Source organism: Haliotis cracherodii, unplaced genomic scaffold (assembly GCF_022045235.1).
Source record: "Haliotis cracherodii isolate W230 unplaced genomic scaffold, xgHalCrac1.p SCAF_14, whole genome shotgun sequence".
Lineage (NCBI taxonomy): Eukaryota > Metazoa > Mollusca > Gastropoda > Lepetellida > Haliotidae > Haliotis > Haliotis cracherodii.
Window position 1 is genome coordinate 7744640 of NW_027266269.1, and position 59112 is coordinate 7803751.

Here is a 59112-nt window from a genome sequence, read left to right on the forward strand (position 1 = left end):
TATTTAAAAAAAATAATCTTTGATAATATTTTGTAGATGATTTTTGCAAGGACTACCGTTTTACAAAACGCGATTTTCCGCGTTTCCGCCGGGATTTCACATTATAACAATGTATATCGACAATGAAACCGACAGCTCAGAACAAACCAAATTCAACACTTTTAAGTAGTGATAAAATAGTTTTCATCCTCTGTGCAATCCACTCTGTTGGCATTTGTGCACGAGAGCATGTTACAAAACACATCGCGGCCTCCCCGTAAAACGAATCCAAGCTCAAACACTTTCAATACAGAAGTTACCGCCAATGCAATCGCCCCCGACAGCTAATCCTCTCTGTGCATTTGACCATAAAGTCTACTCACATACCAAGCACCGCGCCAGGAAAAGTACCAGACGCCTCAACCGCCCACCCGTCAATATCATTGCAAGGACAGTATGTACTCCCGCTAACAGTGTGGAGTACTAATTAAACATTCCAGTAATGTTACCCGCCACTATATCAGTTTTTTGTAACTTGCTGATACTATTTTGCACATACAAAACAATTATAGAGCAATACATAGCAATTATCCTCCTTTACCAACATATACAAAGAAACACATTGCTCAACTTAAAACACTTCAATTTGCACATATATAATAATTATACACAAATACATAATAATTATCTCCCTTTACCAATATATACAAAGAAAACAAATTTGGATACACCATATATACAAATTTGTATATTTTTGTATATGTCGTATATACAAACTTGTATATTTTTGTATATATCATCATTCCAATCTTGTATATCCCTTGGAAATATCATCTTTCCAAAGGATATACAAGCTTGTATATATATGGATTTTTTTTGCAGTGTAAAGTATTGTTTCCTTTGAAAACTTCACATACTTAACCTTGTTCGAGTTAAGTTCTATGATTCCAAACCTGGACTCGCATTAATCCTGCTCACAAGCTGAGCAAGCTAATCCGGGACGAAAGATAAGGACCCTATTTTGGGAGTTGTATTCTGAAACATGGGCATCTTGTTGAGCACTTTCCCTTTGTTGTATACAGCAAGTCATGTAAGGAGGCAGAAGACCACATTATGAAATATCGTTTCATCCTTTTTAAACTTTACATACCTAACCTTGTTCGAAATCAAGTTCATGATTCTAAAGCTTTTTTCTTTTCTTGGACTTGCACAAAGCACGCTCTTATGTGATGCATTATCGACGATGTCACAACTTTGCCTCTGATATGAGGTAAGAAAAAGTATTTGAAAAAGTATTATATCAGACTTTGTTTTACCAGTCAACGACAGCATGAAAAGCTGATCAATCATGGTAACACAGACATATCTTGTCAGGAAGTATAGTTATCACTCTTTACCTTTTAAATAATCTTGAATATTCTGTTTTCTATCAGAAGTTTTATATCTGGCAATTCCAGCGTTAAAAGGGTGCCACATCTTAGCAATGGTCTTGAAGAAGAAAGACTTGCAGTCAGGAATATTGGCACAATTCATTCCACATTCCACTTTACTATAACAGTGTACAGACCTGATAAAGACAGAGGCGGACATCCTTGTATAGAATCTGCAATGGAAGGAGACTGCAGGGAGCTGATCCCTTGGGTACGCTGTACCTTGTAGAGACACATTGACCACCGATACCCAAATACTGCAAGAGCATGTCAGCATGGTGACAAACCTACACGAAGACATGGTTGTTCTCTGAAAGACTCCTGACGAGAACTGGTGGCACTGGAGAGCACACAGAGTGGGATGAGTCTCTTACAGTTAAACTCTGTTTAGGAGATATAATATTAGACACAAATGGTCTTTCAACAACCATTCATGTATACAGAAATGACATCAGTGGTATTGATTAGATGTAACAAAGTTACTGATCATTTGTTTTAATATTTCAGATCCTGTATAATGTCTAATTTGCATACACTATGAATCTTTACTTTCCAACCAAATACATATTATGCAATGTAAATAGACTGAGAAGTGCCTCATTCAAAATTACGAATGTAACTCAGTAAATAAATAGTTTTCAATAGGATACAAATGAATTCATTGAAATCAATTGTCAGAGGAGAGTATCCAAGAAAAGACATCTTTGAATGAATTGTTTTCTGCCCATTCCTAATCTACATTTGTTTGATTCACTGCCTTGAAGAGGCCATGATAAGGTATAATTGTAATTATATTTAACTTACTTTGCAGATGAGCTGTGTTGGTGTACCTAAGACAATGTTATAACACTACAAATCCGACAGCCTTTCTAAACACTATCATAATCAGATTTCATTAGAAGATCTTATGCTGGTCTTTTATTTTAGTACAAACAGTGACAATTAATGGCGCATACCGGGTCCTAAAATCACTTATTACTCATGCGGTGTTATCGTACTTAGGTTCTGGTGTGCCAATGTATATTCTCTCAACAGAATAACCATTGTTTTCAATGATCGGTAACAATTACTTGTGCCGTTTGACGAGGCATTGCACGAGGGATCTGAGTGAAAGATGTTTAATGGCTCAGTGAAAAACAGTTTAGGCATTTCATGGCATATCAGATTGAAACCCCAAACTCACGTTCGGCGTGAAGGGGATAAAACATTGATTGATCGTTTCGGAGTATACTGTGTCTTAGTTGTCAACAGCGCCAAGGTATCTCAGTTGGCTTAGCACACTTAAACCAGCATAATTCCAGACTGATACAAGCTGCCACACACACAAGTGCATGTATGTGGCAGTATAAGTTTAATGATCCTGAACGCGACGTAAAAGCTCCATTGGATCACGCCTCTGAGCTCCATTGCTCATGCATGTTATGTGAAGAGATGTCGAGGGTTCCGTATTCCATGGATTATAAAGCAGATTTTTGTTGAAAAGTCAAAGTTTCACTGTCCTTTAGCTTATAAAGCATGTTATGAGATGAGACTGGGAAGGTTCACTGTTCCATGAGTAATTGTCAACAGAGTTTGCCGTGACACTTTACAAGTGCGCCCAACACAACATAATGCAAACAATTTCTTCAGGTCTTCAGCAACCTATGCTTGCCATAAAAGGCGACTATGCTTGTCGTAAGAGGCGACAAACGGGATCGGGTGGTCAGGCTTGCTGACTTGTTTGAAGCATGTTATCATCGCAATTGCGCGGATCGATGCTCATGATATCAATAACTGGATTGTCTGGTCCAGAATAGATTATTTACAGACTGCCGTCATATAGCTTCAATCTTGCTGAGTGTGGCCTTCAACAACAAACCAATTAACCAGCAGTATAAAAATACCTACACTAGACAGAATTAACTTCTCTGAAAAACAGACCAGCAGACTTCCTTAATCCAATTTCCGTATCACGATGCAATTTTACGACAAGACAGCAACAGTTGTGTGTTTTTTATTGTAGTTAATCATGTCTAACAATACATAGGTAAAATTAATCACGCAACGTTTTTGAAATTGCGCATATCTTGAGTACAATATTTTCATTTAGACAAATATTGGTACCAATACACAAAATAACAAGCAATTTTAGTGTTTCTAAAATATACGCATGCAGTGGAACGGCAATTACGTCAAAAGATGACATCCGGCATAATGTATAGGGTTTCTCAAAGTTCATGTTACGTATAACTGTCGGTTAAGATAGACAGTGAGTGAGATACAATTTAACATCGCATCAGAATTATTTCACCCATACAGCTACGAGAACAAGTTTCAATAGCTATAGGCACTTTATATAATAAATTCATAAAAGTTACATGTATAAGCAAACTTTCCAAACGTATTTTAGAAGATCACTATTTACAACAGTAAGAATTAAGATCAAGATGTGAACACATACATCAGTTAAAGGTGATGACCACAGCCAACTCCATTGGACGTCTTAATATATATATGTCTTTAATATCTGAAGAGATAGTTTTACCACTTTGAATCCTCGACAGCTTCAGGGCGAATCGGAAACGAATAACTGAAAAGGGTCTACGTTTGCAACCGAACATTTAAAAGGGAGCCAGTATGTGAACCAAGGATGCTGGAGTCATTGACCCCAGAACTTGAGTCAGCAAAATCTCAAACATCGGTGCCCATGTCCTTCCTTGATTAAGCAGGTTTTAAAATATCAGAACAACCTAATATGACGAGGAATATGATGACATGTAGTGAGTTCGTAAGTTCGTGAGTTGGGTTTAACCACACATTTAACAGTATTCCAGTTATATCACAGCGTGTCACCTTAATGTGGGAGGAGAGCCCAAAGTAATGCAGGTCTCACACGTTTACCACTTTGGTGAAACCCACGAGCACGGGTATGGTGCTGACAAACCTAAAAAACATAATCGGGGTAAACTGGGATTCGAACCCACAATCATAGATTTCTGGCGTGCCCAAGGAACACAACTCTGCACAGCTTTAGACGACTGAGCCACCCGTGCCCCTACGATGACATGTAACAGTTTTAATAAATGACAGCTACATGTAATCAGTCGGATAAGTGAACACGTATTGTCTCTTCCACAGACGACATACAGCCATACAGACATTGGTACGCCCTGTGTGATAGATTTATAGAATGTATAGAATGTAGAGTAAATAAGTACAGTTGTTTTATACAATAAAATCAAGCACTTTAAGGTATCAGTGCTATCACCTGTTTAGTTCGACCATCAGGATTAGCTTCTCCCAAACGGTACATTTTTGACTCATGCCATAGGTGAATCAATTTTTTTCCAAGAGAACTCATAAACAAGTCACCTTTATTCCATACAATGTTCTTGACCCGAAACTGTAATCTAGTTAGTTTTCTTCTCTTTCCGTTTTTGAACAACCATAATTCAATGAGATTGGTTTTGTCTTTGTAATAAATGGCTTCTCCATTATCACTCAAAGTCAGACCATATACTTCATTTGTTGCTGTTATCTTCAGCAAACCCTGCCCATCATATCCACACGAGTAGATGTTTTTGCTGGCAGCAAAATACACTAGTTCTCGCCTTGTATCAAGGCAAACAGCCAAAAGTCTCACGAGGCATGTGATCTTCTCGAAATATCTCCCATCAGGTGTCATCCTACTTATGCAGGAATTTGGCGACCACGAACTCAGGAACACGAGTTGTTGCGCATCGTCCACTGCCATTGACATTGCATAGATGTCCGACCTTACAGTAACACTGCCATTAGAATGGAATGAGAATGACCTGATCTTCATTGGCCTTGAAGTAGCCATCAAAAGCTTTTGGAGTGTTGGCACATATGCCAGGGCAAGGACACATCCTTGATTTAAATCATAATATGTTGTAATGGAGCCGTTCGGAAGTTGGAGCGCACGTAATGGCGTCTTCGGTATCTTCATATAGGGTGCAACCAAGAGACGTGTCTTCTCCTCTGTTCTCCCTGTAAGAATATAATTGTGTTGTATAAATGATTTGACCGTTGATATAAATTTCGGTTGATCCGGTTTTGAATCTTAGAAACAAGTGTGCAATCTTTAAGCACCTGCACATCAGATTCTAATTGGTATTGGTCAACATGACCATCAGGCATCCAACCATTCATCATAAGCAAGTAATTTTTAGTTCCAGCAAAATCAGTACATCACCACCATGGCATCGGATTTTCTGGTCCATCACTTCATTGTCGGAAGGCAACAAACAAACATTTTCATGCTCACCAGGTGTTTTTTTTGTTTTGTTTTATAACGCCGGAATCAGCAATATTCCAGCTACATGACAGCAGTCTCTAAATAATCAAGTCTGTACAAGTGAATCCTCTGGTTGATTTCATGTGCAACGACGCACGGATACGGTGTCATGCATCAACCAAGGTCTGACAACCTGCTCCCGTTAGGCTCTTGTTGTCATTATTGGTTTTCAGTGTTGCCTATTACAACTACTAGATGCGGTGATCGAGACTGGTTAATCTCTGGCGTTGACATTTTACATTTTCGTACAAATTGTGTTTCATAATGTTAACCAATTGTCAGTTAACCAAGTCTGGCAATGCTTCGTTTGTTGAATACCCAATGACACATAAGTCAGTGTCGTTGACATTTTCAATGAGGATGACCCTTTCTTATTAAATGTGGTTCAGGGTTTGTTGTCATTTCTTTTGGGGATAGCAAGAGCTATGTGCGGTTAGTTTAATATAAGCTAAAAAACAAAACAAGGTATTTCTTATGAAAAAAACGTGACTCCTCAAAATGTGAATACAACTTGCATCCACTCCACATGCACACGCTACACTGGTAACATGTTGGTAACATTCTTTGTAATTATTAATTGGGCACTTCATGTGCCTTTTGAATTCTATCATTTCATCACAAACAAAAGAAATTGAATTAATTGATACATTTTGAAGTATATAGTTACTTTTTGCGAAATGGTAGTGTTTAATTATAAACCTAGATTGATTTTGGCTGTGCTCTGGAAGGGGGTTGAAGTAACATAAAATTCTTGTCCTCCTGAGTGGGTATCATAAGACCAAATCATTCAGTTTGTTATTCCTACCGCAATTTTAAATCGTAGAATATTTGTAGATTTTAATAACTGACTTCAATTGACTACAATCACCAGCAGCTGAAGCGATAGTGTAAATCCTGCTTGGGAACCGTGTAGGTAGCAGAAGTATCGTAAGTCCCCACGGTCCCTAGTATGGTGACCTAACTTTGGTTGCTGGGGATCTATAGCCCGTTTTTATAATGTATTGTTGAATCATAGGTTATTCTTTTAATTGTTCACGCAACTTGTTTTACTTCTAAACTGTGGTAGTCTAGTTATTTATACTGTACGTCGATGACAGGTTTTTCTTTGTCTAAATGTATTAACTATTAATGTTCTCGTCACTATATGGCTGAAATATTGCCGATGTGACATTAAATTTTAACTCACTCACTCACTCACTCATAAACATATATATTACATCAGTTCCGGGGGCAGGGGGTGGTAATTTGGTCCAAAGATTTAAAGAGTTCAACGAGAGGTTATGATTTAATGAATGAGAGAAGAGCTACATAATATGGCCTACGTGAAAGCAACGTAACTGCGCAAGGTTTTTCTGAATGACCCGAGTGTCCCTATTTATACCCGTGTTAAAATGTTTCCATATGTTTAATATGTTCGTCTATTCTTAACCCTATCATGTTATTATGTTTGAAAACTAGCCAATTCTATTTTGGAAAGGAAAGTCAACAGTTGATTATCGTTACAAATTATTTAACATGTTGTAGTTAGATTTACTTCAAATAAGTAAAAGAACAAAATATAAACACTTACGTTTTATGCATCGAAAGCCTTTTGATTTGGTAAGGACAATCCTAGAATGTTTCTCTGTGCAAAGCTCCTTTCTTTGTGAATAGGATCCGAGTGTTTTCTAAGACAGACACATCGATTTTATAATTACTTAGAATATTGTGACGGAATCACAAACAAATCATGACCATGATTATTCGCCAAGTGGTATTTTAATGTCTTACTGACAAGAGAAAGTGTGTCCTCCAAAGTAACCTCAATTCAGCTTTCATAATCATTATTACACCTCAAGGCTATGGTGATCAATCGCTGGTGCTGATATCAGTACTGTCCGAAGGATGCTGAGAATCTTCACGATGAGCCCCTTTTCTGTTTAGATTGAATAGATAAAAGTGGGATGCAAATCTTCCAATGTTTAATGCCAAAACCCAAGTGATAACTCCAAGTAGCTATATATATATATAGCAGAGGAGAAACTATTTTGATTCATGTTGAGGATTAGTAAAAGTCATATGTTTTTCCGACGATTTAAACATTATTATTTTCAAGCAGACGAAAAAGAGAATAAACTGATAAAAAAGCGACTGTGAGTAATTGCTTGTCATTGCAAGGATATAAATACAAAGCTGCCTTGAACTCTCAAGTTGCTAAACCTCAAGTGTATTTTCGCATGATTAACATACGACTAAGAGGCCTAAATCTGTCCTTAAAGCCTCAGTAAAACCTGGTACCTTGCTGATATTCAGATAAACTGCCTCCTCTCCGTTTGTCTGTAGTGGATATTTGGACCATGTAGCTATGCAGGCCAGCCGGTTTATCAGAAATACGCAAAAAGTGCAATTATTGCATTGGCCACAATGATCTTTGCACATTTCCAGTCCGAGTGGCTGCCGCTCTTGGTCAAAAGTTGCCGTGACCAACATTATAAAAGAAGTGCAAACTATTTGAAGTGTACAGTCCCATCGTCTGTAACGAAGCATCTTTCTGATCCTGGATGTTGCTGCAAGCACAAAATATAACTTTGGTAAGCTCATTGACAGTGCTAGGTATATTGTGAAATATTGCCCATTATCAACATTGTGACTGAATCAATATTCCACTGTAAATGTTTACAGTCATTTGATGTCACGCTACGGACTTAGAATGCATTAATGTTATAGTTTCAAGAATGTTCCAGTTTGAGTCGGTAATGAGTGTGTGTGTAAGATTCATAGTCACTTCGGCAGCATATCGTGACTAAAGCAATCATATCTCAATAATACACCGATTTAGACAATATAAAACCTGTCGACTAAGGACAATAAAAGAACAAGACTGATACATATTTAAAACTAGCTTCAAAACAATATCTAAAAACAAGCAAATGTAAATCTAATATTGGACATTTAATTGTTTACTTTTATGTGGGTAGCTCTTGTCATCCCGTCTCAGATTTATACACTAAAAGATGCAGAAAACCCTCCTTGTGTATGGAATTATCAAGATAATCATAAATTGTTCGACAAGTGGGGTACAGGCAACGCTTTTATGAATTTCCAAAAACACGTAATGAATAAAGTGAACAGTTTAAAATCCTGTTATTATGATATCTAAACGGTTGACACACTTGATAATATTTCACAAAACGAGAGACATGATTTGGATACCCAGCTGGTTGAAAGAAATCAATGTTCTGTCAATTAAGCAACCAGGAACAGCAGCTAATTAATTCCTTCTGCAAATGTGTGCATATGATATTTAATATACATATGATCCATTATGTTCAAGTAATATATTCAGTTTTAGTTATAGGATACAAGGAAATCGGAACTCTTTACCTGTATATATGAATAATAATATCTATATTGGAATTTCAGTCAAACTAACAGGCATTCTCAGGGTGAGTGAGTTAATATTTAATGTCGCATCCGCATTATTTCAGCCATATAGCGATGAGATTTAGTTGATACATACACAGTTTGTTCATTTATGCAGAGTTATATTTAAAAAAAAACAATTTGTGGAAGATATTTGAGCATAATTTATTTAAAAACTATTCATGAACCATATTTGAGCATAACAATATGATGTATACAGTTTTAAAACACGGGCGAAAGGTCACCAGTAACCAAAATTAGGCAACCTCGCTGGGAATAATAGGGACTTACATCACCTCTGCTTCCTACATGATACCCAGCAGGATTTACGTCATCATTTTAGCTTCTTCTGGTTGTGCACAATGCTAGCCAATATTAGTGAGTGAGTGAATTGGGTTTAACGCTGCTTTTAACAGTATTCCAGTTATATCACGGCGTGTAAGCTTAATGTGGGGGGAAAGCCTAAAGTGATGCAGGTCTTAGAGGTTTACCACTTCGGTGAAACCCACGAGCACGGGAATGGTGCTGACAAACCTAACTGGGGTGAACCGGGGTTCGAACCCCCAATCATAGGTTTCTGGCGTGGACAAGGGACGCAACTCTGCACAGCGAATCGCAGCGCCTTAGACGACTGGGCCACCGTTCGACCCGCTTATGTTTCTAGGTTTGTCAGCACTATACCTGTGCTCGTGGGTTTCACCAAAATGGTAAACGTCTGAGACCTACTTCACTTCGGGCTTTCCTCCCTCATTAAGCTGACACGCATTTTTTCAACCGATCTCAAAGAAAATACAAGAAAACTCTCAATAGCTAAAGAAATCCTCTGTCGCAAACCTTTGATGATTACAGGTATTACATCCCTCCTGCCCATGGAGATCTAATAAAGCAATTTGTTCCTTTAATTAGATTCCAAAGAAGCATGTAAGAACAACTTAACATCGTACTCGTATCCTTAATTAAATCTGGCTTAATCCAACTATCTTTGTGATATTTGTTATCATTCGCCTGCTTTTTGTTATACTTAATCTGCTGCTTATCACAACTTATTATGTTTATACACTTATCATCACTTGTTTGTATTCATTGCAGCTTGAAAACAGTGTAAGATTCTACATCAACACGCCGGCCATGTAATAAACTAGATGTTGTTATCCATAAAGTTGTAATTTTATCATCGACCATTATTCTCTGCTGTACTGGTTACAAGTAGAAGATTATCTTAAGATATATCGATTAAGGACTCCCGGTTACCAGTGAACAAGAAACGGAACAGCAGAGAGTTGTATTGCCCAACGAGTGTAGGTTCAATCTTTTCCATACTGATTAGAGTGAAAGATGAGAGCATTACTGCTGCATTCACGATTTAAAGCCACTTTGGCGTTATCTGTCCTGATATTCATAAACAAACCTATTTACACTCCAAAGCCTTCTTAATACCAAGAATTACAAGCATGATAATTATACGCATGTCGCCCTCTGCACCACGAATACCTAAAAGGTCCCAAAGACTGGCCAACAAATAATTTTAATTTTGAAATATCTGAATAAGAATGTGCCTTAAATCAAGAACACTTGTATCTCATTAATAGGGCGATGATGGAATTACCCAGGCATCCAGCCCAGGAAGAAAGAATGTTCCTGCAGTCCAATACATTGCTAGATGAATAGCGGATTATTAATGCCCGAGGGAAGGAAATACGTCATTTGACTCAATTTTCTTCACATTCCTACTTCGTTTTACACCAATTCAAAAGAAAATACCTACTGTTTTCGACGTAGTGTTTTTTCTTAGTTTGTTCCCACGAAAGAATATCAATAAGTTCACAGAAAAAAAGTGTCCCACATCCAAGTAGGTGCCACGTGAAACTAAAAGGTTTCTTCTAAAAAAGCTTCTAAATATTCATTTTTAGAACATGAATGCTGAACCACTTAAAGTTTTTTCTTCAAATAATTGACTAGGTAGATATATATCTACAGATCGACTGATACATTAGACAGGAATACTCTAGTTGCAAATGGATCAAGTGAATCTCTGTGAAAGTCTTATGTTTAGCTTCAAATATGTATGTCTTAAAGTAAAGTTGCTCACTTTTTGAAAATTAAACCTTAACAAAGATATTACGCAGGACGTTTTCAGCGTGTTATCAGCGGTATCTTCCATCTGTGATATCGATATGTTTGGCTGTCCTTCCTTTACAGGTTTTATGATCAGTTTAGCTGTCATTGCCTGAAATGCCACTGACACGAAGTAGACGTTAACTTATTTACTATTTGGCAGAATGTAATGTTTTGCTTTATTTTAGCATCTCTTTTTACTCTCAGTTGATTTCAGCGTATGCTTAATATAATGTAAATAAGAGAGACAACACCCTTTCCATTACCATAATATATGTTCTCATTTTATTGAATTTAATTGGTTGATAAATTTGATGACTATGTTTTGTAAATAGATATTTTTTTACCCTTGAGAGAATGAATCAATAACTGAGATTGTAAGTGGCTATATCCTCGAAGAGGGTTAAAGTAGTATAAAATTATTGTCCCCCAGAGAGGATATGTAAGACCACTTCATTCAAAGTACTTAAACTATCACTGTTTTAACTGCAGAATATTTGTATATTTTAATTTACGGCTAATCTCGTCCACAATCGCCAATGACTAGAGGGATGGTGTAAATCCTGCTGGAGTACCATGTAGGTTGCAGAAGTACCGTAAGTCCTCAAGGTCCCTAAGTATGGTGGCCTAACTTTGGTTGCTGGCGATCTACAGCCCGTTTTTATAATATGTCGTCAATTATAATGTGATCATTTTATTGTTCTAAAACTAGTTTTACAATTATAATCTGTGATATATTGCTGGTTGTTAAACTGTCCTTCGTTGACAGTTTTTATATATATAATATAAATGTATAACTTGTTCAAGTCACGATCTGGCTGAAATATTGCCGATGTGACTTTAAATACTCACTCACTCACTCACTCACCATGCTAAAAGCATAGTGCATTGTACGATCCCGACTATGTCATAAGCATTTATTTATGAATCATTATCAAACTGCGATGATACCAGGTATTCGCGAAAAGATGAACGCTCATAATTGAAATAGTTATTTAGCACCTTTTTCTATGGGTATTTCTGTACAGGTCAAACAATTTTGTCTGATGATAGATAGATAGATAGATAGATAGATAGATAGATAGATAGATAGATAATTGCTGGCAATCGATCTCACCCATATATATTTGTTTTGAATTTGAATTTACACGATATACGGCTTTTCAGTTGGACGGGAGGTCGGTCACCTGATCGCGAAATTGACGTTCACAATGTATGAACGACACAATTCATACTTTGCCTTAGTGACTATTTGACACATCTTTAAAGCTCCATCTGCGGTAGTAACTACCGCACTCTAGTGGGCGGAGCTTATACGAGTGATCTGACAGGTCAATATGACGTCATGATAACACATACATTTCATCGGTTAATGCGTAAACGGGTGACGTCATGTTTGAATGGTAATAAAGATCTATCAAACGTTTCCTAGACTTTTCAACAAACGCCTAGGTCTTTGGTTTAAAAACCTACCTGTCATGTCGTCTTCACATCTAAATAAAAGATACCGCGGATGTCAACGATTTATCCAACGCAGTCTAACACAGAAATTATAGCTGTTCCAGTTCTGAACTATTCTGGATTTCTGGACGAGAACGAAATTCGTTTGTCGTGATGAATATGAGCAGTGTAATTGAACAAAAAACATGTTATGTGTTACGGCACCAATCGTTCTCCTGCGGTGTACGGTATATCGGCAGTTTATGAATAGCATTTCTCACAATATATACGGCAATCGGTGATTTCAACAGTGTTTTTCTTCCTTGTGTTCGTTTAGCCCGTCTGGAATCTGGATGACAACGATCGTGTAAAAAATCCTGGTAAGGGTCAAACATATTTCCAAACAAGTGATAAAAGCAGTTTTTGTCGTTTCCGTATCATTCTTTCATTGCCAAGTAGCAATGTATGTTGGCAAAGTCACACTTGTCCGATGAAGCTCCTCATGCCGAAGTAACTCGATCCGTGAAACTTGGCGGGTCCCAGTGACCCAGATACCTGTTGATTGGCGTGCCAAGTGTCATTTGCATAAGGCCATCCATATTTGTTGTATGTGTTTCTCCCCTCTAGCCTCAGCAAACCAGAGAACGGGCGGACGAAGTAAAATATGTTACTTATTAAAAATGTCTTTCAATAATTGTGTAAGTTATTTCATAACATTTATAAAAAAGTTTAACACTTGGTACTCGTTTCCAAGGTACTTTAAACGCCTTAAAGACCGGCGGTAATCGTCGTTAATTACCAGGGTATAGCCAGTCGCGTACCTCTTCTTCTAAACTACGGTAATCCCCTCGTTCTTTGGTGCTGACTGTCTGGGATGAGCGAGAGGTACAATGTCAGTACCCGAGGGCCTTGGACCTATTACTGTAGTTCCTCCAACAAGCACAAAGAGAGATCTTCGTTTAACAGCTTTTATTCCCACTTTGTGTTGCCAGTCAACCCACTCTATTTGTCACTTAATTATGAGACTTCGGCCGCAAAGCTTCAGTCTCAGTCGAAATGCTGGTGCCTAGGTTTGGTTTCTGGTTCGAATGATTGTGACAACAAGCCGAGAGCGGAGCACTAGTCCAGATGTAGCCTCCCCAGCCGCAGCCTAGTCGCTACCTAATAATAATACGGTGAGTGAGTGAGTGAGTGAGTGAGGTAATATTTAAAATCACATCGGCAATATTTCAGCCATACAGTGACTATATCAAATTATACAATACATCTATTTAGAATACAAACCTGTCGACAAAGGACAGTAAAAGAACTAGATTATCACAGATGTAGGTTTAAAACTAGTAAATGACCATCCAACTTGACAATTCATACAATACACTACAAGATAATACAATAAAATGTAACTTTGGGCTATATATCAACAGCAACCTAAAGGTAGGCCACCATACTTGGGACCATGGGGACTTACAGTACCTTTGCTACCTGCATGGACAGAAAATAATACAACTTACAAAGTCAAGATTGACCACTGATACATCATTAAGCCCACTACGTCATGCAGATGTATGCAAAGATTGTCATGTAAATGATTTTCAGTTATGTTGGAACATTTTCTATAATATGCCTCAAACTTAAAAATGTCCATGAAATAGAACAGCACTGCTTCTCGACACAATTGAAATAAATTTGATCTCCGGTTCCTTCTAACGTTAAGGTTTTTTACCCTCTACAAATTGTATAATAGTATCAATATATATCTTCTTGTTTGATGAACTATACATGATCAGAGTAGTGAACAGTTGGAGTGTGAAGAATAGGGAAAACTAGAGAACTCTCCAATGAAATGTTTAATTCCAAAGTGACATGATGTTGGTTGGTTGGTTTGTTGTTTAACGCCGCACTCAGCAATATTCCAGCTATATGACGGCGGTCTGTAAAATAATCATGTCTGGACCAGACAATCCATTGATTAATATCCTGAGCATCGATCCACGCCATTTGGGTCGATGGCGTGCATCAACCAAGTCAGCGAGCCTGACCACCCGATCCCGTTAGTCGCCTTTTACGACAATCATAGTCACCTTTTAGGGCAAGCATGGGTTGCTGAAGACCTATTCTACCCCGGATCTTCACGGGTCTGACATGATGTACAGGAGTCGCTGTACACAATGTTGATTTCTTAACATCATCCCAAAATAGGCAAGCGTGATAACCTCTTTATATCTGTCATCGAAAAAATAGTTTATCTCTCACATACGGCACCTTAACATTGTACTTTTTCCTGAAATGTGCGCTTTAAGAAATTAATTCCAAAGGTTCAAAATTAGTCAATCGGGCATTGACCACAGGCAACACAGTAGCAACTGAAATTTGATTTGCAAGACACATAGTTCCGTTATCCTGTACTAATATTTTGAGAATGAAAAAAAAAGCAGACATGGTTAGACGTAGTGATATGCTTCAATGGACGTTTGAAAATAAGAACAAACGGTTTGTGTTGCGTTTAATTTCTGCACGTGAGCAGTCATCAATTAAAATGTCGTTCAGGTTGTCAATTCAAACAATCTGAACCTATGATTATTCTTTCAACTGTGCCGATGTCAATTACAGCAGGTCGATGCTTTGTTTGTAAACAATGACATCTACATGACATTTTCTATTTGCATATTTTTTCCGCAACTGACCCCTAAAGTGGATTTTTACTACCTAGAATCCTAACAATAATATAACAAATGGTAGAGAGTGAGCAGAAACGAACAAACCCTTCCTTGATGTCAGCGTAAAGCAACCTGGCCGTTTCACACTGGCAACCGGTATAACCTTTTGATGGCTAGACACTTTTTAAATGTATTTCGTTGACATTTTTATAGTAATATTTCCTACAAATAGGATCTTTCGCGCCAACACTGAAACAGAAAATATCATGAAACCAGTTCATTGACAAATTATGTTGAGTTAAAAGTCATATTTATATATTTAATTTTATATAATGGTCGTTTTTTATGCGTCCTTTCACAATGAACATAGTTGCAAATATGGAATCTTATACGTTTTTGTCCGTATTCAACAATATATCAAAAAGGATATTCACATCCTGTCGTCTTGGCTGTATACTTAGGTGTCTGACTGGAAGATGCAATACGCTGGCGAATAGGTGTAACGTAACACTTTCCAAAATATCTATTCAAGAAATACACATCATTAGTGTCAGGATTGAAGCGGGTATCAGTTGTTGTATATGTCTTCATTTTCTCAACACTTGGCATTCTTTTCCCTTCTGGGTAGTTGTACCATCCCATTATTTCCTCTTCGGGAAAGCCACCAGGACATAAAGAACACGTGTCCCCGTAGGAATCTAAAACGTCACAATCTCAAACGTAGACATGCATTGTGTTATGACAGTTTTTATTCTATCTGTTTATTAATTAAAACAATGAATTTGATGGGTAGGGATATAGCAACACATGTATCACATGAGGGTGAAAATCTTACAAAGAAATAGGAACACACTTACTATATATACACTTTCTACCTTTTGGTGAAAGTCCTTCAGGGACTCAGGAACACACTTTCTACATTTGAGTGAAAGTCCTACAGGGACAATAGAACACACTTTCTACATTTGAGTGAAAGTCCTACAGGGACAATAGAACACACTTTCTACATTTGAGTGAAAGTCCTACAGGACAATAGAACACACTTTCTACATTTGAGTGAAAGTCCTACAGTGAGTGAGTGAGTGAGTTATGGTTTATAGTCACATCGGCAATATTTCAGCCATATCGTGACTAAATCAAGTTATAAAGTCATGAAACACAAAAAATGAACCATAAAACCTGTCGACAAAGGACAGTACAATAACTAGAGTATCACAGATTTTAGTTAAAACTAGTTTGAGAGTATATAAAAGAACAATGGAACAATTCAACAACACAATATAAAAATGGGCTATAGATTACCAGCAACCAAAGGTAGGCCACCTTACTGGGGACCGTGGGGACTAACAATACTTTTGCTACCTGCACGACTCCCCAGCAGGATTTACACCATCCCTTTAGTCGCTTGTGATTATATGCAATTTAGCCAACACTTAAAATAATCAAATATTCTACGTCTAAAACTGTGGCAAGAATAAATGTACTTTGAATGATGTGGTCTTACATATCCTCTCAGGGGGACAATAATTTTACGTTACTTCAACCCCCTTTGAGGATACAGCCACTAACAATCTCAGTCATCAAATTTATTTTACCAATTATAAAAACTATATTTTATACAAAACATATCAATCAAAATTTAAGTAACAATTCAATTTCCTTTAAAAATGCAATAATTAAACGAGCATTGATACTAAAAAGATCCTTTAAGGATGAAACTTTGAAATATTTCAGGGACAATAGAACACACTCTCTACATTTGAGTGAAAGTCGTACAGGGACAATAGAACACACTTTCTACATTTGAGTGAAAGTCCTACAGGGACAATAGAACACACTTTCTACATTTGAGTGAAAGTCCTACAGGGACAATAGAACACACTTTCTACATTTGAGTGAAAGTCGTACAGGGACAATAGCACACACTCTCTACATTTGGGTGAAAGTCGTACAGGGACAATAGCACACACTCTCTACATTTGGGTGAAAGTCCTACAGGGACAATAGCACACACTCTCTACATTTGAGTGAAAGTCGTACAGGGACAATAGCACACACTCTCTACATTTGGGTGAAAGTCCTTCAGGGACTTAGGAAGACATTTACTACATTTGGGTGGAAATGAATACACATTCAGAGCTCTGACAATACGCATTTTAATTCCACTAATATCCCGCTGAAATCGTTTCCATATATTCCTGGAGACCACACCATGTTCCAACTCAGACCTTCTGCTACCGCAAACGAGGTCTCTTGCCCTTGTTCTTTTCAGCCATGGAGCTTGAGGAAAGCCTTTCGGCCAGTGACAGCTGACTTTCAGACATATCTTCCCGGTAAAATAAATACTCTTTCATCACCCCAAAAGTGCCTTTGAAAAAGAATAGAATGCAAAAAACATACACTTGCTGAACACACTGCATTATGACCTTCCGTATCAGTCAGCCTAATTGGGAGAATTTTAATAAATGTTGCCTGAATCAGCCGAAGAATGTCAAAATGTCTTCGCCAGGTTGTTCCGAGAGTACAGATACAAAAGACCAAAAGCCAATACAGATGTCTATGCAGAGTCGCTCTACTATCTCCGACAAAGCATACCAGTCGAGTGCAGGAAAATGTCTGGCTCCCTGCCCAGCTACAAATCTAGTCCCATATCCTTGAGTAGTGATTAAGTAATGCGCATAAGTTGATTGCTAAATGGAACGATGAATGTAGGCCCACAAGCTATTCAGAAAAAATATCAAATGGTAATAGGTTGGTGAAAATTGATTATAAAATTTACATCAGTTTTGAGTGCCATTAATCATTAATGAGTGTGAGCTGAAAGTGTATACAATGTGACGATACCGTAATATTCCTTATTGTAAATCATACACTCTCTCTGACAAGGCAATCTATAACAAGCGACAACTTTCTTTGAATTGATTGGTGATGACGTTAGTTAATCATCCCCACTGAACGTCTTTGTCACTGAAGTTGTTTGACTTTTATGTCTTTCAGTAATAAATTTTAAAATTCTGTTATTTATAATCTACTACGTAAATGAGACAATAATTCAATTTCATGTTAGTTCCAGATTATCAACATAAGCCTGAGAGCAGTGTCTATGAAAATGTGTCTCCTTACAAGTCGAGACGAATAGCTGCAAATTTATTAATCACTTCATCAATACATAGGCATAAGTGTATGTGTGAGCGTATATTTTAGATATGTTGGAAATGTGTCGGAATGTGTTTGACTTTGTTTCTATTAGAGTCTCTTTTTCTCTCTTAATTTTGGAATCGAGCCCATTATCATATCCAGGACTGAATGCAAGCCTCCTCGCCTCAACAATACTGAAGAGCTACTGGATGAAGAACTATATTATAGCAGCTAGCCATACAGAAAGATGAAACAAAACACGAATCGATTATCTCAGTAACAGGTCTGAAACAGGACTGCATTATTTATGAATGAGAAATGCATGAGGACTTTAACGTTTCTACTTACAACTAAAACTTTGATACAAGAATGTGTCACTTATTGTGTTGTTTTAATTGATTTCGTCATTTGTATCATCCGGTCGTAATGTTTGGTAAGTTTATTTAGCATCAGTATATGGGTGGTGGGTGAGTGAGTTTGATCTGAAAAAGTAACAATTAGATGATGATTCATTTTATGCTGCACATTCAGATCCCCTGTCGTCCATTTTGCAAAGTCATATGCATGTTGCAAAATGTTAGCCGATGAGGACCCTAATTTACTCTCAGTCACATATGGCAATTGAGGAAATATTTATCTTTATAGGAAGAGTAATACATGAATTTTACATCTTGCCCTATGGTGTCACGTTGAAGAAATACATCTTTCCATATCTAGCGTGGTTCATGAAATTTTAGTGAAAATCCATCGAATGTTGCTTATTTCGGAACAATACAGTTATAGAATATGATTTATGAAGAAAACGTTATGAAATCTTACACCTGGGCACACGAGACACGTTTAATCATTGGGTGCATATTGATTTAGGCACTGTACATCTTGAAATTAACACGAGCGTGAATTAAATGTGAAAAAAACGGGTGGTTTTTGCTGGCATTGATTAACTTTGCATTTATGTCTCCAAATAACTATTAAGAATAAGACAGCCTCATTGCACAATTTGATAACGGAAATACCAACTTGAATATAAACACAAACACGGTATATTGAGCAGCAGTTGTAGCAATTATATAAGAATGTCCGTCAAAGATTAGGGATTTAAACAACAGGCATCCGGTGAGTTGTCACTGCTGGCCTCAAGAGTTCTACCCACTCGTGTTAAGCTTGTTGACACCTTCTCCGATTCCAATCAGTGAACTGTTGTTGGTTCAATTATTTTATTGCATCAGAAATTTTCTATCGAAATTAAGGCGGTCTGTAAATAGTTGATTCCCGACCGATCGGTCAAAACATGGAGCCCTCACCACCAATTCCGTTTAAGCCGACTCTGACACGTACAGTTTATTGGGGACGTACTCGAGAATTCTACCACACACCACGACGAACGCTTATCCTGCATCATGGTGCTTGAAACACAGGAAGTTGTCCATCTTGTGCCCACCACAGTGAGATGAGAGATATACATACTCGTGGTATTTTCATTTGGAACATACACTCTTCAAAAAGAGAAACGTACAGGTAATATATAGTTACCTGAACCCAACTACACAAAAGTCCCGTTTATAAATTGGATATATGTTATTGGAAAATGTTGATGGCCTGATATTCGTCAAAACGCAGCCATTGTTTATTTGCAAAGTCTCAATTAGAATGCTGTGCTTTTGTTTCTTCCTCACAATACCCAATGACGCTTGTCCCGCTTGCAGGCGTATTTCAAGGTGCGCCTTACAGAAGGTTCTTCGTGTTGTCCCGTCCTCTATGCGACGGACGTGTCCGTGACAGTGAAGTCAGTGCTGTTGGAGCAGCGAGAAGAGCCTTAGAATCGTGCCATGTAAAAGAACTTCAGTATTTGTAAGTCGGTCACTCCAGCTTATGCCGAGGATCCGCCTCCAGTCTTAAGTAGAGGATACAAGACTCGCTGCAGCACAGCAATGTGCTGAAGACGCAGTCCATGTAGGCAATGACCTTTGTTGTCAGCTTGCTGTTCTCCCAAACTCTCTTCATCAGTCCGGCAATGTGGCATGCTATGCCACTCAAGCTGTAGATCTCAGCATCCAAAGACATCTTGTCTGTGATAGTGGAACCGAGGTAGGTGAACTGGTTCTCCACCTCCAGCCTGTAGACGTTAATGGACGTCGCTGTAGACTGCTCGACAGCGTGGTCCGTCATGTCTGTCTTGTCTTCTCATTGTCTGTTGAGACGAGTCGTCTCCGAAAAGAAGGGGGCTTCACATACTTTAGCTTTTGCCTTCATCGACTCTCGCATTAATTAGGTGGCTAATTTCATGATTTACAGCATTCATGAAGAACGTCTAATGTAGGATCAAACGCATGGTGAAATAGGGGGAATTATGAGCATAAACTTGCTAAATGTTTTATGACAGTCTTGCTAGCTCAAAAGAAGAATCGATTTATTCTCATAATATCCATAAAATACGTAAGATTAAACTTATAAATTCAGATGACATAAAACTGTATTATACTTCCTGTTTCAATAGTTTGCTAAATTGTTATAGTTTGTTTAAAGCCACAGCGAGGCTTCTCATTCTAAATTTGGACAGAGGAGAGCCTTCTGTTCGCTCATCAGTTAACAGTAACCATATAGCGTATTGGCGAGGAAGACTGGAGAACTGCAGGGAGCTGGTGGGCAGTCCCTTTGCAAGTCAACAGAAAACACTGATCCCAATAGACAGCCCTCTGCTTGGTTTCGCTCCTGTCTATCTGTGTCATAAATAGCAAATGCATCCAAGTAGCTGCTCATTTAAAGCCTCAGCAATCACAACCATTACGCCATGTCTTGGTCGACCTTTTGCTTAATGAACGACTAACTCGACACTGTGGTTTGATATCAGGTTACACTGTACATGAACACTGTCGGTAATACTAAAGTATGCCCAATATATTTCAAACGTCTGGAACTCTAGAGATATGTTGTATCACCGACAAACATTCCCAATACTATTTCATCATGTTTGGATTATATGTAAATATGCATTTGCATCACTTTCAAAACCTATGTAAACACTTGAGGCACAGTCTTTTCTTTTCATTTCAAATCTGTATATGACTGATCACATAAAATTCATTCATTCTGATATGTTTCAGCACCGTTAGGAATACATGTAGATAATTCATTTTATGAGCATACGTTACTAACATATGGCCCATCAAGACATTGTTGCACATGCCAATATAATTTTACATAGGTGATATCGCCTAAGTCCACAGAATCCAACAACTCCACACCTTATTCCCAACAAGAGGGTACAGATGGAAATACAGTATTTCGTGCGGTGTATCATAACAATAGTTTTGTTCAGAATCAGTAAACTGTTGATGTGACCTTCACGAATTGTTACCGTTGTACATTGTTGTGACGAGGGGACAACAACTAACGAACGTATATCATTTACACATGGATAGAAGTTGACTTTTTTGACGTTCATCATCTGATGAAGACAGTGCCTCACGTGAGCAAATTCCATGATGCCTTTGATGTGAAGCCTATTCTTCATTTCGGTGACACGACATACACATGACCTGTCTGGCTTCAAAGCCTGCATCATTCACAGCCTAAACCACAGTCAGTTTGGTAGTGTTCACCTAGGCGAGGTCAGCCGCTACTGTCAGTATATTCAAAAAGCTCAAGTTTATATGAGCATGTTCGGTAATTTCCTCATTTAAACAAAATGATATTAAGCGTAAAAAGAAACATTGGAAAAATGTTAAAAACAAACTTTATTCATGACAATATTTTATTACCGATATTCTTTAAACGTTAGGCGTACATATAATGTGTTTACTGTTCTTCAGGAGAAGACACAACCCCGACAGAGGTGATAGGGCTTACACGGATTACCGAGACAATGACGTTTACAGGTACTGACAGTCACCACTTCCGTCACCCTCGACACCGATGAGATCGGGCCTGATCCACACAAAGAATATTTGTTTCCTTTTTGCTATTTTGTGCAATTTAAATGGATAATAAACGGCAGCTGACTTTGTGATTTAAGTAACGGTATTCTATACACCGTTTTATATGCTACATAGACTTACCTGCAGCATACCGCCAACAATCCCACAAACTGAAGGGTTTATCTTCAGGCTTGTAATTACTGTTAAATTGCTTTGATTCTCTAGCTAATAATCAAAAGCAGGTGTTACACACAAAGTTTGTGGATATATGTGCGGAAATTTAAATATTATTTTCTGTACTATAATTTACAGTATTGTTAAACCTCATAATGTCATAATTTGGGGGGTTTAGATCGTTTACATTCAACGTGGTTGATAGGTTGCAAGTTGCTGAGTTCAAAGGTGCTTGAAGTTTTGGATTTCATATCTTTGCATATATTATTATTTACCAATCATTCTCCACACAGGCATGTACAAACGTTTATTTCACATTTGTTAATAAATCGTTTGAGTTGTATTAATATTCATGACCCAATCACTTGAAGGTGAACTGTTGTTTCCATGACTCGTATATTTATGTTGTTAGTATTATTGAGCATGTTCGACTGGGAGATATTATGTGAAGGACAAAGGCAAGTAAAAACTTTTATTTCTTGTTTATTGATAAATAGTTTTAATTTTGAGTTGACCGACTGGGTTTAACTGGCGTCTTATTTAAGACGTTACAGAATGATCATTTTTGATTTGTTAAATCACAAATCACAAACACCAATAAAATGTCAAAGGTAGCTGTATTTACAACAAACATAAGTCAGAAGTCAGTTTCAATAATATTGCTTCACCTAAAACGACTTCAGATGATGTCTCAGAACAGAAAAAATACCATTTGACAATAGGACATCTACCATTAGCAATATTCAACCTCTTGTAAGATGGAGCTAAATTAATAGTTCATTATCACCGGCTTCCCTGCTTCCCAAGTAGTTGCCTCGTTACACTAAAAGGTTTCTGTTAAAAGGGTTTCTAACTATTCCTTTTTAGAACATTAAAGATGAAACCACTTAACGTTTTGAGCTCAGATAATTGACATTACAAAGATAAAGCAATCAGATAGGACTATAGATATACAGCTCAGATATCAGTACTGGAATGATCTGATGATACGGAATAAGCCATCAATACATGAACACGTGGGGCTTTCCTTTGAACTTTCAGTTGTTGCTGACTTTATTAAACTTAACATTTAACAGAGCTACGTCGGGACGATATAAGATAAATCCTCAATCTGTGATCTTCATGTTTTATTGTACATGTTTCTCAGAGAAAAGTATCAGTAGCCTTTGTAAAACCATACTCACTCACTATAGAAAATATTCTTGACCGGAAAATTTATTACTTCAGTTACTTTTCTTCCACTGTCCACTGCAATTGACTGGGCGTACATTTTCTTCCTTTCAGTCACACTGACATTAGTGTGTATGAACAGGCTCGGATGTTCACCGAATTTGAAGTAGCCATATATAAACTGTTGATCAAGTTTTGAATCTAATAATAGTAATTTGCAATCGTTAGGCACCCGCGTAGCAGATCATGATGGGCATTGACGAACTCGTTATGAGACGTTGATCAAAATGTTTATCAGGTATCGAACTGTTGTATATGTCTATACATATAGTATCATAACCATAACGAATGATAATTTGTGTGGAAGCCAGCACATGTACATGCACAATGATGAGACCAAACCAGAGTTGATGACAGGGGACGTCTACATATGTTATATTTTTTATTTTTTTAATCTTCGCTTGTCAACGTCAGCACAATTTTAACACAGCTTTCTACCTCAGTAAGGACACGGGATGAGTTAATCAACAAAGCATATTTGTCCATGCTTACATGCTGTGCGATCAGGGTTACAACATTCAATGCCTTAACAAAGCTTTCGACCCGTGAAGATCCGAAAATAGGTCTTCAGCAAACCATGCTTGTTGTAAGAGGCGACTATGTTTGTCGTAAGAGTCGACTGGATCGGGTGATCAGGTGATCAGGCTCGCTGACTTGGTTGATGCATGTTATCCCAAATGCGTGAATCGATGATGATGATGTTAATGATATAAGATTTCAAACCTGTTTTGGTAGTCACGGTGAATTTCACGCAACAGTAATCAAAATGATGTCTGATGCAATCATCTGTTTTGACAAGGTGCACACGTCACTTGTCTTTGTACATCTTTATGGTGGGAGCCACCGGTTGGGAAGGAGACGCTGAACGTCTCAACTAGATACATCTAGTATCATCACTTATTGGTAGTGATTCATAAACACATCTTCGCTTTTATCAGATTTTTCTTTTGATTATGGAATGGTTTTATCCATGTCCTTTATAAGGAGGAGACAAGTTACTCAGAATGGTCGACTTATATATTGTAACAAGGCATTGTTTCTATTTCGGAATGATGTAATTGTGTTACTATTAACAGCTGTGCCACTATAAATAACTATGCAAATACAACATTGGCCAAGTACAACATTGTTCACCCTTTTTAAGCATATCAAATCATAATAATGTCAAAATTGTCAAAATATGTCTTTGAAAAGAAAGCTGAGTATTAAAAATCGTTATTTATTGCAGTAAGCTTTTCTGGCAACAGTTAAAAGAGCAAATAATCATACCTCACGTTTTTTACATCGAAAAACATTTGATCTGGTAAGAACAATCCTTGGCAGACTCCATAGATCCATAGTCCATAGATAGCTCCTTTCTTTGTGAAATGGCTTCGCTTTTCCAAGGACAAAACCATCTATAGACTGCCGCCTCTCCGTTATTTTGTCATGGAAATTTAGACTATGTAGCAATGCAGGCAAGCCTCATTGGCAAAAATATGAATTGCATTGTTGTGCCTCTTTTCGAGCAAACGAAACTTTATTAGAAGACACAAACTCTGTCATCAGGGTATTGTTTTCCTAATGTTTATAGGTTCCTGTTTAAATTAGTGTGTTTCAATAATGTTCAACTTTATTCCCAAACAGAATCCGAGAAAAAAAATCATTGTTCATTCCGAATTACCAATTGTAATTGTTTTCTTTTAGTTGAAAAAACATGTTCACTTACTTCATGACCGATGCCGCAGAACATGTCTGACAGCACACTGATGGCATGCATGCAAAAAGCTAAGCATTCTGTACATCATATAATAACATGCAGACTCCTAATGACCGATGTACGGAGCTTCACTGTCAGCTACATAACTCGTTCAGTGGACGTTATATAATTAGCAATTATTAATTAGCGACTTCTTTGGACTAGGGGTCGTTTTTGTTTAAATTTTAGGGGGATTGGTGACAGTGTCGCTTGCAATTATTTGTATACTTTTACCAGTTATGAATTATGTTATTTGATGACATAGTGGCTCGTAATTATATGTATATATTTTGCCGTTATTCATTACCACGAGTATTTATGTTTAACACTTAGGGTACATATTATTTGAAGTAAGTTGGGCACGAAATGGTCATGAAATATCCGACTGTGTATAAATAGAGCTGTTTCGACTTGGACTGATGCTATCTGACATACAACATTATACGTTTCTTTCCTAAAGAATTACATAAAATTGTAAATGGTAGACCATTCCTAACTATCTTGGTATAGTAATACAAAAAAACACATGAACATCAGTACGTATAAATATCAAATAAGCAAATATCATGCGCCCAAAAATTGAAACATGTTTATCATGTATAAGTAGATCAATTCATAATTCATATTCAGCATTAATGATTTCCTCATGGGAATTCTGTAAAATAACGACTTTTGTAATTTGGCAATATTTACCTTTTCAATTATCACTTCAATTGTTCAGACCGTTTTTTGCATCATTATTTGATTAAATATTGAAATACATAAACACTCAGCCGCTAAGGCAAAAAATGAAAGTATGACAAATGGTGGTCTAGATTACGTCCATTTATACATCTCTGACAAGCGTCAATTGGCATGGCTCCCATGTCCGAAATCTATGAACACACAATGCCATTTAGAAAGCGGTCTAATGTAACAACTGTTTTAGTTGGGATAACAATTTCGTAGTAATGCTCGTGGGTGTTCTCCTTTACACGAACACGAACTGGTATCATCACTAATTGATAATTATTCATATACATAAGCGGCATTCGTGAAGAGCAACCTCCCCGTGGTGAGTGCTGGGTTTCGCTAATAGCTCTTCCCCCGTGTGAACCGGGGGTAGAATGTGTCTTCAGCACCCCATTGATTGTCGTATGAGGCGGCAAAATTGAGCAACCCGTTTGCCGTGGGTTGCGCCACTGTGTCGGTGGTGGAAGGTGGTAGTCTGGTGGTTGAGGGCACTGGTTCCAGGAATAGCGTTCCTTTGCCCAATACACCACGTCGACCCTGACTTCACCTAGACGGGTGGTAGAATGGGCCCGGTTCTATCAATCGGCTGGTCACGTCAAGGCCTGTACATTATGTTTTATTTGCACAAATTTCTATTGTTACCTTGTATTTGGGGGGTATTGGTCAAATTACTTCACTAACTGAACATGATGACTTAGAAATTTCTCAAATGTTTATTTTGCCTATCTCCAGAAGGCGGTGGTTCATGGGGCAATCTGGGGGATTAATTATTTTTTAATTAATTCTTCTGCTTGAGTATACAACCTCAGTATCCTTGGTGCTGCCAGTTGGAGATTCGCTTGTATTAAGCATCATCTTTGACACTTCGTGGTGGGTGGGGAGCTAATGTGATGAACCATACACAAACTTACCATGGCACAACCAAAACAAACCAAACGTGCATTGGATGATAGTTCATCTTTTGAATATTCCTTGTCATCTCCTGATAGTTGGAACAGATTATTAGATTAAACTATTGATGGTGAACCTTTAAGGCTAAACCCGTTTGCTACTGCACCATCAATCTATTGCATCGCTGGTGATGTTCAAAATGTCAGGTAAATTAGAAATATTTTCCTCTTGATCGAGTGCAAAACTCGTAAACAATCAAACACTCTGCAAGCTTTGAAAACTTTGGTCACTACCCAGGTGAATGTTTCACCCCATAACACCCTCAATAGCTGTAAAGGTATTGTGAGTGATACAGTTCGAATCCGCTCTGACCTGACCGAGGAAGAACTAACTTCAGAGCTGAAAGATCAAGGAGTTACTTACATCAAATGCTTTACCAGGAAAATGAAACTGGAAAAAATCTCTTACCCTGATGCAAAGAAATCAGTACTTGCTAGCCAACCCTAAACCACAGTTGTGTCATGAACACTTAACAAATCTGTTACATCTGTTTACACCCACACTGATATTACTTGGGTCAAAACAGATACATATTCCATTCTGAACACTGCTCCTGTTCCTGAGTGAGTGAGTGAAGTTGTTGATCCTGTTCCTGAAGCTCTTCTGTAGCTTCTGTAGGTTCACTGACTCAGACGCAACATTCATCACCATCTCCAACTGTTAAAAATGCCAGCAAGAAAGTAGATTATTCACACAAATCTGACAGAATCTCCAGGAGTCTCTGTGACCCAATTCAAGTTTTCAACAAGTATCAGATCTTGGAAGACATGGATGTGTCTCCTCATCCCCGTGGGCGCAACAGAAGCAAGTCGCCACGGCCAGGGCAAAGTATACTACTCAATAAAGTTAAGGACCAACCGATTATTTAATATTACTATAGTTAATCTGTTATGCCATGACAGATTAACTACAGTAATATGAAAGAATCACGTGGTCCTTAACTTATTTTGAATAGTATAGATCGCCCGTCCTTCCACCACCGATAACATGAACAATTACCATCCACTTATATAGTGGAATTGCAGAGGTCTAAGGACCAAGTTTAAAACTGTCAAACGTTTATTGCACCAAATAATCTTTAAAATACAACAAATATAGGAAAAGTCGACATTTGTCAGCTTTGTGACAAAAATGTGTCATTTTGAGACAGTATGTGTTAAAGTGAGAGACTGGTTACTGTGCTTGTCATAGGAGATCTGACCAGGTTTCATTGTTTTCATATTTTCTATTAGCTAAAACAATCTGCTAAACAGTCAAACGTTTATTTTACCAAATATAATATACAATACAGCAAGTCTAGTAAAGGGCGACATTTGTCAGCTGTGTACAAAAAACCCATTTTGAAACAGAATGTGTCAAGATGAGAGACCTGTCAAGTATGGATTGAATTCCTATTGTCCACAAGCTACAAAAATCCACTGAACAGTCAAAAGTATATTGCACCAAATATTATATAATACAGAGCAAGTCTAGAAAAGTAGACAATGGTCAGCTTAGTGCCCAAAATGTGTCATTTTGATACAGAATGTGTTAAGGTGAGAGACCGGTTGCTTGTCATAGAATATCTGACGAAGGTGGATTGTTTTCATATTTCCCACAAGCTGAAAAATTCCACTTTGCAGTCAAACGTTTTTTGCACCAAATAATCTTTAAAATACAGCAAATCTAGAAAAAGTTGACATTTGTCAGCTTAGTGCCATAAATGTGTCATTTTACAACAGAATGTGTTAAGATGAGAGACCGGTTACTGTCATAGAATATCTGACCAGTTTTCATTGGTTTCGTATTTCCTATTAGCTAAAAGAATCCTCTAAACAGTCAAACGTTTATTTTACCAAATATTATATAAAATACAGCAAGTCTAGAAAAGGGCGACATCTGTCAGCCTAGTACCATAAAATGTGTCATTTTGAGACAGTATGTGTTAAGGTGAGAGACCGGTTACTAATCTTGTCATAGAATATATGACCAGTATGGATTGTTTTCCTATTGTCTACAAGCTACAAAAATCCACTAAACAGTCAAAAGTATATTACACCAAATACTATGTAAATCAGAGCAAGTCTAGAAAAGTCGACCATGATCAGCCGAGTGCGAAACAATTTGTCATTTGGAAACAGAATGTATCAAGGTGAGAGACTGGTTACTGTGCTTGTCATAGAATATCTGACCAGTTTGGATTGTTGTCATATGTTTTATGAGCTTGGGTAGCGGTGATGTAGCGTCTCTCTGCAGCGTAAAACCAAACTCAGTCACGATTGCCGAGAAACTGAGATGCTGTTTCCCATTTTTGTCTTCAGCATTGGCCGTTTTCCCCCATATCCGACACAATTTTGAACAAAGGGAGACCAGTTTTCATGTATCAGAGATAATGGTAGCACAAGAGTAGATATTTTGCCAATTCCGGAGATAATATTTACAGAATAATATATTGCAAGGGATTCTATGACAATCTTTTTTTTAATGTTTATGTCCCCACTGAGTTAGGTGGTATTTGATTCGATTAGAAACTTGAACCTTGGTAAGATGATATCTGATATCCGCCGTGATATTGATGCAATGTTGCTAAAAACGGTGTAAAACCAAACTCACTCACTACATTAATGTAGTTTTCATTATTTAATCAGAGGTAACTCCAATAATATCTCCTCCACATAAGCTAGCTTGATAGCTATACCAGTAGAGCAGGATTGCTTCACCATTTCGCGAGCATCTGCCATTATATTTTATAGCGATTCATAAACACATACCGTGCTTTAGTTGGAATTGTACTTTGGGCACTGCTTTTGGCAGCGATTTCTTACGAATATGATTGTTTGGTCATTTTTGAGTGAGAGTGAGTTGGGTTTAATGCCGCTTTTAACATTCTTCTATTCATATCACGGCGTGTCAGAGTGGGAGGAAAGCCCGAAGTGGTGCAGGTCTCAGACGTTTACCACTTCAGTGAAACCCACAGGCACGGGTATGGTGCCGACAAACCTAGAAACATTATCCGAGTGGTCATGTTTGAAGGCCATATATACAGAAATGATGTCTACACAGAGTCATATCCTGATGCAGGGTAATTGTGAATGTCATAAGTGGAAATCAGCACAGAGCATAGCCAATGTGGAAACTGTGCAGTGCCGTGAGACCTTGTACAGTAACACGTCGGACGCCAGTGAAAGGGAGACGCATTTGGTTGGTCATCAGCAGAATCCCGTCAGCATACGTCTGGAAAGAAGACGGTGACATTACAGCATAATGTGTACCGAAAATGTATCATTGAAAAGACATTATGAACAGGTCAAAGATAATAATTTTCTATACACAAAACCGAACCCGTTTCTTGTGCTGGGTGAGGCGATTGTCTATTGCTGGGAATGTATCTGGATTACGTCATGTAAGTCACCTACAGAGTCACATATTAACTGACAATGAACTCACCATAAACTCAGACTCACTGATGTGGATTTCAATGACGTAGCTGCTTATGTCAATGACTGAAATACCAAGCTCTTCTTCTTCTGTACTATAGACTCCTCCCTGCCATGTATTGAAGACGGCTCGAGTTGGGCTCTTGCTCCATCTCAAAGACAACAGGTACACAAGGTCCGTGTTAGGGGCTTCAAACAAGACGTAGTTGCTGCAATATCACACAGGATACATGGTACATAGTATGCCGTTTATGTTATATCATAAAAAAAACGTTGTAAGTTTATACCTGCCCATGATCGGAGGGAATGGGAATGAGTTCCCTTAACATAATATTATTTCTCTGATTGGACAGTAATATCCACTGCAATGGGACGCTTGGCGTCATTTGAATGGGACATTTCTGCTACAACTTGATCCCACCCGAAAATAATCTCCTGTGAAAGCCAGATTGATGATACATTGTTATGCAGAAATACAAATCTAAGGCCAGTATGTTCTTTTCTGCTAAGTAATATGTAAATACAGTAAAATACGTTTATAACGAACTGCCGGATTTTACTAACTTATTTTTTTATCCGCGCCATTTGTTGTTCAGATGTTGTTTGTATGCTTATAACGAACTACGGTTATAACGAACTTACATGTGTGGTCTATTTGAGTTCGTTATAGCCGTAGTTTACTGTAGGTTTACTTACTACTCGGTCGTGTCTCCAGACACTGACAGTCTCAGCTTCATCCCTGCAGCAAGGTCAAAGTTCAGTTCTTCTGAATATTCCATGGATGGAATCTGCTTTAAAGAAACAACATTTTAAAGAAATTTCAAATAGAAACACACATGTTATCATCATCAAATAAAAAAAAATCCCAACTGAAATGTTTACATGTTTGTACACCTTTACTGTTAAATCATTTTCAGTTTTAGTACTGTTTAGGTTAAATTTAAAACTGTCCATTCGGACATAGCATCTTTATAATTTGACACAATGTATCTATTGACATGTCACAATTTGTATAGACTGCCAATAAACTGTAACTTATGCGACACTTGACTTGTTCTCAATGGGTAAAAGGAAAAGAAGTCGTGTGTGTGTGTTTCTTGTTCCAGTAACATGCAGTGGTATGTAAATAATCTAGTCAGGTCGAGACTATCCAGTGATAACAATTGGAGTATGACAACAGGAAATCAACCAAGTCACCAAGCATGATAACCCGATCCAGTTTGTATTCTTAGAAGGATGGGCTGGTGTGGGCCAATTGCCCTACCTGGAATCGCCTTGGACATAATCACACGTGCAAATAAGATGTAATCTGTAGTACTCGTTTACAAACTTAACTTGTGCAGTGCGCTTACATTTTCATAAACTTCGTAATATTATTGTAAACACGACACAGATAAACAGAGGTAAAGGTAGGTTTTACAGCTTCTTTCATTTACCCCTTCAGAAACATTGAACAACATGTGTTTCAGTAACTGTCAATCTTCTTCAATTTATCTTCACGCTGATTAAGACAAAGGAATAGACCACAATATGACCCTACCATGGATTGCCTTCCCTTGTTTACAACGGGTAAAAGCAAAAGAAGTCGTGTGTGCGTGTTTCTTGTTCAAGTAACATGCAGTGGTGTATAAATAATCTAGTCAGATCGAGACAATCAAGTGATAGCAATTGGGGTATGACAACAGGCAATCAACCAAGTCACCGAGCATGATAACACGATTCAGTTTGTATTCTTACAACAAGGATGGACTGATGTGGGCCCATTGCCCTACCTGGAATCGCCTTGGGCATAATCACACGTACAAATAAAACATAAGCTGTAGTACCAGTTTACAAACTTAACTCGTACATTGCGCTTACATAAAGGTAGGTTTTACAGCTTCTTGCATTTACACCTTCAGAAAAATTGAACAACATGTGTGTCAGTAATAGTCAATCTTCTTCAATTATTCTTCATAACTGATTCAGACAAAGGAATACACATCAATATGACCCTACCATGGATTGCCTTGACATGCCTAAGTAGCATGACACACACTTGATTGGCACCACTTCCCATGATGCACCTGTATAACAGGATGACGTGTTGTCATCGGAGGCAATGATGTTGGTGTTGCAAATATCTTTAGGGTCAGTGTTGATGACGTTAACATCGGCACGTGCATTTTCAAGTGTAAAGTCGGCACATGAAACTGGGGACGAAGTAGGAATAATTATATTTACATCACCCACCACAGACATCAGTTTTAATGGGTAATGTGAGCAACTATCCAGTACTGACTTCAAGTAAATGAAATACTTTAAAACAGTCTCAAAACCTTTTTTTTAAGTCTATAAATAATAGTATACCAGGCTTATTTTGTGATTTTTGCTTCAAACAACATATCATATAGTAGTCGTATGTTTTCGCTAATGCATCTTCCAGGGATACAGTTAATCGTGGCATGTTTTTGTTGTTCACTTGCTATGAGATTGTGATGGCATCAGAATGAAATCCCAGTGCTTTTATAGCCCAACAAGTGATGTTACATGTCATATTGGTGTGTGTTTCGGCGCTAGGCTCTCACGTGATTGTGGTTTTTTGCGATGTTTCGATTACGACACTAACAAAATTCTTTTCCTCTCAAATCCATTCCAATCTATGCAGAATTTTATCAATTCCGTCTGGACTTCCGTAGCACCCGGTCAGATATTTATGATTTTAATATGTCTGAGTATATCAATGACCATTAAGTAATGCACGCGTTTAGGGTAAGTAGGTCAAGGACCTGTGGCCTACTAAATCCACTTTTTGTTTGTTTCTTGTTTCTTTGTTGTTTTACGCCGGAGTCAGCAATAGTCCAGCGGTATGACAGCGGTCTGTACATAATCGAGCCTAGACCAGACAATCCAGTGATTGACATACGGCAAGCATAGTCGCCTTTTATGGCAAGCATGGATGGCTGAAGACCTATTCTACTGTTGATGTTCACGGGCCTTTGCATTAGGAAATGCCTGTTGATATGTTCAGAAACGTGTATTGCTTAAAACGTATAGTGCTATGGAAAGAAAGTGATGCAAAAGATGTGATGTGACTGTCAATGTAATACTAAGCTAGATACATGTATTGTGTTGATAAAAACAAGGCTTGGGAATTTTGTAAAATGTCTGTTATGGCCGAACGGTACTGGATCGTAACTAGAATTACATCAAAGATTTATTAGAAGACACTAAGGCACAAAACATTCTCAGTTTTAAGTTTGAATTAAACGTTTTTAAGTAAACATTGACCATTGTTGGTATGCTTAGCCTTAGAATGTGGGTCTTACATCCTTCACACAAGCAGTTACTAATTATATAACATCGGCTATTCTCTAAGTGCCCGTTCATACTCACTTCCATAGTACTCCCATCCGGTTTCAACAGAGTCATCACTGCTCGAACCAAAGGCTTCAGTGTACAATTTACACTTTCTAATAAGGGGGTTGTACAAGACCATGTTACACGTTACCCGCCACTGACACTGAGAGAAGCACTCAGCCCTCATGTCCACCTGGCTGATTTCTTCTATCAGACTCCCGGCAAACATCAGATCATCCATCTCCAATCTTCTGTAGAAAGTTGCATTAGTGCAGCTGTCCGTGTTGTACGTTAATAGAGTTAAAACATACGACAAATTGAATCCAAATAAAGTGAGGATAGACGTTTGAAACACTTTCATAATGAATACGGCGCACAGAGCAAAATCTTCCGCATCAACCAAAGCTTGTGACCCAGCACATCATATCCACATGCGTATGCGTTCTCTGTCACTCAGGAAACAAAACACAATCGGCACTTTTTTTGGCGTGCTTATTTGCTCATCGTGTCTCTCAAGTATTTGTTGCCAGTCACTGAAAGACACATTCAGCAAGCGGGGTCTCCAAGGGCAAATACAGTGGTGTGTTCAATTTGTAAACATATTGTCTCAAAGGTAGCAGGGATTTAGTATGTGTATTCCATCAATATTGATGTTTGCTTTCTTGTAAAGGGAAAGGTATTTTCTCCATGAACACTAACTTAACAAAGCCTCACACGATCGATACACGATTAACGCCACTGGGTATACTCTGCCATTGCGTCACGTTAATTAGTTAAGGCAGGTAGAAGGAATTCAATACAATCAATACTAAGATGCAATTTTATTGGTGTCATGATTTTTTATTTTTCGATTGAAAACACACACACATGTCTGGTAAATAACAAATAATTCATGAAGGAAATTCCGCCTTTATCTGTCATGCTTATCTGGAAATGTTACTGGACATGAATATTTACTTGGGTGTTGTGTGTCTGTCTTATGTTTTCTGGATCACCAGTGAAGGGACTTGTCTATCAGAATCTTTAAGCTCCGAATCTATAATTTATATTAATTTATATTCATTATTACCTATTTAACCTCTGAAATTATATTTCCGTTCCTGTCAGCGGCCCCGTGGTCTAGTGGTAGAGCGTCCGCGTTACTTATGTAAAGTGTGGAAAAGTTTCCCTGAGCTTTACACCGCATGACATCAGCAGTGTTCATTTTTCAGAAAGGGATTATTATTAACTATGTTTCCTTTCCGTAGTCTACTGATAGCCCTGAGCATGTCAGTATGTACACAGCTAAACATGGACTGCACCCTGACACAATATGTGTATAGCTCTGAGCATGTCATTACGTACACAGCTAAACATGGACTGTACCCTGACACAACATGTGTGTCGCCTTGAGCATGTCAATACGTACACAGCTAAACATGGACTGTACGCTGACACAACATGTGTGTCGCCCTGAGCATGTAATTATGTACACAGCTAAACATGGACTATACGCTGACACAACATGTGTCTAGCCCTGAGCATGTAATTATGTACACAGCTAAACATGGACTGTACCCTGACACAACGTGTGTGTCGCCCTGAGCATGGAAATATGAACACAGCTAAACATGGACTGTACCCTGACACAACATGTGTGTCGCCCTGAGCATGTCAATAAGTACACAGCTAAACATGGACTATACGCTGACACAACATGTGTATCGCCCTGAGCATGTCAATACGTACACAGCTAAACATGGACTATACGCTGACACAACATGTGTGTCGCCCTGAGCATGTCAATACGTACACAGCTAAACATCGACTGTACCCTGATACAACATGTGTGTCGTCCTGAGCATGTCAATAAGTACACAGCTAAACATGGATTGTACCCTGACACAACATGTGTGTCGTCCTGAGCATGTCATAAAGTACACTGCTAAACATGGACTTTACGCTGACACAACATGTGTGTCGCCCTCAGCATGTCAACAAGTACACAGCTAAACATGGACTATACCCTGACACAACATGTGTATCGCCCTGAGCATGTCAACAAGTACACAGCTACACCATGGACTGTACGCTGACACAACATGTGTATCGCCCTGAGCATGTCAATACGTACACAGCTAAACATGTACATGTATAATATGAGTACCAACGGACTAAATGGAATTACAGATAAATTGCTCCATAGAACTGTCATCCAATTTCATCGGTGCTACCACTGCTCGAATGAAAGGCGTCAGAGTGCAGTCTGCACGTCCTGGTGAGTGGGTTGTGCATGACCAAGTTACAAAGTCCCCGCCATTGCCATTGGGAGAAACACTCAGCCCTCATGTCCACCTGGTTGATCTCTTCTATCAAACTCCCGACAAATACCAGATCATCCATCCCAGACCTCCCGTAGAAAGTCACATTCGTACAACTGTCCGTATTGTACAGTAACTGACTTAACACGCAAGATAATTTGAATGCAGGTTCCAGAATGTTAGACGTTTGCACTAAGTTCATAGTAGATCGTGTCTGACAGATGATTTTGTTCTGAGAAGAAATCTTGTTATCCGATGGTTCATACGCACATGCGTGTGATTTCTGAATCGCTAAGCGAAACATCACATCTTTCTTGCCTGTGTTTCTATGTGATCGTGTCTTCTCTTCAATCTTCAAGTTTACTGATGCCAATCAATCGATGGCGCATTCTATCTGTTAATATGTGCATGTACTCCAAATGTAAAGTAGTCGTACATCAATCTGCAAACAATTCCTGTCTGAAAGATTTAGTATGTGTAATTAAGAAATACTGTAACTTCTTTTCATTGGGAGGAGATGTGTAATGTCATGGGATTCATGAGAAGGCAGACTCAGTGAAGTCATAGAGTAGTTCATACAGTGTCTGACAAACAATACTAGCCTGTGATATAGCGTAGAAGCGTTGTGTGCAAAAATAGTGACAAAGGCAATCTGCCGTAAGCCTGATTCATGTGGTCTTTCAAAAGAAATTAAATCTATTCTCACTACATATGTAAAACTGGTATAAATAAGAGATGAGAAACTGAAGCTTCAAAGCAAAGACTAAAAAAATTTTTAATGCATTGTCAGGTCTGATTACTTGATCAACTCCCCGACGGACTAATGGTGGGTGCGCTAACTGTGCATCGATAATTCACTTTTCACACAATCACAAAGCTTTTGGAGCCAAGGGACGTGAGCTTTGCTACCATATAAGCGCATACAACAATTAAAAGGATTGTACATGTTGTCTTCCGATTGATGTTAAATGTGGCGTGCGCATGTTGGTGATATTGTTCTCGGCAAAGCTTCTCTTTGGATCGTGTTTTTGTTAGTATGTTTTACGTAGCATTCAGCAATATTCCAGCTATATAACGGCGGTCTGTAAAATATCGAGTCTGGACCAGACAATCCATTGATTGACATCGTGTGCATCAATCCACGCAATTGGGACCAATGAAATGCATCAACCAAGTCAGCGAGTCTGACCACCCAATCCCGTTAGTCGCCTTTTACGACAAGCATAGTCGCCTTTTACGGCAAGCAAGGGTTGCTGAAGACCTATTCTACCCCGGAATCTTCACGGGTCTTTTGATTGTGCATGGAATGCCATGTCTGGTCTATCATGGAATGTCTGGAATGGTATGGCACGTCTGGTCTATTATGGAATGTCTAGAATGGTATGCCACGTCTGGTCTATTATTGAATGTCTAGAATGGTATGCCACGTCTGGTCTATTATTGAATGTCTGGAATGGTATGGCACGTCTGGTCTATTATGGAATGTCTAGAATGGTATACCACGTCTGGTCTATTATTGAATGTCTGGAATGGTATGCCACGTCTAGTCTATTATGGAATGTCTGGAATGGTATGGCACGTCTGGTCTATTATGGAATGTCTGGAATGGTATGGCACGTCTGGTCTATTATGGAATGTCTAGAATGGTATTCCACGTCTGGTCCATTATGGAATGTCTGGAATGGTATGGCACGTCTGGTCTATTATTGAATGTCTAGAATGGTATGCCACGTCTGGTCTATTATTGAATGTCTGGAATGGTATGCAACGTCTGGTCTATTACAGAATATCTGGAATGGTAAGGCACGTCTGGTCTATTATGGAATGTCTAGAATGGTATGCCACGTCTGGTCTATTATTGAATGTCTGGAACGGTATGCAACGTCTGGTCTATTATGGAATGTCTGGAATGGTATGCCACGTCTGGTCTATTATTGAATGTCTGGAATGGTATGGCACGTCTAGTCTATTATGGAATGTCTGGAATGGAATGCAACGTCTGGTCTATTACGGAATATCTGGAATGGTATGGCACGTCTGTTCTAATGTCTGGAATGGTATGCAACGTCTGGTCTATTATGGAATGTCTGGAATAGTATGGCACGTTTGGTCTATTATTGAATGTCTGGAATGGTATGGCACGTCTAGTCTATTATGGAATGTCTGGAATGGTATGCAACGTCTGGTCTATTACAGCAGATCTGGAATGGTATGGCACGTCTGTTCTAATGTCTGGAATGGTATGCAACCTCCGGTCTATTATGGAATGTCTGGAATAGTATGGCACGTCTGGTCTATTATGACATGTCTGGAATGGTATGGCACGTCTAGTCTATTATTGAATGTCTAGAATGGTATGCCACGTCTGGTCTATTATTGAATGTCTGGAATGGTATGCAACGTCTGGTCTATTACAGAATATCTGGAATGGTAAGGCACGTCTGGTCTATTATGGAATGTCAAGAATGGTATGCCATGTCTGGTCTATTATTGAATGTCTGGAATGGTATGGCACGTCTGGTCTATTATGGAATGTCTGGAATGGTATGCCACGTCTGGTCTATTATTGAATGTCTGGAATGGTATGGCACGTCTAGTCTATTATGGAATGTCTGGAATGGTATGCAACGTCTGGTCTATTACGGAATATCTGGAATGGTATGGCACGTCTGTTCTAATGTCTGGAATGGTATGCAACGTCTGGTCTATTATGGAATGTCTGGAATAGTATGGCACGTCTGGTCTATTATTGAATGTCTGGAATGGTATGGCACGTCTAGTCTATTATGGAATGTCTGGAATAGTATGGCACGTCTGGTCTATTACAGAATATCTGGAATGGTATGGCACGTCTGTTCTAATGTCTGGAATGGTATGCAACCTCCGGTCTATTATGGAATGTCTGGAATAGTATGGCACGTCTGGTCTATTATGACATGTCTGGAATGGTATGGCACGTCTTGTCTATTATTGAATGTCTGGAATGGTATGCAACGTCTGGTCTATTATGGAATATCTGGGATGGTATGGCACGTCTATTATGGAATATCTGGAATGGTATGGCACGTTTGGTCTATTATGGAATGTCTGGAATGGTATGCAACGTCTGGTCTATCATGGAATGTCTGGAATGGTATGGCACGTCTAGTCTATTATGGAATGTCTGGAATGGTATGGCACGCCTGGTCTACTATGGAATGTCTGGAATAGTATGGCACGTCTGGTATATTATGGAATGTCTGGAATGGTATGCCACGTCTGGTCTACTATGGAATATCTTGAATGGTATGGCACGTCTGGTCTATTATGGAATGTCTGGAATGGTATGGCACGTCTGGTCTATTATGGAATATCTGGAATTATATGGCACGTTTGGTCTATTATGGAATATCTGGAATGGTATGGCACGTCTAGTCTATTATGTAATATCTTGAATGTATGGCACGTCTGTCTATCATGGGGTGGTTTAGAATGTCTGGAATGTCTGCAATTTTATGGCGTTTCTAGTCTATTATAGAATACCCAGTTTCATTACACAGATATTTATTCAACAAAACATATGTTAGTCTGTTAGTCTAGATACGTGTCTACGTTGCGATAAAACGCCAATGTCTAGGCTGTTAGGCTAGATATGTGTCTACGTTGCGCTAAAACGCCAATGTCTAGACTGTTAGGCTAGATACGTGTCTACGTTGCGATAAAACTCCAATGTCTAGACTGTTAGCATGGGTACGTGTCTACGTTGCGATAAAACGCCAATGTCTAGCCTGTAATTCTAGATAGGTACCTACGTTGCGATAAAACGCCAATGTCTAGACTGTTAGCATGGATACGTGTCTACGTTGCGATAAAACGGCAATGTCAAATTATTAGCGTAAATACGTGTCTACGTTGCGATAAAACGCCAAAGTCTAGACTGTTAGTGACATTTGTCAGCCGTGTACCAAAAATGTGTCATTTTGAAACAGAATGTGTCAAGGTGAGAGCCCGGTTACTGTGGTTGTCTAAGAATATATGACCAGTTTTGATTGTTTTTATATTTCCTACAAGCTGCAAAATTCAACAAAATGGTCCAAAGTTTTTTTCACAAAATATTCTTTAGAATACAGCAAATCTAGTAAAGGGTGATATTTGTCAGCCGAATACCAAAAATGTGTCATTTTGAAAAAGAATGTGATAAGGTGAGAGACCGGTTACTGTGCTTGTCATAGAATATCTGACTAGTATGGATTATTTTCCTATTGTCCACAAGCTACAAAACTCCAATGAACAGTCAAAAGTTTATTCATCTATAATACTTTGTAAAATACAATAAGTCTAGAAAAAGGCGAGATTTGACAGCCGAGTACCAAAAATGTGTCATTTTGAAACAGAATGTGTAAAGATGAGAGATTGGTTACTGTGCTTGTCATAGAATATCTGACCAGTGTTGATTGTATTCATATTTCCCACTAAACAGTCAAAAGTGTATTCCACCAAATATTCTTGAAAATTCAGCAAGTCTACAAAAAGTCGACATTTGTCAGCCGAGTGCCGAAAATCTGTGATTTTGAGACAGAATATGTCAAGGTGACAGACCGGTTACTGTGCTTGTCATAGAATATCTGACCAGTTTGGATTGTTGTCATATGTTTTATGAGCTTGGGTAGCGGTGATGTAACGTCTTGGCATTATGTCAAACATACATTCCAACCAAACATCTATCACATCCTACGTAACTTCCTCTGCCGAGAGGGGCGATGCGGTAGCCAAGTTGTTAAAGCGTTCGGTAGCTGGAATATTGCTAAAAGCGGCGTAAAACCAAACTGACTCACTCACTCCTCTGCCGAGAAACTGAGATGCTGTTTCCCATTTTCGTCTTTATCAGGGACCGCTTTCCCTCATATCAGATACATTTTTTTAACAAAGGGAGACCTTTTTATGTATCAGAGATGATGGTAGCACGAGATTACATCATTTACCAATTGCGGACACAATATTTTCACAAGAACAATATATTGCAAGGGATTCTATGGCAATCTTTTTTTACGTTTATGTCCCCATTAAGTTTGCAGGTATTCGATTCGATTATAACCTTGAACCTTGGTAAGGGGATATTTGAGTAACAGCATGTAGACCACAAACAACAAATTCAGTTCTGTAATTATTTCGTTAATAGTGATCTGATAAATAATTGTATATTTTTCTTTAATGTATCAGGGGCGATCGGATGGCCCAGTGGTTAAAGCGTTCGATCGTCAAGCCGAAGATCCGGGTTCGATTTCCAACATGGATATAATGGTGTGAAGCCCATTTCTGGTAACTCCCCGCCGTGATATTGCTGCAATGTTGCTAAAAACGGTGTATAACCAAACTCACTCACTCACTTGAATGTATTCAATTCATGTAGTTTTCATTATTTAATCAGAGGTAACTTCAATAATATTTCCTCCAAATAACCTAGCTTGATAGTTATACCAGTAGAGCAGGATTGCCTCACCATTCCGCAAGCATCTGGCATTATCTCTATTTTATAACGATTCATAAACACATACCGTACGTCAATCGTACGTTTGGCACTGCTTTTGGCAGCGATTTCTTACGAATATGATTGTTTGGTCATTTTTGAGTGAGAGCGAGTTGGGGTTAACGCCGCTTTTAACATTATTCCAGTCATATCAAGGCGTGTCAGCGTGGGAGGAAAGCCCGAAGTGATGCAGGTCTCAGACGTTTACCACTTCAGTGAAACCCACAGGCACGGGTATGGTGCCGACAAACCTAGACACATAATCGGGGTGGTCATGTTTGAAGGTCACACATACACAAATGATGTCTACACAGAGTCATATCTTGATGCAGGGTAATTGTGAATATCATGAGTGAAAATCAGCACAGCACATAGCCAATGTGGAAACTGTGCAGTGCCGTGAGACCTTGTACAGTGACACGTCGGACGCCAGTGAAAGGGAGACGCATCTGGTTGGTCATCAACAGAGTCCCGTCAGCATACGTCTGGAACGAAACGGGTGACATTACAGCATTATGCGTACCGAAAATGTATCATTGAAAAGACATTATGAGCAGGACAAAAATAATTATTTTCTATACACAAAACGGATCACGTTTCTTGTGCCAGGTGAGGCAATTGTCTATTGCTGGGAATGTATCTGGATTACGTCATGTAAGTCACATACAGAGCCACATATTAATGACAATGAACTCACCATAAAATCAGACTCCCTGATGTGGATTTCAATGACGTAGTTATTGATGTCATTGACTGAATCAACATGTTCTGCTTCTTCTGTACCAAAGCTTCCTCTCTGCAGTGTATTGAAAACGACTTGAGTTAGGCTGTCGCCCCATCTCAAAGACAACAGGTACACAAGGTCCGTGTTCTGGGCATCAAAGAAGACGTCGTTGCTGCAATAACACACAGGAAATAGTATACATATATACCGTTTATGTTTCATCATAAAAAAACTGTAAGTTTATACCTGACAATGATTGTGAGGGAAGGGGAATTTCTTCCCTTAACATATTTATATTGCTCTGTAATTGCTCTGTCCACTGTCTTAACAGCCACCCTGCATTGAGACGCGTGACGTCATTTGAATGTGACGTTTTTCCAACCGCTTGATCCCACCCACCCAGCAAAATCTCCTGTGAAAGCCAGTGGGATGATACATTATTATGCAGAAATACAAATGGATAGCGAGCATCTTCTTAACATACGGTACGCTTACAAAATACTTCCGCTATGGTCCCTAAGTAATATGTAAATACAGTGAAGTACGTTTATAACGAACACGCTTAAAACGGATATAACGAACTTGAATCAATGCTCCATTTAAGTTCGTTATAACCGTAGTTTACTGTACGTTTACTTACTACTTAATTGTGTCTCCAGACACTGCCAGTCTTAGCTTCATCCCTGCAGAAAGGTCAAAGTTCAGTTCTTCTGAATATGCCATGGATGGAATCTGCATTTTAAAGAAAATTAAAATAGGAACAATTATGTATTTATTTGGGTTCATCAAATAAATATATTTAGAAAATCCCAACAGGGATGTTTACATGTTTGTACACCTTTAACTGTTCAATTCATTTTCAGTTTTAGTACTGTTTAAGTTAAATTCAAAACTGTCCATTCGGACATAGCGTCTTTACAATGTGACACAATGTATCAATTGAGATGTCACAATTTGTATAGACTGACGGTAAACTGTAACATATGCCACACTTGACTTGTTCTCAATGGGTAAAAGCAAAGGAAGTCGTGTGTGCGTGTTTCTTGTTCCAGTAACATGCAGTAGTATGTAAATAATCTAGTCAGATCGACACAATACAGGGATAGCAACTGGGGTATGACGACAGGGAATCAACCAAGTCACCAAGCATGATAACCCGATCCAGTTTGTATTTTTGCAACAAGGGTGGACTGATGTGGGCCAATTGCCCTACCTGGAATCGCCTTGGGCATAAGCACACGTACCAATTAAACATAAGCTGTAGTACTCGTTTACAAACTTCACTCGTACATTGCGCTTACATTTTCACAAACTTCGTAATATTATTGTAAACACGACACAGATAAACAGAGGTAAAGGTAGGTTTTACAGCTTCTTTCATTTACCCCTTCAGAAACATTGAACAACATGTGTTTCAGTAACAGTCAATCGTCTTCAATTTATCTTCACGCTGATTTAGACAAAGGAATACACATCAATATGACCCTACCATGGATTGCCTTGCCATGCCTATGTAGCATGACACACACTTGACTGGCACCACTTCCCATGAGGCACCTGTATAACAGGATGACGTGTTGTCATCGGAGGCAATGATGGTGTTGCAGACAACTTTAGGGTCAGTGTTGAACATCTGCACGTGCATTTTCAAGTGTAAAGTCGGCACATGAAACTGGGGACGAAGTAGGAATAATTATATTTACATCAGCCATCACAGACATTAGTTTGTATGGGTTATGTGAGCGAGTATCCAGTAGTGACTTCAAGTAAATGAAAAAAAATATATGCGATTATGATCGAATTACATTCCTTAGGAAAAGAATTGATCCAATCATATAATTACAATCTCTGCTATTGCCTTTTATGCCTATTAAATTGTGCTTCGGTTGATCACCAAGACTGATTATTCTCTAGCGCTGACGGTTTATGTTTCCTCTTCATAGAACTAATGCCTTCTGCAGTAGGTTGAAAGGTTCATGGACCATATCACTATAAGAAGCATTACACGGATCTACTGAGTCAGGGATGCAAAATTACAAATCTAAAAGCTAAGTGGCCATACCTGTGTGTCACATGCGGGCTCTGTAGTGCTAGCTCACTGAGATACCATGCCACAGTTTTAACATTGAAAGCCCACTTAGACACAGTATGCTGACTCCGAGCCGACCAGTCATTGTGTTATTTCCTTAACGCCGAGCTTCGGGCAGAGGATCACAAGTAATATCTTTTAACCTTTTCTGGTAGTATGTGTCCTGGATCGAACCCTTAACCCCCTCTCCCCGGGCTGATGCTCTATCTACCAGGCCGGGGAGGTGGTGCAAAGAGCCAACAACAACTTTTGTAAGTGTGTAATCATAACACACGGAATATGCACAAAATATTTCCACTTGTACTAAAAGGATATACCAGTCCCATCTAGAAATATTTCTGTGTCATCATCATAGATCATGTTAAACATTTTTCAGTTTGATAAGCTTATTTGAATTATTATCATTAATCATTCTTCCCTAAATTTCTGCAATGAGCAGGAATAGATATGGAGACAATTCGCCTCCCTGTCGACATCATCTTTCATATAGAAGAATGAAGATACATAGTCGTATGTTTTCGCTAATGCATCTGCCAGGGATAAAGTCAATCGTGGCATGTTTTTGTTGTTCACTTGCTTTGAGATTGTGATGGAATCAGAATGAAATCCCAGCGCTTTTATAGCCCAACAAGTGATGTTGCATGTCATATTGGTGTGTGTTTCGGCGCTAGGCTCTCACGTGATTGTGTTTGTTTTTTTGCTATGTTTCAATTTCGACAGTACAAAGTTCTTTTCCTCTCAAATCAGTTCCAAGCCATGCAGAAATTTATCAATTCCACATGGATGTGCGTAGCACTCGGTCAGATATTTATGATTTTATTTTATAATAGTCAAGCTGTATGACGGCGGTCTGTAAATAATCAAGCCTAGACCAGACAATCCAGCGATTGACATCATGAACATCGATCAACACAATTGAGATACGATATCATGTATAAACCAAGTCAGTGAGCCTGACCACCCGATCCCGTAAGTCGCCTCTTACGACAAGCATAGTCGCCTTTTATGGCAAGCATGGGTTGCTGAAGACCTATTCTACCGCGGATGTTCACGGGCCTTTGCATTACTAAATGCCTGTTGATATGTTCAGAAATATGCATTGCCTAAAACGTATCATAAGATGCAAGGACAATTTTGCAAAAGATGTGATATGACTGTCAATGCAGTACTAAGCCAGATATTGTGTTGATAGAAACCAGGCTTGGCAATTTTGTAAAATGTCTGTTATGGCCGAACGGTACTGGATCGTAACATGATTTACATCAAAGATTTATTAGAAGACACTTATGCACAAATCATGCTCAGTTTTAAGTTTAAATTAAACGTATTTAAGTAACCATTGACCATAGTAGGTATGCTTAGCATTAGAATGTGGGTCTTACATCCTTCACACAAGCAGTTACTCATCATATCGCGTCGGCTATTCTCTAAGTGCCCATTCATACTCACTTCCATAGTACTCCCATCCGGTTTCAACAGAGTCATCACTGCTCGAATCAAAGGCTTCAGTGTACAATTTACACTTTCTAGTAAGGGGGCTGTACAAGACCATGTTACACGTTACCCGCCACTGACACTGCGAGAAGCACTCAGCCCTCATGTCCACCTGGTTGATCTCTTCTATCAGACTCCCGGCAAACATCAGATCATCCATCTCCAATCTTCTGTAGAAAGTCGCATTAGTGCAGCTGTCCGTGTTGTACGTTAATAGAATTAAGACATACGACAAATTGAATCCAAATAAAGCGAGGATAGACGTTTGAAACATTTTCATAATGAACTACGGCTCACAGAGCAAAATCTTCCGCGAAAACCAAAACTGGTGACCGAGCACATCTTATCCACATACGTATGAGTTCTCTGTCACTCAGGAAACGAAACTTATCTGCCCTTTTATTGGTGTTTCTATGGGCTCATCATGTCTCTCAAATTATTGTTGAAAGTCAATGAAAGACACATTTTTCAAGCGAAGTCTCAAAGTGTGAAATGCAGTGCCATACATGTTTAATCTGCAAGTAGAAAGGATTTAGTATGTATGTGTATTCAATTAACTCATGTTTACTTTGTTGTACTGGAAGGGTACATCTCTTTCAATGTACACAAACCTATCAAAGCCTCGCGCGATCGATCCGTGATATCCATCACTAGGTGTATATATGGTATCCGAGGGGATTAATATGTGTGTGAGAAGCATTAAAGGCAAACAGAAGGAATTCAATGCAATCAATTCGTATAAAGGAAATACCGCTTTATCTGTGACATTTATCTGGAAATGTTATTGGACATGAGTATTTACTTGGGTGGTGTGTGTCTGTCTTATGTTTTCTGAATCACCAGTGCAGGGATTTGTTAATCAGAATCTCTGGGTGGAGGTGGTGAAGAAGAGGTGTCATTTGAGGGATAAGGTGAATGGCCTATGACCTCCATAATGATATTTGTGATAATTACTATGCCAACGACCATTACAATTGTGCAGATGTATGACAAGTATATATCTATGCATGATATCAGTATCAATATATAGAAAGAAATTCAAACAATATTTACGCAACGCAAATTGCCCTTCGATATATATTTCAATATCTTCAGGAGGAATTGATCACAGTTAAAACGTCACTATTATTTCGTCACAATGTAACGCGGAGTTGTGACTTTACAATGACAGCGGCATCTTTGACAATAACTACAAATATAATTTACATCAATAGCGTTTCCTATTTCAAGCGTGAAATCGTCTTCCTGAGCTTTACGCCGCATGGCATCAGCAGTGTTTATTTTTTTTAAAACAGATTGTTATTGATTACATTTCCTTCCCTGCTAGCGCCTCCGTGGTCTAGTTTTAGAGCGTCCGCCCAGCGAGCGGAACGTCCGGGGTTCGATCCCCGGCCGCGTCATACCAAAAGACGTTAAAAGATAGTGCTTGTTGTAACCCTGTCTGGCGCTCGGCATTTAGGGGCTAAAACAAGGACACCTCAGCTCGAAGTCAGCATATTGTGGCTGATTGCGGTATACATGTTAAACTGCAGCATGGTATCTTAGTGGACTGGTACTATAAATCGGCATCAGTCCGTACTAGTACAAGAAGCCAAACACACACGTGCATGCAAGGTGCTATATAATTGCATTAATCTTGGAGGCGACGTTAAGCCCCGTTTCACCTCTCCTCCTTTCCTGCTGCACATTTGTCAAGGTGAGGACTTTAGGAGATGCACTTTGTTTTGGTGCCCTCTACCTGTTGTTTGGACGCCCATTTATCCCTCAAGCATGGTGTTTGACCAATATATTCTTATTGACACGCTTGCTTGTTATTGCATACGTACTATACCTTGCGAACAGTCCAAGTTAGAGCTTACAAGAAATGGTTGAATCCTGTTTTTGAATTTAATACATGAGGTTTCAGCTATATATTCACAAGTTCTACAAGTCTATTCTTTGAGACTATGAATTCTGTAGACGTAATATACGAGTCGAATTTTGCTCGAGTTGATATCTTTCTTAATTTTATCATCAAAGCTTTGTCGTTTATTTTCGTCATTCATACATAAGCCCAATTTCGATTATTTTTTATATCATCATTTAAAATTGGAACCTTTTGTTGAATGCTACGATAAAGACATCCATTGTTCAATATTCATTGATGATTAAGCAAGTTTAATAATGAGACTTCAAGGGTTTACTATTTCCTGGATTATTTAGCACCTTATGTGATGAGACATCAAGGGATCAACGTTCTGTAAGTCGTTAGGCAATAAAACACCCTGCATTTTAATACCGTTCATGGGGGCGCGGGTGGCCCACTCGTCTAAGGCGCCGCGATTCGCTGTGCAGAGTTGCGTCCCTTGGGCACGCCAGAAACCGATGATTGTGGGTTCGAATCCCGGTTCGCCCCGATTATGTTCTCTAGGTTTGTCACCACCATACCCATGCTTGTGGGTTTCATCGAAGTGGTAAACGTCTGAGACCTGCATCGCTTCGGGCTTTCTTCTCACATTAAGCTGACACGCCGCGACACAACTGAAAAACTGTTAAAAGCGGCGTTAAACACAACTCACTCACTCACTAATACCGTTCATAGTGCTGCTGCAGTGCACGTGCAGTACGTGCAGCTCCATGGCTCTTTTGTTAATGCTCTGGGTGCGTTTTTCCAAAAAATCGTTCTTGTTTGCCGACTAATGGTTTGCATGCCTTGTTGTGGTCATAAGTTGAAATCAGCACATCACATAGCGAATATGACACTAATACCAACATTTATGAAAAGAGGGAATGCAATATCATAAACTGTTTCATTTTCGTTCAGACATTTGGTGACGGGACACTGTAGAGGGCCAACATGATGCGTCTTCCTTTCACTGATGGCCGACGTGTAAAGGGTGCAACCAAGAGACTTGTCTTCTCCTCTGTTCTCCCTGTAACAACATATTTTTGTATTTAATATAGCGGTTGAACGTTGATATTAAATTTCAATTCATCAGGTTATGAATATCAAATAAGTGTGTAATCTGTAAGTACCTGTGCATCAGAGTTCCATGTGCATTGGTCAAAATGATTACCAGGTGTCAAACCGTCCATCATAGTAGGAGTATTGATGTGCAGTGGCAGGCAACAAACACATGTTTTAACGTATATTGGGTGAGTGACTGGTACTACTGGTTGAACGAACAGTTGATGTCATCACTGGTTTTCAGTGATCCATTGATACAATTTTCACCGATATTTTGCCTTTTTCGCCCAAAGCATATTAAGATATAACAGTGGCCACTAGCCGCTAGACAATGTTGTGCCACTAGCCGCAAAACTGGTTGTGAGAACTCAGCTTGCGAGGTTGACTACATAACTGAGCACAAAAAGATCATATCAGTTAAGTAAAAGACTGGATTAATCATGATTCACGTCAGAAGTATTGCCTAAATATAAGATTTGGATGCACAGGTGAATTTGTGATGTTTATTCTGAACAGCCATCAGAGCTCCAACTTCAATGTGTGACTATAGTGTTAGCTGGAAGGAATATATTGTATGTTCTTTATACCAGTTAGGGCCAAACTTCGTTTCTTGACTGATTATGAACGTGTTTCCTGTCATTGATATAAAAATCTGTCTGAATGCCATGTTGAAACTTAAAAACAAACAAACATTGTAGACAAATGGCTATTCTCGCCAAAACCTCAGTGCATGTTTCTAGGATTTTGGAGATAAGCAGAGATGGAGAATATTGAAGATTTGAGAAGCTTGTTTTGAGACTGGCTTTTACAGTGGTTCTCATGCTTGTACGAGATGCATGACCACAAATAAATAGAAAGTGATTCTGATTATCTGATCCAAAAGAAGCAAAAACAAATAAAAAACCAAACGACGGATATGTACTATGAAGAAGGGTGGTATTAAGATACTATTTAGTGAATATTCAGTATTTGATCATGTATAACTTTGATATGGACATTGATAACATATTTGACAAAATACTTCTTCCGGCCTTGTGCTTATTGTGAACCCTAAACTATTAAGACATACTGATAATCAGAAACACCAGTCTCCATGGACAACATGCGATGTACATTGGTAATCCACATAGTCTGTTTCATACATACAGCCTGGTTGAAAAGGATTGACATAATTAAAAGCTACACAGGGCACCCTAAACGCCATTTGTCACATTACGTTTTGAGGGGATGGATATAATTAGAAGCTACACCGGACACCCTAAACGCCATTGTAACATTACGTTTCGAGAGTATGGACATAATTAGAAGCTACACCGGACACCCTAAACACCATTGTAACAATACATTTCGAGGGGATGGATATAATTAAAAGCTACACCGGACACCCTAAACGCCACTTGTAACATTACATTTCGAGAGGATGGAAATTATAAGAAGCTACACCGGACACCCTAAACACCACTTGTTACAATACATTTCGAGGGAATGGATATAATTAGAAGCTACACCGGACACCCTATACACCACTTGTAACATTACGCTTCGAGGGGATGGAAATAATTAGAAGCAACACGAGTGACCCTGGTGGCCACCTGTAACATCAATCAACAACTGATGTGATGTATATTGGTAATACACATAGTCTATCTGAGCAACTCAAATTGATTCAAGAAGACGGATGGAATGAGAAGCTACACCAGTCACCCTGAATACCTCCTGTAACATAAATCTACAACTTACATGTTGTATCTTGGTGTTATAGATAGTCTAACGTACATCCGGAACCTGATTCAAGAGGATGGATAGAATCAGATGCCACACCAGACACTTTGAACATGTCTTTAATAAATCGTCAACTTGAGTGATGTGATTAAATACGTTAATACCCTAAGGACGGAAATACGTCACTATTTGTAAAGTAACTATATCTGCATCATTCATAGTTAAATGTTACATAATTTGAAAAGAAAATGCTTACGTTTCCCAAAGTCGTGTTCTTTCCCTGTGATATATTTCCCACGAATGAATCTCAGTGTTCTGACAAACCAATTTACCCCACACCAAAACAGCTGCTTCGTTGGACTAAAAGGTTTGTATTGAAATGTAAAAGCTGAAACCACTTTAAGTTTTGGGTTTCTAGTCAGTGACATTACAAACATATATCAATACGATAGGCCATCTAGCAAAAAGTATTTATGATATCAGTCATGGTTTCCCATGACCTTTTGGGTCATTAATGTATTCATATCGTGAAAGGAAATACATGTGCCCTGATGAGAGGGAAAATACGATGAAAACATGGATCTATTAGGATTTCCTGACAAGTTTCAATTGTTTCTTTCTTTCTGAAATTTAAATATTTATTGAGAGTTTGATGAGTAGATGCCAGTGTGTTTGTTATAAGCGAAGACTTCAATCTGTGATGTTCATGTGTTTATCGACCGCCTCTGTGGTCTAGTGGTGGAACGTCCGGTGAGCAGAAGGTCCAGGGTTCTATACCGCGTCATACCAAAAGACGTTAAAAGATGACACTTGTTGTTACCCTGTCTGGTGCTCGGCATTAAGGGGCTAAAACAAGGACTGGTCGGCTCGGAGTCAGAACACTGTGTCTGAGTGGAGTATTCACGGTAAACTGCAACATGGTATCTCAGTGAGCTGGGACTTTAAATCAGTCCGGTCCAGTACAAGCAGCTACCCCCCCCCCCCCCCCCCCCCCCCCCTCCCAAACACAAACACAGGCACACACACACACACACACACACACACACACACACACACACACACACACACACACACACACACACACGGGCGCGCGAGCTTTCACGTCGCTACATATGTGCAATAATCAATAAACCCAATTTCTCCTCACCTCACCTTATATATTTTTTTTTCCTTCGTTTCAAGGTATATATAATCTGTTCAACTGTTCCTTATTGCATACTGTCACCAGCCAGATACAGAATATTTACGCGATCGTTTCATTAGTTGTTTGGAGACTTTGTGTTGTGTATATACTGGTATGGATCCCGTGTATAGCGCGAGTGTGGCTATGGGGGGAGTGTCAAGCAGCCTTGATGTAACGTCAATAACGTAATTCTATTATCGTAAGATATTTTCCTTTTCGATTCTAGGGCGCGGGTTCCACTCACACCCACCCCTTATAAAGATAGACACCATTTGATCTTTGTAGACAATTAGTGATAATTAACCAAGTGTATTCGTCCTACCTACAGGCGCTATACCGTCATATGTATAATGTAATGTCAGGAAGTGACACGGATTCACGGCGTCTATGATATGTCGTTCATTGATGTACAAATACTGTATTTGGGATAAACTTAAACACCAAAACAATCTGTGTCCAAGACGGGGAACATCCTGACTATTTTCGTCACTACTGTCGGTCACAGGTAGGGCTTCTCGTGTACTTTTTCCAAAATCTCCAATTCATCTTCCGATTAACATTTCAATTCCATGATAAGTCGGAGACTACTATCACTGTCACCGACATGTCGGCAAGTGATCAGCATACCACAAAAAGGAACGAAGTAAGTATGATCGATGCTTTATTTTATACACATATCAGCGAATGTCTCAAACACAGAAAGACTCACAACAAAATAAAGGAAAGCAACGAAACGCAAAGCACAAACTTTCTAAAAGTTTTATGGTAGACATGTGGGGGACATTTCCAAATTTGACGCCTAAGTGACAAAGTTTTTTTTCGCTGCAATTCCCTATATTGACTTGTACCATACGTTCCTGTGCTTTTTCAGATGAGCAATTGACTTGCATGTGTTTGTGACGGGTGCCACCGGTGGGTCAGGATTCGCTCACCTGTACACCTGATATCATTACTATTTGATAGTGATTCATAAACACATGCTCATGATGTAGTCGGAAACGTACAGTCGACTCTGCGTTTTGCAGATATTTCTACTGGATATGGAAAGGGTTTTGAAAGTTTCAGTCAGTACATATTTTGACTGATTCACTCTTGAGACAGGTTGGCTGAAATGAATTAGAGGCCATAATTTAATCACCCATTTGAACTTAGACGAGTATGCAGTTTTCACAATATATATGAATCAATCTGATGTTAACAAATTTCAAAACTCCACTTATGATCCTGTTTTTCTTTTTAAAGTAAACAGATTAGAAGCCAAAAAGTTAATTAGTTAAATGATAGGCGACAGTGACCAGAAACAAATAACCTGAGAAGTAAAATTGTCAAAACAATACGTGACATTGACCTATATATAACATTAAGTGTTCAGTCATACTGTCCCATTGCCCTGTCAACTTTTGCAATGGCTACCTCAAGTGAAGCTTCGTTTTATGAACATTTGTTGAAAGAGTCTGAAAACAAGACCTTATTATTGACCAAGAATGAATACTTTGCGTTTCCTGAGAACCCCAAATAGGGTTGTTCTGTCAAGAAAAAGTCCCCTCGTCAGTATGACACCGTGTTCGGTATGAAAATCTTCAGTGTGATAATATTGAAAAGTTATTTTGTGAAAAAAATGACAGTGAACAAGAACCCATATTCTTTTCACATATCGAGGAGGATCGACCTTGTCCAATGGAGTCAATCATTAATGACTCGTACAGGTGGACAACTCAGGACCATCTCAGGAAGTATCGTGAGTGCTGCAGAGGTTGGCTTTCAGTTGATGGACATTATTTTATTACTTTTGGGGCAGTGATAATGGTAGTGAATGTACTCCATCTGTAGTAACTGATCCCACGCTTCTATGGCCTAGCATTACGTTATTACATGGGAAGCCCACAAAGCCAAGGTTCAAGAACGGAGCACGACTGTCAATGCACTTGTGCACATTTTCGAGTGGCGTGATTAAATTATATATAAACTTAAAAAATTCAAAAAAATCCTTCATATTGCGGCATAGGTTTATAAACACACTTAACGTATAGGGGATTATGACCTATTTCAATAATAAACTACCCATTTTAGTAGAGGTGCATTACCTTAAAACGTAAATATGTCTCTTAACGTAAAGCTACAGGCAATCAAGTGGAACAGGCTCGTAGGTAAACCTTGTTCAAGGATTTTCAATTTCCAAGCCGCAGAAGCCACAGTATCCAAACATTCCTTCGTTATTGAATCGCTACCACATGCAAAGATTGACAAGAAATTAGCGACACCAAGCCCTTGGACGATTGCAAGCTGGACAAACAGCCAGGCATGTAGCCAGTGCATCTGAAGTCCACATAAGGACCATATACAGGCTCCAGCAACGGTACCAGACCACCAACACTACAGATGACCGACCACGTAGTGAAGCACCAATGGGCACTACCCGACGTCAGGATCGTCAGATTTGGTGAAAGCATCTTCAAGATCATTTTGTTACTGCTGCGGAACTTGCTCGACAGACCATGGGGACACACCAGCGACATGTTAGTGCGGACAGCGTGCGTCGACGATTGACGAGCAGACACCTCCTCTGTCACAGGGCACACCTAGGACCCTTTCTGACACCACGTCATCGCCGGGACCGTCTTCAGTTGGCAACACAACACCAGCATTGGCACCACCAGCAGTGGAGAAGAATTCAATGTATCGACGTTGCACGGCAGTCATCAATGCACATGGCGGACACACGAGATACTGACCTGCGATGCCATTTTCTCAGAGACTAGTGTTGTGTTTAACTTTAAGAACACTTGACACTTTAATTTTAACCTTGATGATCAGTCTTGCCAAGTTTCATCTTTTTAATATTTCTCAAAGTATGTTTACAGTGTTTGGACAAATAAGATTTCTCATATATCTATACATGCTGACGTTTTCATGTTAGCCTTGTTCGAGGATTTTCAATTTACAGCATGTTCAGTAAAGATTCGGTTTGAAACCCATTTCAAATAAAAAACACAATTATGTTTTAGTTATACGTCTATAGGCCTGTCCACAATTGCACGAAACATAAAACCCAAAAGAAAGAACATCAAAGCTTAGTCACCAAAGACGACACTAGGTCAGCTCTATCAGACTGTCACACAAGCCACAGCATCCAGTGGGTTATGGTTAGAGCCCTCACCACCAACCTCAAAGACTTCAGAAATCAGAAAACTACAAGACGCCATCAACATCATTGGACTCAAACCATCAGTCAACCGTGATCAAGGCTATTACATACCCCCTGCATAAAATCATCCCCAATCAGTCCTCCTTTGTATTATTGGTGGCACTGGTCAATATGTTTACCCTTTTGTGTTCACAGGCTTATCCACTCCATGGCAACTATATCTTAATCTACAAGGCGTATAAACACGTCCTCCTTCCTGAATATATACTTGTCAACCATACTCTGCACATTTCCTGCTTGATAACGATGTTAGAACCAACACCGAAACGTCGCTCCTACTTGTAATAAAGAATTTGTTCATCCACATGTATTATTCGTACTTAGTAAATGCCTTTCAAAGTAAATAACCACGTCAATTACATACTTTAAGACAGAACATTGAAGCATACATACATACATACACACATTCTTTTCGATACAAAATTGAAACATAAAGACAAACACACAATGCCATATTTACAAAGAGAGTGTGATCAGAGTGTGACAATAATTCAAAGTGTGAAATCGGTGGATGGTCAATTAATCGAAAAGATAACTAACGATTAAATGAAACGCCTGATATGGCAAGGGTGAATGAGTGAGTGAGTTGAGTTTAATGCCACTTTTAACAGTATTCCAGTTATATCGCGACGTTTCAGCTTAATGTGGATGGAAAGTTATGCTGGTCTCAGACGTTTACCACTTAGGTGAAAACCACGAACAGCGGGTATGGGATATGGTAAGGAATATAGTTATATTTATATGTTTCATACAAACCTAATAATGATCTTTGATGAAACAAATCCTCAAGCTATCAATAGATTATCAACACCGGGAGCTCTCAATAAACGAGAATAGCTTGACTCATGCCATACGTGGATGTACGCGTCCCTCAGAGAACTCATATACAAATAACCATTATTATGTACAAGATTCCTAACAGTAAAATTGAATTCAGTTATTTTTCTTGTCTTTCCATTTTTGAACAACTCATATTCCATGATAGCGGTTTTGTAGTTGTAATATATCACGTCACCATCACCACCCAGTGTGAGACCATGCACTTTATGTGTTGACGTTATCCTCCGAAAACCCTGCCCATCGTACGTGAACGAGTAGACAGATATGCGGTCAGCGACATACACAATGTCTCGCCTCGTATCAAGGCAAAGGACTGTTGGTTTGATTCGACAGAAGATTTTCTTGAAATTTCTCCCATCAGGTGTCATACTAGTTACGCATTTAAATGGTATTATCGTAGCAAGGAACACTAGCTGCTGAGCATCATCCACTGCAATTGACACGGCGTATAAATCCCTTCTTACAGTGACACTGACAATGGAATGCAATGAGAAGGCTCGGATGTTATTTGGTGCAACAGTAGCTATCAAAACTTTTCTGGGTGTTGGTACGTATGCCATGGCAAGGGAATATCTTGGTTTTATATGGACATATGTTGTTATTGAGCTGTTCAAAAGGTGGAACCCACGCAATGGCGTCTTTAATCTTTCCAGATGAGGTGCAAGCAACAGGAGAGCCAAGTCGTCTGTTCTCACTGTAAGAACATAATTGTCTGTTATACATATGGATTGACTTTAGAGAAACATTGTGGTTGATCAGGTTATGAATCTAAAATCAAGTATGTAATCTATAAGCACCAGCGCATCTGATTTTTACAGGCATTGGTGACATTATTATCACACATTAACCAAACTTATAACCAGTTGTCAAACTGCTCGTTCTTTACCTAAATATTAGTGAGTTGGATTTCACGCCGCTTTTAACAGTATTCCAGTTATATCACGGCGTGTCGTGGGAGGAAAGCTCGAAGTGATGCAGGTCTCAGACGTTAATCACTTCGGTGAAAACCACGAGCACGTGTATGTTGCTGACAAAACTGGAAACATAATTGGGGTGAAACGGGATTCGAACCCACAATCATAGGTTTCTGGGGTGCCCAAGGGGCGCAACTCTGCACAGCGAATCGCGGCGCCTTAGACGACTGGGCCACCCGTGCCCTCAACCTAAATATTAATAACCATGATGAAAATATGTATCTGTTGTGTTGGTGACATCGCATTTACAGCCCACATGTAAGGGAAAAAAGAGTCGATGACAGGATAAATCTTGAAAGGCTTCGATTTTTTAATCCTGTCTGACAGACTGTCAGCGTCAGCACGTCTTTGGATGAAGGTAACGCCTTCAGACGCTCACACCGACATACTCAGGACAACCAGTGAATTGTATCGAAAGGGCATGACGTATTGAGTGAAATACGTGCTTTATAATTTGGCCTACCTAATGACAATGTAACTAGGCAACGTTATTCGGAAGTACCTGAGTATGTCCCTTTCAATAGCTGCGCCACTGCAAGTAACAATGCAAATACAACATTGGTCCAGTAGACATTGTATGACTGAATAAGGATGGCTTACAAAATTCTCGTCGATTATTGAACATATCACATCAAGTATTAAAAAAATAAATTGTATTTGAGAAAGGGACATTGACTGTTGAGTATTATTACAAATCGTTACTTATCATGGTGCAGTTAGTTCACTGTTAACTTCAATAAATACAAGAGCAAAGAATGAACACTTACGTTTTATACATCGAAAGCCATTCGATCTGGTAAGAACAATCCTTGACTGTCTCTCCCTGCATAGCCCCTTTCTTTGTGCAATAGCTCCGGGTACTTCCTGGCACAGACACATTGGCATTATACACTTTCTCATACAAATTCCTCCGAATAGTATCTAGGAATGACATACAAATCATGACCATGATCGTTCACCAAATGGGAGCTCATGTCTTACAAACATGTTAAACAACCATGTGTTTCAAGGGATCTCAATTCAACTTTCATAATCAGTATTATATCTCAAAGACTATATTGTTTAAAAGTTGTTGACCGTCGCCTTGCGCTGACTTTAGTGCCTTCACATAAAAGTTAAGATTATTAAAGTTGAACTCATTGTTTTCTTTCATAGACAGTATCTTTGAAAAATGTACATAAATATGTTGATGTTTCGTTGTGTAATGTCTAAATCCAAGTTTCAACTCCAATTAGCAGAGCAGGCAAGATCTTGTTTTATGTTGATGATCTGTTATAATAGCAAAGTGCGTTCCTCTTTATTTAAGCATCAATGTGTCAAGTAGATGACATTGTAAATATATACGTTGAAAAACATTGAGGGAAAGTGAATATATTTTTGTCAATCCTGGGATTTTAATGTCAAGATGACTTGCTTAACTCGTTATCTGCTCATACCCCTAGATGTGCGACAACAAATCTCAAGTGTGCTGTCACATGATTAACACAACTAAGAGGCATAAATCTGTCCTTTGGGAGTTCCCAGAGTGTTTGTCACAGGAGAAACTGCTACCTTGTTGATATCCAGATAGAATGCCTCCTCCCCGTTAGTCTGTGGTGGATTTTTGGACCATGTAGCAACGCAGGTAAGCCTTGTGATATAAAATACGCAAAATGTGCAGTTATTATATTGGTCACAATGGTCTTTGCACATTTCCACTCCGACCGGCTGCCTCCCTTGGTCAGATGTTCCAATGGCAGTCATGATAAGAGCTGTCCAAATTAGTTGAACTGTGTAGTCATATGCTCTGTGAGGAAGCATCTTTCTGTCGCTGGATGTTGCTGCAAGCAAATTCTTACATATATTATACATTCCATGTGAATTGGCTCTAGTAGTATGTGGTCATTAATCAACACACATGTAAAGTATATCAACAATCAACAGTTGTGACTGTATCAATATTACATGACATGATATCACTGTACGAGAACTGAATCAAGTAATGTCACCATTTCACAACAACCCACGTTTATATAAGTGAACGTTGCGTGACAATTGTGGTCGCGTCGCACTAGTTCTACGTCCAATCATAACATAATACACCGATAAAAAATATATCTAAATGAGGATGTAAAATGAATTGCAATTATGAGGCTTAACTGTTGTTGGTCTGTCCTTAGGCCAACTCATTAGA

At 38.8% G+C, this 59112-nt stretch overlaps 1 protein-coding gene and 1 pseudogene across 1 annotated transcript; both read right to left on the reverse strand.

The window, feature by feature from the left end:
- Window positions 1-30287: 30287 nt before the first annotated feature.
- On the reverse strand, window positions 30288-34316 carry LOC139460497 (uncharacterized). The gene is made up of 5 exons (XM_071241975.1): window positions 33992-34316; window positions 32615-32808; window positions 31313-31404; window positions 30627-30825; window positions 30288-30413 (listed from the first exon to the last, which is right to left on the reverse strand). Exons 1-5 carry the CDS (start codon window positions 34314-34316, stop codon window positions 30288-30290), a joined length of 936 nt encoding a protein of 311 aa, XP_071098076.1.
- Window positions 34317-42120: 7804 nt separating this feature from the next.
- On the reverse strand, window positions 42121-46348 carry LOC139460498 (uncharacterized; annotated as a pseudogene).
- Window positions 46349-59112: the final 12764 nt, after the last annotated feature.

Excerpts from the sequence above, each read along its gene's own strand:
- LOC139460497 (XM_071241975.1), bottom strand. The coding sequence starts at position 34,316 with ATGAAAGTGTTTCAAACGTCTATCCTCACTTTATTTGGATTCAATTTG. Across the intron at positions 32,809-33,991 it reads CGGATGGGAGTACTATGGAA|TTTCATGTGCCGACTTTACA; the intron begins GTGAGTATGAAC and ends CTTCGTCCCCAG. Across the intron at positions 30,826-31,312 it reads TCTGGAGACACGACCGAGTA|CAACTACGTCTTGTTTGAAG; the intron begins GTAAGTAAACCT and ends GTGATATTGCAG.